The sequence below is a fragment of the Lygodium microphyllum genome, chromosome 10 (genome assembly GCF_053477565.2).
Source record: "Lygodium microphyllum isolate KBCC chromosome 10, Lygodium_microphyllum_v1.1.10, whole genome shotgun sequence".
In the NCBI taxonomy this organism is placed as follows: domain Eukaryota; kingdom Viridiplantae; phylum Streptophyta; class Polypodiopsida; order Schizaeales; family Lygodiaceae; genus Lygodium; species Lygodium microphyllum.
The window spans coordinates 79,644,415-79,716,503 of record NC_141144.1 but is presented as its reverse complement, the minus strand read 5'-3'; the positions used below and the strand labels follow the sequence as shown (position 1 = coordinate 79,716,503).

The window sequence follows — 72,089 nt, the reverse complement described above, 5'->3', positions numbered from 1 at the left end:
ACCTTGCTCCAACTTCATCATACAATCTTGCACCTTCCACTGCAGCTTGCAGATTGACTGGTCTTCTCAATTCCATGAACTTGCGAACTTCTAGTTGTAGGCCTCTAAGGAACACTCCTTTCTGAATGCCTTCGTCCAAATGATGGTTAGTCCATCTCTTCAGGATGGATTCCATTCACGGGACATAAGCTTCTACTCTTTCTCCAGAGGACTGACTTAGGTTCATGAACTCCTCTCGCATCCGCTCTTGAAAACCTTCATGCCTAAATTTAGTGAGGAAGGCCAACTTCAGGTCGTCCCATGTGCCAAAAGTTCATGCTGCTTGTCTCTCATACCACTAAAACGTTGCGCCCTTGAAAGTGGCGTGGAATATTGCTAACCAATGCTTAGGGGTTTTGGCATTGTTAGCCATACATGCTACCATAAATTTTGCCACATGAAGATCAGGGTCTTCATTGTACTCTCCCTTAAAAATTGGCAATGGGACTACATTTGCTGGCTTGTCATCAATATTTCAAGGACGAATCTGACTAGGAAGGGGACCTTGAGTCACCATGGGGACTTCTGTAAAGAGTGCTTTTAGGGCATCAAAGGAAGCTTATGTTGTGAGCTCGTTCTCAGCTTTGATTTTTGCCTTTCTCACGTACCTTTGGACTCATTCTAACACTTGCCTCTTGATTGCGTCATTCATCAGGGGCTTGGCTCCAACCAGTTGTTCAGTACTCAACAGAATAGAATCAGAGAGGGCTTCAGTCTCTGGGGGATTCTCTGGCCAACATCTCCTCTACTTCCTTCTTTTCAACATCTCTGAATTCGGCTTTCAAACAACTACAGAGGGGGAGATATTCCGTTCTGAAAGTATCAAAACTCATTCTTCTTAGGATCGTTGTTGTGCCATCATTATAATAATGCCAGCTTCTAAGGGTTTCAACAGTGTATGTTGTGAAAAACACTCTATCTACCAACTTCCAGTGGGTTGCTAATTGGACAAACAGAAGATTGTCAAAACACCAAGCATCCCACGAATCTTGATGTTGAGCATCCACGAACAAATCCCAACTCTTTTCCTTCTTGTTTTTGTGAACCTCCACAGACCACGACTCCTAAAGCTTCTTCATGATCTCCCACTCGATGATGTCTCAATGAATATCAAATCTTCCATGGATAGTCATTCTCTCTACTTCTGCTCTTCAGTTTGTTCCCAAACAATTTGCCACTAAGATGCAAGTTTCTGCTGCCTCAAGAGGAAGAGGAAATAGTCCACCACATAGAGCATGCATCATGATAGTAATATGTTTCTGCCATTGTGGGATGAGCTTCTTTTGGAAAGTGGCTTTGGCAATAAGAATCTCCAACTCTTCAATGGAAGAAGGAACTTTGCAAGCATCCATTGAATTCTTCTTTTCTTAGCAATGCTATTTCCTTCATTTTCAGCCTCTTCTGATGCTTTGTTGATGGCAAGTTTTTCCTGGCTGCGCACCAAAAACATTGAGCCCCAAGAGGAACACCAAGGAAAAAGGGATTCTACTACAAGAAAATCTATCTTGTAACATCAACAAGCTTTTATTTCATTCTTTTGATGACCAAAACAAGGAAAGCAACAAATCTTCATGTAGCATCATAGTAGATATCTCCCACAGATTTGATAGAATCAACCATAATCTTCCACATCTTCATAAAATCCATCAATAGAACATTGAATATAAAAGAATACACCATTTTTGAATGGAAATCAATCACATAGTATTCTTCTTCAATGTCTTCATAGTTTCCTCTCTTGATCTCTCATATACAATTACACTGTTTTGATAAAATTGACACCCTCTCTCTCTCTCTCTCAATAGTACATCATCTCCTCACTACAATACTTCATAATGACTCTCAATAATCCTTCTTAGGTTGTGGATGCACCTCCCAAGAGGTATGTCTGATGCGAAGAGGCACCAGAGCCACTACAATGTCTCTTCATAGCTCACTACTGTCACTATCACTTCAGTCTTCTCTTCAGTCTTCATCAGCTGCTTCTTCCATTTGTTTTAGCTCTTTCGAACTTAGATTTATCCTTTCCAAAAGTTAGAAAACTTTCCCAAAGTCGCAAATACATTCCACAGAACACTTATAGAAGATCTACAGAATAGAATAGAATAGGAACAGAGCAGATACAGAACAGAGACAGAGCAGAGACAGAGGCTCTACATAAGGTTTATAGAGGGTTACAGAAGGTCATCAGAGAACAGTAAATCCTCATAACTCATACTAAAACCATTCCAAACTATCAAAAACTATTCAATAAGCTTTCAAAATATTTCAACCTTCATCAATCATCAATCCATGCTTCATATAGAAGAAAATCAGAACAAAACAGAAGCTATACAGAAGGTATCAGAACCAATCAAAACCTCAACAAAACCTATTAGAACATCAAAGAGCTTCATATTTCCATGAAAAATCATCATGAGCTTCCAAAACATAATCAATAGCATCCAAAACACTCTCAACAAACACTTCCATTAACAACCATACATCACTCTAAATCCATCAAAAATCAATCATTTAGACCTCGAAAACAACAAAAATCAGTCAAAAGTTCAGTCTTTTTCCACTCTCAACAAATAAACATGTAAAGACTCGCAAATCTAACCTACATTGTAGGTGTTAATGGAAACACTCAGTTGCTATCCCTGTCATCCTCAAAAAATAAGTTTACATTGTTCATGTCCATGAGGCTACAAAGTTCAGAAGATGAGTAAGGGATGTCCTTTGAGATTGAAGTATTCAAAGGAGTAAATAGTTGAAGAAGGGTGCTAGAGGCCTAGAAGAGTAGGTATTTATAGGCCAGTAGCAATAGGGAATAGGGTTTCCAAGAGAACCTGAGTTAGGGTTATATGTTGGTTGAGGTCAAGTGAATATGACCAACCATATAACAAAAATTACTATTACCCCTAACTAGAACTAGAATTATGGGGTACAAGACATTCTCGTCATGAGGCAATGCATCAAGGAAACCTTAATATAATTTTGGGAGGGCATTTAGTAGGATATCATGAGAGAATAATGATTATCCTATGAAATAACAATATGTGATTGATTCTTATTTATTAGAGGAAAATGTAAGAGTGGAGGGGAGGGGGGAAGATGATGTTTAACTTGATAGGAAATTACCTTAAGAAAGGATTAATGAATATAGTAAATGAGGCAAAGGTAGGTAATTATATTTCCTTAAGTATATATATTGGATCGATCTAGGGTTATGGTTCTGGGTAGGGCCATGTACATGGCTTTACCATCAATAACCATCATTGCCTAAGAGGGAAGCTCTAATGATAGAATTATTTCATAACGTACTTAAATAAGACTCATGGGGTTAGAACATAGCCAAGTAGGCAATGTATATTTCTCCTTCATTTTTTCACAAGAGAGAGTTTGGACTATGTTAAGATTAAAAGCCTAATCATATGACTTGATGATGAATTAAACATCTTATAATTCAAATACTATAACTAGCAAAACTAATTACTAAACCCCAACATGATGTGGCAAAGGAGAATGTGATATAGTTATGAAATTTTTATAAGTCATTATAGATAGCAATAAGGAAATTTAGATTATAAAAACATACTGCCAAGATTGTATTAGACATGTAATTTTTACCAAAACATTATGGACAACAATAATGAAAATTTGATAAAGACACATAACATAGATTTTTTTAAAGATATGCAATACTTAGCTAGACTTACTTAGTGGGTTATAGATACCATACAATCACCTAATGTAAGTCATAAGATTATAGATCCCATGATAGAAATATTTCATAATGTACTTAAATAAGACTCATGGGGTTAGAACATAGCCAAGTAGGCAATGTATATTTCTTCTTCATTGTCACAAGGGAGAGTTTGGACTATGTTAAGATTAAAAGTCTAATCATATGACTTGATGATGAATTAAACATCTTATAATTCAAATACTATAACTAGCAAAACTAATTACTAAACCCCCAACATGATGTGGCAAAGAAGAATCCGATACAGTTATGCAATTTTTATAAGTCATTATAGATAGCAATAAGGAAATTTAGATGATAAAAACATACTACCAAGATTGTACTAGACATGTAATTTTTTACCAAAACATTATGGACAACAGTAATGAAAATTTGATAAAGACACATAACACAGATTTTTTAAAGACATGCAATACTTAGCTAGACTTATTTAGTGGGTTATAGATACCATACAATCACCTAATGTAAGTCATAAGATTATAGATCCCATGATAGAATTATTTCATAACGTACTTAAATAAGACTCACGGGGTTAAACATAGCCAAGTAGGCAATGTATATTTCTCCTTCATTGTCACAAGAGGGAGTTTGGACTATGTTAAGATTAAAAGACTAATCATATGATTTGATGATGAATTAAACATCTTATAATTCAAATACTATAACTAGCAAAACTAATTACTAAACCCCAACATGATGTGGCAAAGAAGAATCCGATACAGTTATGCAATTATTATAAGTCATTATAGATAGCAATAAGGAAATGTAGATTATAAAAACATACTACCAAGATTGTATTAGACATGTAATTTTTACCAAAACATTATGGACAACAATAATGAAAATTTGATAAAGATACATAACACAGATTTTTTAAAGACATGCAATACTTAGCTAGACTTACTCCATGGATTATATATCCCATACAATCACCTAATGTCAGTCATAAGATTGTACCTAGTGTGGGCATCATAGCATGGTTACAAATATGCATGGACCTAAGAGAGGGGAGTTTCAACCTATGTACTAATAACACTATTACATTAGTCCACCATTTAAGAGTAATTCAGGATGCCAGTGGTGGGGGTGCTAAAAAAGGGCCATTCAAGATGGTGGCTTATCTGACATACATCTTTATGCTAGAGAAGTCGTGGAGTGGAGTACTAGTAGGGGCCATCTACTAGCGACTTGCATACCTACAAGTATTGCATAGAGACAAGTGGGTGTAGAGAAAAAATGCCAAGGTAGGAGAGAGATAAAAAAGATCATTACTATTCTGTCATCCATAGATCATAGTAGGAGTAGGTGCCATTGTAGGCAAGCAGTAGCATAGAGAACAATTGGGCATGGGGAGGTTACAACCTCCATCATGATGGGTTGTAGAAGAAAACTAGCCCCAAAAGAGGTTTCTAAGAGAAAAAGGGGGTTTAGCATATAAGGAAAGACCAAGCTAGGGTTAGGATTTGGAATATTAGGGGTTAGAGGGTAAGGGTCAAAGGTTCCTAAGGGTTAAGTCCATTTACTTGGGTTTAAGCCTATAAGAATCATGTAGAAAGGAATATGAATAGGTTACTGTTTTTTTCCCCCTTTAGTAAGCTCATGTGTGCGTGTGATGGCTTTGGACTATTTGTGTCTAAGGTTCCATATGAAAAAAAAAATTAACTAAGCATTTGTATGCATATGAAAGTTAATGTGTGATCCAATATAAGTAACCAATAATAGGAGAATTAAAGGCAAATGATACGTAAGGTAAGACTAGTCATTAGGGGGAATTTTTGAGGGCAGGGGATGATTAGGAGGACAACCAAAAGATGCGACTGTTGTAGGGAGAATATATTGCTACTTGTAGAGGCGAGCGCAAGCTCAACCGCCAAGACCCAGGGACCACTTATTGTTCAAGCATTTCAAGTGAGCACTAATGGTTATCTCTCACATAGCTGATGCGCCATCCCTCTCTACGAGTGTAGTGAGCTTATCTTGATGCCCGATTGAGTTGCTTCCTCTCTCAAGCACTCCGATAGCTCCACGATTCTTGATACAAGCTCAAGCATCCTCAAACCTCCACCTCCAAGCTCCATCCTCCATAGCCATGCATGAGATGAGAGAAGAGAAGAGAAGAAGAAGAGAGGAGATGGAGGAGGGCTTCACCTCCAAGATCCCTCACCCTCACCCTCACACACTCACTCTCTCACTCGCTCACACTCCCTCCCTCAAGCACTCACAAGAAAGCAAGAGAAGAGAAGAAGAGTCCACTTTGCCACACACCAAAAGAATGAGCTCTCATTCATCTTTTGAACTTTATATACAAAATCCTAAATCCGCTTTGGGCGGTCATCCCCTTTTTACACAGCCATAGCCTAGGCCTTTTTTCCATTGTTCTCCTATCGTGTTAGCTTCCTTCCTACCACCCATCTACCTTTACAATTTGTACGGGTCAAAGCAACACTCTTTAAATAAATCAAGGTGTGCCTTGCGCTCTTTTATGAAAGTATTGACTTGTGCTTTTTCTTGTGCGCCTCTCCTTAATTTAGGACTTTTTCACACTGCTTGTGTTTCTTGATTTTTCTTGGCATGCCTTCATCCTCCATTCCGCTTTTGCCTTGGCCTTGTCTTCTGCTTTAGATTTTCTAGATTTTTCACCTTGTTCGTTTGAGGGTTAACATTACCCCCTCCTAGTTGAGTGCCAGTCCCATGGCACTTACCGAGTGGTGAGTCGAACAGTGTTGATAGGGTAGCCAGGTGGCTTTTTGAGTTTGTATACAAGCCATGTTGGGGGGTGTGTTGGATGGATTTATGGAACCGAAAGGCCCTTGTGTTGGATATGATCCCTGGTGTTGGAGGGATTTATGGACCTATTGGAGGGATTTATGGAACTGAAAGGCTCTGGAGTTTGGAATGAGCCCTGGTCTTGGAGGGATTCATGGACTTGAAAGGCCCTTGCATTGGGTATGATCCTTGGTGCTAGAGGGACTTATGGACCTATTGGAGGGATTTATGGCACTAAAAGGCCCTGGAGTTTGGAATGAGCCCTGGTCTTGAAGGGATTTGTGGACTTGAAAGGCCCTTGCATTGGGTATGCTCCATGGTACTGGAGGGACTTATGGACCTGTTGGAGGGATTTATGACACTAAAAGGCCCTAGAGTTTGGAATGAGCCCTGGTCTTGGAGGGATTTGTGGACTTGAAAGGTCCTTGTGTTGGGTATGATCCATGGTACTGGAGGGATTTATGGATCTATTGAAGGGATTTATAGAACTAAAAGGCCTTGGAGTTTGGAATGAGCCTTGGTCTTGGAGGGATTTGTGGACTTGAAAGGCCCTTGCATTGGATATGATCCCTAGTGCTAGAGGGAGGCTGGTGGACGAATCCGGCTTTAAAATTGAAGATAAAGTTGGACATATTTGTTATTTTCCCTCCATGGCTATCGTCTCCAGCATGGTTTTAAATGAGATGCTTCATTCACTTTTTAATTGGGGCTGTTGCATCCGCACCTGGCTTTGTTGTACCTGCATGGTGACATGTCACATAAGATGGGGAGGACATTCCATCGATGATGGGGTCTCTAGAGTTGGTGGTGGGAGTCTTTGTTTGTACCTGAGGAGAGAAAAGAAGATGCACTACCTGGGGATGTGTCTACCTTACCGTGCAGTGCATGGTGCCGGTGCTTGTGGAACTGGGAGATGGGTCTACCTTGGGCAAGCCCTTGGTTGTGTCCCACACTTTAGGACCTAGTTGGTGCATAAGGGAGGTGTGGTGCAAGGGGCTTAGGGTGACAAGTCAAAGAACCGTAGGTGATGTTACCTCTCTAGGTATGTCCTGCCCTTGATGTGCCCTAAGTGTGAAGGGAAAAGTTAAAATGAGGCTAGGGGGTTAGGGACAGGAGTCGGCCAACCATGGCCATGGGACACACTTAACTTGAGAACCCTTAGGTGCAATGACTATGGTCGATTTGCAACTTGCAATGGCTACGTGTGATATCTTTTCCCCTCTTCTTTCTTTTTTTCTCTCTTTTTTAAAAATATAAACTATAAAGTTACATGGTCATGAAAAAAGTTTAATCTTCGCCATTGGAGTGAGGTGGAGAAGGGGGTTGAATAGATTTGTTAAGGAATCGGCGGCTTTGGAGATACCCCTTGAGGTTTAGGTGGACTTGAAGGGTGGTGGTGGAGAAGAATGGATGATTGTAGTAGGTGAAGCAATTATCATTCATGTCCTCAAGTAGAGCTAAGCAAAATGAAGGCAATAGAGCAGCTCGCATCATTAGTCGAGCCATCGCGCAACTATCTACAGTGTTAGGATCAAAATGGAGTACTAGAGGCCGTGCTCCTGGAGGGTGGGATCTTGCCTAAGGAGTATCCTAAGAAATCTAAGGCAATTACATGTAGTAATAAAGGCAGGATCATGTCATGAAGAGAATTCGTTGGTGAATTGGATTAGGGTATCATACAAGTTTTCTTATGTGAAGATGAGGGCATCTTCATATGTAGTGCAATGAGGGTTATAGTATGTAGGGAAGTCGTAGTGGCCGTGGACATTCGAGTCAAAATCCACTCCTACCCTTCAAGGGTAGGGCATAAAGGTTGGGTCTTTCTACTCGAAGGGTTGAGTGTTGCAAAAGGCCATCCAAGTGTCCAGGTTGGTGTCGTAGACCCTTCTTCTCCATGTAGGTTGGCATTTGTAGCTGGGCACATACCTTGGTACTTCAAAAACTTTATTTTGCCAAAATTTGGCATCTTCAGTGGCCCACAATGTGGGATTCTGCACTCTCTCCTCCAGCCATTTATGTCCAATCCTGCTTCCAATGTTAACTACCTCCTCCACCACCTTGATGGTGGTGGGAAACTGAAAATTGAAATCGAAGGGGATTTTGGACATTTCTTGCCTTTCCCAGATTACAAGGTCGACGTGGAAGCTTGCTGGGGGATTGTCCTCACATGGTGGGATAGGTGCTTGGGGTGCCCTCACTCCCTTGGCATTCCATTTTCTCCTTGTGTCCTCCACCATTTGTTTTCCTTTTTCCCTCAGTGCCACCTTTCTTTCTACGGAAGTGTTTGTTGCTGCTCTTCAGGCCACGGAGAAGGAGATGGTGGGACAAGCTCCTCTTCGCATGGTCCCATTTCCAATTTCACATCCACCTCTCTTTCCTAGATTGGCTCTTGCTGCTTTCCTTTGATTGAACTTGAGTGCATCTACTTCTTGTGAGGTTAGGCCTGCCAATAGGAGATAATGGCATTGTTCTTCCAAGATTGGGCCGACCTCGCTAGGTTGTGGCGGCATCTATAGTCCTGCTTTCAGTACTCTACGAGCCATTCCTAGTTTCCTTTTCATTGCCTCTATGGACTCTCCCTCTTCTGTTTGGGTGATGTCCAACAGGGTGTCCAAGAAGGCACGTTGCTGGGTCTAGAAGCTCACTTGGACAGCCTCTACTCTACTTTCAGCAAGTATGTTTTCTTTTTCTACTTGAGCGAGATAGTGTGCCAAAGCTTTAACTCTCTTTTCATTCTGATTAGCCCATTCTTTTTCCCTCCTGTTCGTATCTTTGAGACTTTCCCCCTATCTCCAAGCTAGCACTGTCAGTCTGTGCTCTTGGTCTTCCATCTCTGTCCTTAGCTTTTGCTGCTCATCTTGTGTTGCAGTAGCCTCTTGGGTTAGTTTTTCCACCTCTATTTCATACGTGCGAGCTCTTTTATCCCTCAACTACTTCAGCTCTTTTGTGGCTTTAGTGATTTTCTTCATTCCAGCTTGTAGATGTTTGTAGCGTGCCACCATCTCTTCATTGTGCTGCCATAGGCATCGTGTGGCCTCGGTTTCTTCCTTCGCTTATAGCTGCTCATTCAACTCATTGACTTCCCTTTGGGCCATGGTCATTTGACGTGTTCTCTCCAAGTGAGATGTAGCCATGGCCTCCTTTTCAGCTTTGAGCTCTGCTCTACTGCGGTTCTCTTCTCCTCCTTGGCTCTCTTTAATTGAGGAGCTCCTTGACGTGCTCATTGTATTCTTCCAGCAGCCTCTCTGTTGCGGGGATGGAGGTTGTAGAGCATGCCACCTTTTGGCTCTTAGGGTCTTGCCTCGACTGGGCATCTGTCGTAGATGGCCTTTTGGTTCCTACAAGGGGGGTTCCTTCTCCTACTCCTTGGCCCATTTCTTTATTCACAAAGTATTGGACCCAAGCCAGTAGGTTACTGGCATCCACCTAGATCATAGAACTGGGAGTGGAGATGGCAGTGGTGATGGCAGGCGTCAGGAGAGTAGGAATGGGGGTGATTGGGGCTTTTCCCTTGCCTTCTTGCACCACACGTGGCACGAATTATGGCACCTGGGCACTTGAGCTCGACCCTTTGTTTCTGATTGGGCTCGCAGGTTCTGGCTCGTCATGCCTAGGCTACTACTCAATGGACTTGCACGTAGTGAGGGCTATGTCTTCTTCCTCCTTTTTTCTCAACTCCTCCTTCTCCTCTTCTTGCTTTCTCTTTCTTTCCTCCTCAGCCTTTTTGGACTCTCTACGGGTCTTTTGCAAGTTAACCCCAAGTTAAGAAGGCTGAAGAATGAATGAAAAAGTGGAAAAAGAATGGAAAAAGAGCAAAGGCATAGAGGCGGCCTCTAAAACTAAACTAAGGCAAAAAGAGCAATTTTAAGGAAAGGCACCTCAAAAACTCTAAAAACTCTTGTAAAAGAGTGCCAGGCTCCCTCCTGTGCCCCTTGTAAAAGAATAGACGGATATAGGCTTAGGGCATGAAGCAAGAAGAGGGAATTAGAAAAAGGGACCTTGCCACAATGGCCGGTCATGTAAAAAGGGATGGGCGCCCATGGGGTTTTTAGGGTTTGTATATATAAAGTTCAAAAAGTGAATGGAAGCTCATTCTTTGGTGTGTGGCTAACAAGAGCTCTTCTCTTCTTCTCTTCTTCTCCTCTCCTTGCTTGTGTGTGCTCTTGAGAGAGGGAGTGTGAGAGTGTGAGAGAGTGAGTGTGTGAGAGTGAGGGATCAAGAGGGTGAAGCTCTTCACCATCTCCTCTTCTTTTCTTCTCTTCTCTTCTCTTCTCTTCTCCTCTTGCGTGCGTGGCTATGGTGGATGGAGCTTGGAGATGGAGCAGGCTTGAGGATGCTTGAGCTAGCATCTAGGATCATGGAGCTACCGGTGTGTGCCAGAGAGAGAGCAACTCATATTGGCATCAAGGTAAGCTCACTACACTCATAGGATCTAGGATCATGGAGCTACCGGTGTGTGCCAGAGAGAGGGCAACTCATATCGGCATCAAGGTAAGCTCACTACACTCATAGGTGAGAGATAGCCATTAGAGCTCGCTTAGAATGCTTGAAACAATAAGTTGTCTGTGGGTCTTGGAAATTGAGCGAAAGCTCCCACATTTTGGTTCCGTTTGCTGGGACCAACGGATTCAAGCTTGAGCGCTTGCGCACCTTATATCGAGCATCAAAGTAAGGGATTCATCCCCAAAACAGAGCTTGAGATAGGTAGGAAGTTTGGATGTTTTGATCTTCGAAACAAGTAATTATTTTGGGTTAGTTAGTTTGTTTGATGATTGGAAAATAGGGAAAAATCATTTTAGTTTGTTGCTTTCGATTCTTGTTGCATTTAATGTAGGATAGGATTAGGAAATCAAATCGAAAAAGGGTAGGGCTTATTGTTGCAAAACAGGGCATAAATCATGCAAAAAATGGCAAAAAGCTCGCTTGGGATGCTTAATGTCAGCAACTGAGTGATTGGGAGCATCAAAACCTTACCCAAGTGGGGGTTTAAGAGCCAAGAGGCCAAGGGAGAGCTCATTTGCAACCATTGCAGTGAGAGAGAGAGAGAGAGAGAGAGAGAGAGAGAGAGAGAGAGAGAGAGAGAGAGAGAGAGAGAGAGAGAGAGAGAGAGAGAGAGAGAGAGAGAGAGAGAGAGAGAGAGAGAGAGAGAGAGAGAGAGCCCACAAATATTCAATTCGATCTCGTAATTGGAGAGCCTACCGCTCACCTTAGGTATACCAATCACTTCTCTTGGTGCCTTAGTTGGGATCTGGAAGTTTGTGCTTGGAGTGATTGCCTAAATCGTGAGATTTGATCAAAATCGTCGTCGTGTGGCATTCGTCACATCGCATTCGGCCCGTCCGAGCCATCGTTGTTAGGCTGAGTCCCAGACTCGGCCCTTGGACCCTGCCATTCGGCCAATTCGACCCGAAAAACATAATCGGCCCTCGGTCCATAGTCCATTCAGCCCATCCGAGTGATGGCATTCGGCCCCTTTGACCAACTCGACACTCGGCCCATAGGCCACTCGGCCCAAGACCCGACTCGGCCCTTGGCCCATTACATGACTTGATCCATCCAAGTCACCCACTCGAACCAGGCCCGTGAAAATTTTTGTCCTCAGACAAGTGTGATTCAGCCCGTCCGAGTCACCCACTCGGCCCCTGCAATTCGGACCAATTGGGCCTAGTATGTATTTGCCTCAACTTTTCAGAAATTTGACCTAACCCAACTGGAGCTCGGCAGCGCAAACTGTCGCAAGACCTCCTGACGCTCAAAACTTGATTCTGGCATGCGGAATAGACAAAATTGTAAGGGGCATCCGCTTAGCAGTTTGAGTGGGTTGTTGTAAGAATTGGAAACCTAGAAACCTAGAGGCAACCCGGTGAGCCATAAAACCCTGATTGGACCCAAAAATGGGCAAGGCAACGTAACTGAAAAGCCCTAAATCCCATCAAGATGACCAGAGAATTGATCGACAAAGCCTATCAGGCCCAAAATGAAGCGAGGGTGCGTAAGACACTTAGAGACTGTTTGCCACACTCACCTGGAATTTCCGCACTTGAAGTGCACTTAAGGAAAACCAAAAGCTTGATTGAGCACAAGTGCACTGGAAAGAACACACACACTGAGTGGAGATGAATTGAGAAATGTATTTAAATAAGTCAAGGAACTCACTCAGATAAACCACTCAAGGAACCCACAAATAGGAGAGAACCCATAAATGGAGACAAACCATCAACATGCGAAGTAGGACCAAGCAAGCTATGCAAACGAAGTGGATTTGACAAACCTACTCAACCTGATCGATAGCTTGGTGGAGCACGAGAACTCAACTATGGCAGAAGAAAATTTAGACCGCAGGTCTAACGAGGAACTCGACTTAGGCATCTTCCCAGAGGCTACCCAGAGCTGGTTAGTAGCTATGATGCGCACGCCCGGTATGAGCACCGTGGCCGGACAGCAGATGCTATCATCGTAGACTTAGAAGAAGAGAGAAAGCTAGCCCACAAAGCATAGCCGCATACAATAGAGACTAGCAGGCCAGGAGTCAAAGGCAAAGCACGGAGTTGCGTGAGGTGCAGCGAGTGCTGAACTTAGACGGTAGAAACTAAACGGATCATGAGAGAGCCCTTGAAGAAGACTTAACGCTGATCGAGCTTCTTATGAAGTGATTGCTAGATAACACCGCAGCAAAGCAAAGTGCTGCATCATTGGCGACCTCACTATTGGCAGGATTAGGAGCAACCCAAGGCTCTAAGAGCCAGTCTAAAATCCCAATAGCTGCAAAGCAGCTCAACAAGTACCAACCCCACGACGATCCATATAGCTTTGTAGAGCAGTTCGAGCAAGTCTGCGAAGCCAACGGCCTCAGCGACTTGACTCTGTGCTGGGCTCTACTTAGGTGACAAGGGTAGGACTTGGTATACAAGCTTAGATGCTGCAAAGCGAGCAAATTTCAATAGCCTCAAGAATCTCTTCATCAAGAGATTTGCCAAACCTGGATACTTCGACAATCTACTAGTACGACTGATGAATGTCAAGCAGAAAGAGAAGGAGGACATTCGCGATTACGTAACCCACGTGAGAAGTCTCTTCAAGAGAATTCCTACGGGCAAACAACTGATTGAAAGATCAGTTTCAACCGTGTTCATCAGTGGAATTTGGAACGAGGAACTGTATAAGGCTTTGGCAGCCAACTCGAGCTTGTAGCGAGACGTGCTAGCTAGGGTTTTTGAGGAAGCCATCAGAGTTGATGATCAACTGAAAGAGCGGAGCTCCAACTCAGAAGAAACCAACTCGCGAAGTTCAAAGAGAGCGTCGGCCTCTAGTGAACGACCAGCCCCATCATTCCAAGATAAGGGGAAAGCCACCAAGACGAACCAAGACTTAGCTGATGTCAAGATGGAGATAGCCAAGCTGCAAGACATGTGGAGATGACCAACGCACCCACACATCAAATGTGTGTACTATGGCGGAAACCATTTGCTGGCTGAGTGTCAAGACCCTCAGTCGAGACCTTGCGCTAACTGCAGCAGGTTTGGTCACGACATCGTGCATTGCAGATTGCCCAGAAGACTTCCGTACTCCCAACCATACAGCCAGCTGTACCTAGCAAATAGGCCATAACCACTCTTCGAAAGGGAAGCCCCATTGGCCCTTCCTGCGCCTAATGACATTAAACCGTCTGTCCCTAGGGTGGACATAAACCCTACAGCCATACCTAGACTGCATGGTCCCTATGTGACCCATCCACCGAGCAACGCTGTCGTCGCGTTAAGGGTTGAAGGTCTACCATCGGGGCTTTAGTGCAAAAGAGGAGTTTAGGATTCAAGGTTCAGGAAAGGGAAGTAGATTGGGGTTTAATAAGATCCGAGATTTAGAAATGATTTAGGTACGGAAGAAGAGTTCAAGCTTTTTCACTATGTACTTAGCATACATGAACGGAAGAAATAAGTCTATCTTGATTACATCAAATGCCTCTGGATACATACATCATATCATAAAGGATATTTTCAGATTCTCAATTCAATTATGAATATCAAATGCAAGATCTAATGGCATTTATTTCAAGTACATAGATGGATTTCAACCCTTTGGAACAAGTATTTTGTTGATAGATTCAAATGCATTCAAGATTTGGGCCAAAGATACATGAAATGAATTGAAGAAGCATAATTTTAGCTTCAGCCCTGTTTTAAAACAGAAAATTCCAGCCCATAATCAAGCTCAAAATGAGTGCAAAAACTCAAGAAGAAGTACTTCCAATCATTAATGATCAAAATCTTGATGAAAAGAGGACATTTCCTTCCATTACAACCACATAAATCTCATGTTTGCTCATAAAAATGGACCATAACAATGGGCTGCCCTATTTATGACTGGTTATTTCAGCCCATAACAGTCCATATACCTTCAAAATCCTCACCCTTTGCTTGCCCCAAAGTCACTCAAGTGCTTGGGTACAAGTTGGGCTTCATTGGACCAAGAATAAGGTAGACAAAATGAGAGAAGTCGTGCATAAGAGTAGGCTGAATACTTTTCTCTCAGATTTCCCTCTTTTATAGACTATTTCAGCATGCATTTCCATTAGACCAAATGGGCAGAGAAGTGGAGCTCTCACCATGTTTACATCTTCAGTATTTGGGCATGTTGATCTTCAGTTTGCATGCTCCAAATTATGCACCATAGCTTCAGCTCTCTCCAGTTTGCTTCAGGCTGTGCAGCACGCATTTTGCACCGAAAAATGCGGGATGCTCCCTGCTCAGCCCCTGGTCACTTTTTGACCTACCCAGGTTACTTGCTGGTCACTTAAGTCTATTACTTCAGGTCCCATGTGGACCTAGTGGACTTTTGGCAACTTTTGGCATTTTTCTTGGGTTCTGAGCATATTTTTGCACCTAAATCAATGTGATTTATCCTGAGACTGTCAATTACTTCCAGTTGACCAAGTTGTAGGTTCCCATAGACTTATTTTTCATAAATATACATGGTATAACTGAAAATTATATACTAAATACAAAAGAATTTGTGTAACTAAGTTGGTTATTGGATAACAATGTCTGAATTTTGTATGCAAATTCCTCATATAACTTCCAGTGAAGCTCTTCTGTGTTCATAAGAATCCCATGATTTATATTATGAATAGTAAACTCTTTGACATTCACCCCCTCCTAACCTGCACATCCTCCGACATGTGCCATTTGATAAGATTACAGGTCAAGGAGGGTCTTCTTCTTCATCTTCATTCTCTAAGTCTTTTTCTTCCTGCATGTCTTCAAATAGAGGGCTCATATCTAAGTCATCAAGTTCATAAGTTGAAGATTCTCTTCGTTTGAAGAGTTTGATTCGTTTCCTAGCTATTGGAAGCTTAATCATGGTCCCATCCATTTCAGCCAAAGAGTAAGTAGCATTATTATGTACTACTTTTACAACATATGGCCCAAACCATCGCTTGGCTAACTTCCTATGAGCACTATATTGATTGTCTAGGCTGCTATCATAGACAAGAACCCAATCATTCTCTTGAATAGCTCTTGGACGGAGTCGGTGATGCTTGTCAAACCTCTTCTTATTCTTTAATCTTGCTGTTTTTAGCCTTTCAATGGTTGTTTTGATATCTTCTCGTCTTCTTTCAAGTTGCCTTATGCGTAAAGACAACAATTCTTCTCTATTCATGCCTTCATCCCAAGGCAAGATACTCCATGTGACAATGGATTCCTCAATAGGCATAACAGGTGGCTGTCCATATATAAGTTCAGCTGGCATATATCATGTCACTGCACTATGGGTAGTTCTATCAGTCCATAATGCGAATGGTAGCATTTTAGGCCATTCCCTCAACTTTCCTTTGCATGATTTTGCTAAAGCTTTAAGAATTGGTTGATGACCTCTTTCACTCTTACCATTGCCTTCAGGGTTATAGGCTGAAGTAAGAGATAGCTTAGTTCCCAATTGAGCAAAGAAATGGCAAGCCTCATCGGCATCCAATTCCCCTCTATCAGTAGTTACTTTAGCTACACATCCATACCTGCAAAATACTTCTTCAAGTAAAAATCTACAAATAGCATGGGTGGACTTTGTTGTCAAGGCCTTTCCTTCCACTTGATTTGTGAGATCTTCTCTAGCAAGTACTAGATATCTCATGTTCCAAATTCCTGTAGGCATGGTTACTAAATCAATAACCCATCTATAGTGAATGGATAAAGGATAGGTAGGTTGAAGCCCATCTCTATGCTTTACCATAGAATACATTTGACAAACATGACAAGATTCAACAAAATGCTCAATATCTTTATACATGTTTTGCCACCAAAATTTCTCTTTTATTTTGGCAAAAGTGCCCCATATGCCTCTATGACCAGCCAATAGGCTTTCATGGAATTCTTGCATGACCTGTCTTTGTGTCTTTTTATCTCCTAAGACACGAACATGCGCCCTTCCTTTCTTTTTTGCATGCCTCCAAAGGTAACCATCTTTAAGAAAAAAACCATAAGCTTTTCTCTTAATTCTCTTGAACTCTTCATTAGTCCAATCTTCCTTCTTTGTCATAGTACTTAAAAATTGGCCAATTTTTAGCCAATCATCTGCATAATATTCTTCTTTAAAGTGTGAACAAACCATAACAAAACATTGAATATGTTGTTTACTAGCTTTCCATTGTCCTTCTTTGGTTGTTTCATCCTTCCTTGCCGATGTAACATTTGTTTTAGCAGCTGAACCTGTTGTACTTGCTGTAATTTTTGTTGTACCTACATTTTTGACTACTGAATCAATATTAGATTCAGCTATACTTGCTGTTTTTAGATTTGTACCTGCATTAACAGCATCATTTATAAACTCTGATTCTTCTTCATCCATCATTTATTCTTTATCCATATATCTGGCACGTGAAAGCATGTCAGCAAAACTAGATTATCTCTACCCGCAATATGTTTCAAATTAGGATTTAAAGATTTAATATAGGCTATCCATCTTAGCATTGTTATATCGGGAGTGGAACGGTTGGTGATCATGCCCAAGAGTGGAAGGCAATCTGTCTCAACTATAACATGTGCGCCCATGAAATACTCCCTGTCACATTTTAATGCAGTTACTACTCCCCAAAGTTCTCTTTTAATTTGAGCATACCTTCTTTGTCGTTCATTAAGAACCTTTGTTCTAAAGCGGATTACATATCTGTTGCCTTCAAGGTCGTCTTGACCAACTGCCCATCCTATTCCAATAGGACTTGTGTCCACTGTGAGTATAATGGGCTATCCATTAGAGTAGTTAGCCCTCTTTAAAGTGGGGGCTGAAATCAGCATTTTCTTGGGTTTTCGAATAGCCTGAGTGTGTTCTTTTTCCCATAGAAACCTTTGGCCCTTTCTTAGAAGCTGATAAAGACTTTTAGCAACATGGGCAAAATGTGGTATCCAAATAAGATAGAAGACACATGCACCAAGAAATCTTCTCACCTCTGAAACATTTGTACATTCTTCCTGCATTTTTCCGATAGCATCTATTTTGGATGGAGAAGGCTTTCGGCCATATGGACCACACATATGTCCGACCACAAGGACTTCTTCGACTCCAAAAATAGATTTAGCTCCTGAAAGAGTAAGGTGGACTTCTTCTAATTTAGACAAGATTTGAGCACAATCATTAATATGATCAGAGACAAACTTTCGACATCCAAGTTCATTGAGTTCTTCATTTTTCTCATGAACTTCACATCCTTTGATTGGAACATCATCAAGAAAAAGAAGAGTCAATTGAGGAATATAATCCCTCAATACTTTATGCATAGCATTCATCATGTGAGCTACTGAATTCGTAGCCCCTTGAGGTAGAGTATACATGCAGACTAGGCCAAGAGGTGTCTTCATTGTGGTAATGTCACGGCTTTCCAAAGCAAGCTGAAATTGGTCATAGCGTGAATATAAGTCTCCCATGGAATAGATTTCCCTACCTGCAAAAGCTTTAGCAAACTCATCCACAATTGGTCCTGATCCAACATTTCTAATAGTGACTTTATTGATGGGTTGTAAATCTTGAATGAATCGTAAAGATCCATTCTTCTTAGGTACGGTAAACCACCGGTTGGAATATGGAGCTGAAGATGGCTCCAATATTCGCATTTTTATCTTTTTATTTAAAAGTTCCAATAACTTAGGCAAATGAGCCCTTGGAACCGGAATTGGTTTACGATTCCAAGGAACATGTGGGACCGTAAAAATTACCATTGGTGCCACAATGCTTAGATCCACACAGCCAATTTCATGTGGCTGAAATGAAAAGGCTTTACCATGGTTCTTTAAGATCTGCATGAAGATTTGCTTTTCAGCCAGCAAGCGGAAAGAGTCTTCACCAATTTTCAGCTTTTGTAGACTTTCTGCTGTAAATTGGTGACCAATATCTTTAGGATCACGAAGGCTTGATTGTTTCGATACCCTTTCTGCCAGTCCTTCGCTTTTAGGTGGTAGAGGAGTAGCTACCGGCTTGACCTTCTTATCAACTGTTTTATACTTTGTTTCTACTCTTACTTCATCCTTGTTTGACTGTCCAAAAGCTTCATAATCTGCAAATTCTTGAATTATGTCATACATATCCAATGTATGTACCTGTATGGACTGATTTTCAGCTTTATTTTCTACATGAACGACTGTATAAATTTCAGCCATTGTATCATTATAATTCAACCCATAAAATAGTCCTGAAATTTCTTCATCTTTAGGTAAAACATCAATTTGCTTCAACTCTTGCTCCATATAACTCAAATACTTTCTTTCAGCCCTGTTCATGGCTGAAAACTGTTTATAACAGCCCACACCATTGGCTGAAAAAGCCTACAAATTAGCTTTTGGCCTTGCCTCCTTCATATGTGGAGGCAATTTTTTGTGACATGATGCACTGCCATAGCCTCCACTTATAGCAGCGCTACCCGAAAACCCTTAAATTCTCGGGCATTAGGAGGAACAGGATGATCTCTCAATCAATCCTATTCCGGTGGTGATTAACACAGACAGTTAGGAATTGAATAGCTTTATCATTATCCTTGCTTCTTATCCGAGCATATGATGAACCATCATCAAGAGCCTTTGTTTCTAAACGAGACTTGCAAATAAATGGTTGTCCAAGAATGATAGGATAATTGCAAGAATCTTGAACAAAGAAATGAAATTCATCTTTTACATTACCAATAGTAACTTGTACATATAGACATGCTGCATAAAGATCGCCAGAAGAGTTATTGGTTGCCTTCATGTGCCATCCTAGGTCCACATCAATGGGCCATCCACCATTCTCATAGAGACTTCTTGACATAACATTAATTTCCGAACCATGGTCTATAAGGGCAATACATGGAGTTTCTTTTTCACCGATTTTAACAATAGTTTCAGTAGTCGCCCTTGCCCAATGGGTACGGGAATAGTGACTACTAGGAATAAAGTGAGCTTCACTTTCTTTTTGCATGTTGTGAAGAAGAGTCTCTTTCTTACACATGGGATGCACTTTAGATTGAGAAGTCCCCACCATTATAGCTTCTTCAGCTTCTGCTTCATAAATATCTTCATCTTTGGCTTCTATGGCTGCAATCAATTCTTTGATTGCCTCCAATCGAATCCCTTGAGTTTTCAGCTTCTCTTCATCCTGCAAATACACATGAAGTACTTGCAAAAAAGCATGTACAGATTCTTTAGTTTCCTCACCAACATATTGTCTTTTTCGTTTAATTACATCAATTATTACATCATGAAATCCTTGTTTTGCAATACCGAGAATTTCACCTAATGTAAATTCAATTCTACTTCTAAGAATCCTTTCTTCTAGGATCCGTTTAAGATCCGTTGCGGTCTCTATGTCAGACTGCAACTTGTAACTGGGATGTTTGCTTTTTCTTTTTCCTTCTGTCTTCTTTGCTTGAGGGGCATCTCCCATGTCAAATTCTGGTGGCGGCGGATTTTCAGTAGCCTTCTGTTGGTCTGGTTTACTTCTTGTTATGCGTTTAGTCGGTCCTGAAGAAGAAGGACCAGCAACATCTTCTTCTCTTCTTCTCTTTTCTTCTATCATGGCTTCTTGATTATTAATTTCAGCTAATCGAGCAAAAGCTGAAAATGAATCTACAGGCTCGAACCAACCGGTTCTTCCTCGAATACATTGGCTAGCAGTGGTTAAATAATCTTTACTTGCCTTGCCTTGCTCCATGCGTTCCAAGGCCTGCGTCCACACTTTAGATTTTGCATTAGTTTTACATGCTTTAACAATTTCATTAGTTGGCTCAATTTGCAGCCCATAAGCCGGCCTTCGGCCCAAGTGCCATTTGGCCCGTCCAAGTCACCTTGTCCGAATTCACCACTCGGCCCGCCCGAATCAAAATCGTCCGAGTCTAACCCTGAAATTCGGCCCTCGGCCCTATGCCTTGGCCCGTTCGAGTGACCTACTCGAACCTTGCAATTCGGACCAGTTGGTCTGAGTGCAAATTTTGATTAAATTTTTTTGAAATTTGACCTGACTCGGCAAATACGTAGCAGCACAAACTGTCGAAACCCTTCGGGGGCTCAGAACTCGATTCTAGCACGCGTAATAGGAGAAATTGTAGTGCGCAGTTGCTTGTCAGCTAGAACTGGGCAGTTGCGAGGCCCGAGAACTTAAATACAAACCGCTAAGCTGTAAAACCTGATTGACAAAAAATGAACAAGGCGATATAGGAGAAAACCCTAAACCCTGACAAAACGGCCAAAAAATTGATCTACAAGCCTATCAGGTCTGAAACAAGCGAGAGTGCGTAAGACGCTGATGAATTGCTTGCTGCACTCACATTGAATTTCCACACTTGAAGTACACTAAAGAAAGCGAAAGCCTGATTGGGCACAAGTGCACGAGAAACGACACACGCACCGAGTGACCATAAATTGAGGTTTGTATTCAATAGCCAAAGGAACTCACTTAGATAAACCACTCAAGGAACCCACCAATAGGAGAGGATCCAAGACATAGACAAACCATCAAAGTGCAGAGTAGGACCAAGCAAGGGGTTCCAATGACGTGGATTTAACAAGTCTACTGAACCTGATCGACAGCTTAGGGGAGCAAGACAACTCGACAATGGCAGAGGAAAGCTCATACCGCGGGTCTAATGAGGAACTCGATTTGAACGTCTTCCCAGATGCTATTCAACAGTTGGTGAGCAGTTACGACACGCACGCCCGGTACGAGCACCGCGGCAGGACAGCAGACACAATCATCGCCGATCTAGAAGAGGAGAGAAGGCTAGCCCGCATAGCATTGCAGAGCATAGCCGAGTACAATAGGGAGCACCAGGCTAGGAGCCAAAGGCAAAGCATGGAGCTGCATGAGGTGCAGCGAGTGCTGAACTTAGCTGGCCGAAACCGAACGAACCATGAGAGAGCACTGGAGGGAGACTTGACATTGCACAAGCTTCTCATGAAGCGGCTGCTAGATAATACAGTAGTAGAGCAGAGTGCCACCGCAGTAGCGACGTCGCTGCTCGCAGGACTAGGGGTGAACCAAGGCTCAAAGAGCTAGTCCAAAATACCGATCGTTGCCAAGCAGCTCGACAAGTACCAACCCCATGACGACCCATACAGCTTTGTTGAGCAGTTTGAGCAAGTTTGCGAAGCCAACGGCCTCAACGACCTAACTCAATGCTCGCAAGCGTTCGGGTTGTGCCTAGGTGGCAAGGGTAGGACATGGTACACGAGCCTAGATATTGTAGAGCAAGCCAACTTCAATGACCTCAAGGATCTCTTCGTCAAGAGATTCCCCGAGCCTGGATACTCCGATAACTTGCTAGTACGCTTGATGAATGTCAAGTAGAAAGAGAAGGAGGACATCTGCGACTATGTGACCCATGTGAGGAGTCTCTTCAAGAGAATCCCTCTGGGCGAGCGACCGACTGAAAGAGAAGTTTCGACTGTATTCATCAGCGGGATTCGAGATGAGGAGTTATATAACGCTTTGGCAAGTAATTCAAGCTTGCAGCGAGACGTGGTAGCTAGAGTGTTTGAGGAAGCCATCAGAGTTGATGATCAACTGAAAGAGCGGAGCTCCAGGAGCTCGAATCTAGAGGAGACCAACTCGTGAAGCTCAGAGAGAACGTCAGCCTCTAGTGAGCGATCAATCCCATCACCCCAAGATAAGGGGAAGGCCACCAAGACAGACCAAGGCTTGGCTGATGTTAAGATGGAGTTAGCCAAGTTGCAAGACATGTTGAGACGACCAATGCACCTGCATGTCCAATGCGTGTAATGTGGCCAAAACCACTTACCGGCCAAGTGTCAAGACCCTAGGTCAAGACCTTATGCTAATTGTGGTAGGTTTGGCCATGACGTCGCGCAATGCAGATTACCCAGAAGACTTCCGTATTCGCAACCCTACGGCCAGCCTTACCTAGCGAACGGGCCGCAGCCATTCTTCGGAAGGGGAGCCCCATTGGCTCTTCCCGTGCCTAATGATATGAAACCAACCGTCCCTAGAATGGACATAAACCCTACCGGCATTCCTAGACCGCCTGGTCCTTACGTGACCCACCCACCAAGCGACGCTCCAGTCCACTACATGGAGGAGCCGAATGATGAAGAGACCTACATATACCCTTATGTCTCGCACGACGACAAGGGCAACGCGGTCCTCATGGATTATCAACCCGTGCCGGTGATGGCGTTAGGACGAGGACGAGGTAGAGGCCTAGGAGGGCAGCCACAGGATCCAGTAACTTTTTGGACTTGTGGTCACCCCCAGTCATGTCTCATCACGCTGCCCTGAAAGAGAGCAGCAAAACAGAGACAAGGCTGACCAAAGGTGCGCAGAGTGCGAGATCACCCATCTTTTCGTAGATTGCCCAAAGCAAAAGCCATCCTCTGTCAAGATTGTGGGAGAGAAGGAAGGAGTCTCACTTGAAGCTTTCTTGCTTGCACAATGGGGGAAGACACACAAGGGTGGAGGCTGAAAACAGTTTTCCTCTTCTTAGTTGTGTAAGCCAAAAGAACTCTAGTACAAAGAAATAGAAGAACCCTATATATGGGTCTCAAACCAAACTCAACTAACTAAGGTGGCATACTAACTGAGCCACGAACTAGAGTAGATAAGGATAGCTATCATGTAGCTATTATTCATGGGCGGTGTACCAACCGCATCTGCAACTGACAAGTCGGTGACATAAATACACAACGGTCACCCTGGCGTATCACGAGTGGAGCTCGATATCTCAACACTCCCCCTCGAGCTCAATCCCAATTCCTGCACACCAAGCAGGTCTCTGAACTTGCGCAGCTTCTCTGCGCCCAATGCCTTCGTGAATATGTCAGCTACCTGATCCTCTGTGCTGACATAAACTAGATCAATAAGACCTAGTAAAACCCTCTCTCGCACATAGTGATAATGCACCTCAATGTGCTTTGTTCTAGCATGATAGACTGGGTTATTTGCCAAGTGTATACTACTCATGTTGTCACAATAAATGACAACTGGCCCATCTGTAGACTGATGCATATCATAAAGTAGCTTATGCAACCAAGCTACCTCACATGCAGCCATTGCTGCACCCCTGTACTCAGCCTCTGTGCTCGACAAGGCAACTGTAGGCTGTTTCTTGCTGCTCCATGTGACTGCAGCACTCCCAAAAGAGAACACATATCCACTGGTAGATCGTCTATCAGAAATACTACCAGCCCAATCAGCATCAGTGTATCCATACAACTGTATCTGAACCCCAGTCTCATAAAATAGTCCATACTGCAATGTGGACTTCACATACCTGAGTATGCGTCTAGCCGCATCCAAATGTGGTTTCCTTGGAGCCTGCATAAACTGACTTACCAATCCAACAGCATAGCTCAAATCTGGCCTGGTAATAGTCATATAAATCAAACTTCCTACTATGCGTCTGTACATAGTAGGGTCTTCCAGAAGCTCACCTGCATCTGTGCTCAGCTTCACATTCTGCTCCAAAGGAACTGAAATAGGCTTACAGCCTGTCATCCCATATTTGGACAGCATGTCCAATCCATACTGCCTCTGCAAGAGCTGTATCCCACTTGGTGATCTAATCACCTCAATGCCCAAGAAATAACGCAGCTCTCCCAAATCCTTCATCTCAAACTTCTGCTTCAATAGCATTTTCACATGAAGGATATCTTCATCACTGTCACCTGTCATAATCAAATCATCAACATAAATGACAAGTAGCATAATACCTTTCTCTGTTTTTCTCACATAAAGTGAGAAATCTGCCTTGGAAATCTGAAAGCCAATAGTGACAAGATACTGTCCTATCTTGTCAGACCATGCTCTAGGTGCTTGCTTCAAGCCATACAAGGCTTTCTTCAACCTGCAAACAAACTCAGGATGAACAGCATGCACATAACCTGGTGGCTGCTCCATATAGACCTCTTCTTGCAAATCACCATGCAAGAAGGCATTCTTTACATCCATCTGATGTAAAGACCATCCCTTTGATGCAGCCATAGCAATGACTGCTCTTACGGTTGCCATCCTTGCAACCGGACTGAATGTTTCTTCATAGTCAATGCCATATGTTTGTGCATAACCCTTGACTACTAATCTTGCCTTGTATCTGTTCACAGAACCATCTGCATTGTGCTTCACCTTATAAACCCATTTACAGCCAATTGCATTTTTACCTTTAGGCAAAGGTACTAACTCCCATGTAGCATTTGCTTCCAAGGCATCCATTTCTTCATCCATGGCTTTCTCCCATTTTTCTTTTCCCATGGCTTCCTCAAAAGAAGTGGGTTCTGATTCCTGTATCACTTTAACCATATATGCATAATGAATGGCTGTAAATCCATCATATTTCAGCCTATCCACAGGATACCTAGCTCTGGTAGACCTGCGCAAAGTAGGTTCACTCCCAGGTGCTCTCAAAACATCCCTGGTCTTCCTTACTCCAGGTGTAACAATAGAAGGAATACCCAACTCATCATCAATGCTCTGTTCTGAGCCACTGGATTCACCATCCACATAAGAGTGACCTGCATTCACATCAAACATGGGCTGATCAACCTTCTCTTTTCCTTTTCGTGATACCTGCATACCACTATCTGCATTGCTTTGAGAAGATTCTCCTGATCTCAATCTGCCTGTCCATGGCGAAGAATGTGAACCACTGCTAGAGGATGCTCCAGGTCCACTAATATTTTGTGACTGCTGCTGTGAATTCTGTGCAGCATTACCATTTTGTGCATCTATATCATCAATCACATTTACTGGTTTATACCAGCTACTCATCTCATCAAAAACAACATCTCTGCTCACTGTAAACTTACGAGTAGAAGGGTTATAGCATCTATACCCTTTTTGCTGCAGAGAGTAACCAATAAAGATGCACTTCTCAGCTTTTGGATCCAACTTGGATCTCAGCTCATCTGGCACATGTACATAGGCAATGCAACCAAAAATTTTCAAATGAGAAATATCTGGTTTCCTACCAGTATACCTCTCCTCTGGAGTCATTCCATGTATTGCTGCAGTGGGAGTCCTGTTCATTATGTAGACTGCTGTAGCAACTGCTTCAGCCCAATAAAAATCTGGCAAGTCTTTTTCATTGAGCATGGCACGAGATACCTCTCCAATATGCCTGTTTTTCCTTTCTGCAATTCCATTTTGTTGTGGGGTATGACTGCATGAATATTGCTGCTTTATGCCATGCTCCTGCAGGAACCTTGCAAACTCATTTGAGAGGTACTCTCCCCCTCCATCTGACCTTAGGCATTTTATCTGCAAGCCTGTTTCTTTTTCAACCATAGCTTTAAGAGTTTTGAAATGCCCAAAAACTTCACTTTTCTTTTTCATAAAATACACCCAAACTTTTCTGCTATAGTCATCAATAAAACTGACAAAATAATGACAGCCTCCAAGAGATGCAGCTTTAGTTGTCCACACATCAGAGTGAATTAATTCCAATGGCTTCTCACTCTCTTGAACATGTCTAGGAAATGGTTTCCTTGCCTGTTTTCCAAACTGACAGGCTTCACATACCTTATGCATTTCTGCAACCTTGAATTTGGGCAATCCTGCAACAATATTTTGGGCCTGCATTGATTTAAGTCGCTGTACATTAACATGACCAATGCGTTTATGCCAGATATCAATATCTGCAACTACACCGGTCCCATGTGCAAACATTGCTGCACTCAATTCAGACATGTCTGCATCCAATGTAAACATTCTGCCCTTCTTCTTTCCTTTTGCTATCAAGCGACCTTTATTTTTCATATCCTCAACAAAGCATCCATGAGGATTAAATCTGACTTGCAAGCCCTGTTCAACCATTTGACCAACTGAAACCAGATTCTTGGTAATATTCGGGACATGAAATACATCGGACAGGTATTTCTTTTTCCCATCCTGCATAGACAAGGGAATTTTTCCAATCTGCACAATAGGATGTGCAGTATCATCACCAGTCTCCACAAATCCTGGTTTTTCCATTTTCCTTGCATCCTCCATCCATTCTGCATGACCTGTCATGTGGTTTGATGCACCTGAGTCAACATACCATACATCATTGCTTTCTTCTGCACTTGTCATAGAATTGTTCATGTGCTGCACCATGAACAAATGCTCATTTCTGTCATCACCCTGTCTACTAGAAGATGCATAATTCCCTTGTTGCAGTTTTCCATTCATGATGTCATTCTGCTTTTTATAGCAGTCTTTAGCCATATGACCCATTTTACCACAGTAGTAGCATTCAACATTACTGTTTGCATTTTGGCCTCTTTGCCATCCACCACGACCTCTTTGGCTCCCCCTGCCTCTAGAGTTACCACGTCCTCCTCCATAGGACTGGTTTTCTTGAGTTTGCTGCATATTCTGATTTCTGCCACGGCCTCCAAATCGGCCTCCTCTACCTCTGCCTCTACCTCTTCCAGCATTTGAGTAGAAGACAGCTTCTTTTGAAGTTCCTCCTGAAGAAGATGCACCACCATTTCTCTGTTCCTCAGAAATTAGAAGAGCAATCAACTCCTCAAAATCAGGAAATCTTTCACGAACTGAAATGGATGTCCGAAACTGTGCATAATCCTTTCCTAGACCATTCAAGGTCACGGAAACTAAATCATCATCTTCCACTGGCGACCCAATGGAAGCAAGTGCATCTGCAATCTTCTTCACCTTCATGTGGTAGTCGTTGATGCTCATACTTTCTCTTTGCACATTATGCAACTCTTGCTTGAGCTGCATTTTCCTGGCTTGCGTATTTGTGCTATACATTTTTGACAAAGTATCCCATGCCTCCTTTGGCGTACTTGCATCCTGAATATGCACAATCATAGAGTCTGAAATACTGATAGACAGCCAATACATAACTTTCCTGGCTCTCTCATGCCATGTTTTAAATGCCTGCATTTGTTGTTGATTGGGAACATCAGGAAGAACTGGTTCTTCTTCATTTCCTGCAACAAATTCCCAATATCCTTTTCCCATAAGGAAATTCGTCATTCTAAACTTCCATGCCTGGAAGTTGTTCTTGTCAAGCTTTTCAGTGACAATCTGTGAAAGAGAATCAGACGCCATTACAGAATACTGCAAGAAATTCTGTCACTACAAAAAACACAGCTTCACCCTCACAAGGGCAAATCTGCAAAACTGGCGAAAGTGGTATTTGACCACACAGTCACTTCCTAGTGACGATTTTGCATCAACAGGCAACAGGGATGATTCTGTAACTCCCAATGTCTCTGCGCACAAGCATACAATGCAATTTTTACTGTAACTATTCACCGACCTGTAGAACAGTGGCTGCACAGCATAAAACCGAGCCTTTTCCTGAGTGCGTGCAGAAAACTTCCGTCTGCAAAACAGGCCCCGAAATGGCCTCAAATCAAAAAAACAAGGTCGCCAAGGGCTAAAGCCCTTTCCCGCAGCATATACTGCCCTCTTGCTTCACCGCGAAGGGCGTCTCAACCTGAGACAATGCACTCCTGCAATTTCCGGCTGTGCTACCTGCAGAGATCTGCTCCCAAAACAGGAAATGAAAGCAACACTGCTCCTCTTACCAGACCACCGCGAGCTTGGCTTGCTTTCTTGAGCTCCTTACCACGAACAAGGCTCTGATACCATGTCAAGATTGTGGGAGAGAAGGAAGGAGTCTCACTTGAAGCTTTCTTGCTTGCACAATGGGGGAATACACACAAGGGTGGAGGCTGAAAACAGTTTTCCTCTTCTTAGTTGTGTAAGCCAAAAGAACTCTAGTACAAAGAAATAGAAGAACCCTATATATGGGTCTCAAACCAAACTCAACTAACTAAGGTGGCATACTAACTGAGCCACGAACTAGAGTAGATAAGGATAGCTATCATGTAGCTATTATTCATGGGCGGTGTACCAACCGCATCTGCAACTGACAAGTCGGTGACATAAATACACAACGGTCACCCTGGCGTATCACGAGTGGAGCTCGATATCTCAACATCCTCTAGCTCAGCCAACTTGCCATCTGTCCCATTGAGGCTGTTTGGTGTCAAAAACCTCAATGGGGAGGCCACACCTATCCCATTGCAGGTCATGACCCGAGCCCAAACGAAGCAGGCCGGCATCTCCCTGGCCAGGACCTAGCAATCTTGATGCAACCTCGATAGGGAAGAAAAACCGCAGGCGGAAAAAGAAGAGATCGAAAGCTAAGGTTGCAGTAAAGACCGAGAGTGCTACGACTCTGCCTGCTAGAAAGAAGGTTTCAGACATAGAAACAGAGACTTCAGCCCCTAAGACGGCTGAAAAGGGAAGCGCTAAGGTAGGGGAATACCCACATCCAAAGCGACAATTAGAGGCCATAGAAAAGGTGAAGGAATGGGTGAAGGAGGCTCAAGAGCACCTCAAAGACGCTGAGCCCATCGTAGAGGACGAGATCGATTACCTCTCCAGCGTAAGCGCGCCAATATCACCGCCTCAACCTAAGTCGATAGAAGCAACCGCGCCACAAGTAGTGCCGCTAAGACCAAGCCTTGACGTGACAGAGCCGTAGATCAGCCGCGGCCATTGGCCCGGACAATCTAGGTCAGGGGAAGGACGAGTATCCAACGATCTCCTGACCACGCTAGTGACTACCCCTGTAATACTTAGCCTGGGAGATTTGCTTAGGCAGCATCCTACCCTCTGGCAAGATCTTAAGCAGTGGGTCGAAGGATCATGAGAGCAGGTCACATCAGACCCTCAAGACCATGATGCAGAAACACGAATACCGAGTTTGACACTGCACTCTGTGCCTAAGTCCTTGCACGTCAATGCCTTCTGGGAAGGTTCTGAGATGCATGCGGTCTTGTCGGTTTTAGCCCTAGGTGACACAATAAGAAAGAGAATCGTAGACACGGGAGTTGGGGTTAGTGTGCTTAGCCACGCAGTGCTCCAGACTTGGGGAAACCCACCTGTCAAAACTGCTAGGTTTAATGTCACGTTAGCAAACGATATGAGAGTGAAGCCATTCGGGGTACTTAAGAATTGGCCAGTGAAGATCGCAGGTGTCCAATTCTCTATTGACTTTATAGTCATGAAGGGAGTGGACTACGATATCCTATTAGGCTGACCCTGGACTTTATATTCTATTGCCAAGGAAGATCAAGATCGAAGATTAGTGTAACGGCTTGATCTTCCTTGGCAATAGAATGGATGCCGTAAGAATAGAGATGGACACTTGGAAGACCTCACCAGTCGACCTAGACGCCATCTCTGCTATGCTCAAGGGGAACACTTAGGTCAAGAAGCCCTATGGGCCCTTGACCAAGTATATCCCATGCCCAGAGGATGAGTGGGATTGGATGCACGTTCTCGCTACAATCGACCTGCCATTCTCAGATCATGAGGCGTATGAGCAAGCCATCAAAATGATCGGCAAGTCTAACGAAGCACTCTCTACACCAGTCTGCATGATGGCAGGAAGCCTCCGTGGAAAGCCTAAGCCTGTCACCTTCCACGTACCATCCAACAAAAGGGAACTCCAGGGGATACTGGAATACCTAACAGACAAGCTAGCTGGCAATCCAGCTGCAAACTTCAAACCACTACAGGATCTCTTAGAGGAATCCAAGTGGCAATGGACCAGGGTGCACAATTTAAACCTCATGTATAACTGGGCCCTAGTTCCTGACCAACGACACGAGACATACCAAACCCTAGGAGACAACGAGAAGTCGGATGACAAAGATTCTAGTGACGAATACGAATATTGCCAATCCTCAGTGATGAGAGCAAGGGTGAAGTAGATACCGTAGAATACGACATTGAAGGACAAGAAATTGAGCAGAAAATGCAGACCTTTAGAGTAGAGCGAGGAGTCAGGCTCATGGAATGTGATCGCACTTGGTTGGAACGTGTAGGAGCCATAGACCTTGAGCAAGCAGGCCTAGCCTAGCCAAGAACGACATCAATACTTAGGACTGAATCACCATCTGAACTGCGGCCACCAGGGGAGACCACCTCTTCTAGTGAAGACGGAGGGTTTGACTCTGAATCGGAAGTTAGTTCGGATAGTGATCCAGAGATCCCTAGGCCGCCCACGACCAAACATACCAAGGGGACCCTACCTGTCCACCTGAGGCGCAAACGATTAAGGCAGGAAAAGGCAAAGCAACTAGGGATACATGAACAGAAGTACAACAAAAGCCACAGGACCTCCCTAAACGCTTCACGAAATTCAAAAAAGGGGATAGGGTAGTAGTTCTGTTAAGTGCCAAACATCAAGGGCAAACGAGCGAACCAATCGAGGGACCAGCTAAAGTCAAGGAGGTAGACTTAGCCTAGGAAGGGGAAACACCCCGACCAGTATTCATTGCTGACGACTTGACTAGTGAAGAAGAAACGAGTCTTGTCGCTCTCTTGCGAGAGTATATAGACGTGTTTGCCTGGTCCTTAGAGGAGCTTCAGGGGGTAGATCCGAGTCTCATGACTCACAACATACCCATGACGCCGGACGCAATGCCGGTCAAGCAGCGACCATACCCTATGAATCCAAAACACGCTCATGCTGTCAAAGAGGAAATTGACAAGTTAATGAGAGCTGGATTCATTTACGAAATTGAGCACACGGACTGGGTATCACCCATAGTCATTGTGATGAAGAAGAATGGAAAAATCCGAGTATGCGTCAATTACAAGAAGGTGAATGCTGCTACGAAAAGAGACAACTATCCATTGCCGTACACTGAGCACATGCTTGAGAGGGTAGCAAGCAAGGAAGCCTACAATTTTCTGGACGGCTTCTCAGGGTACAACTAGGTGCAAGTGCATCCTACGGACACAGGTACAAGACCGCCTTTGTCATTGAGTGGGGCGTCTTTGCATACATAGTCATGCCCTTCGGGTTGACCAATGCCCCTGCCACTTTCCAACATCTCATGTGCACCATCTTTAAGGACATGCTTCACAAGGAGTTAGAGGTCTTTGTCGACAACTTGTGTGTCCATTCGACTTGGATCGAACACTTAGACAAACTCCACGCAGTCTTTGAACGGTGTCATTTATATCGTCTCTCCTTGAACCCCTTGAAGTGCCAGTTTTGGGTAAAGCACGGATGCATCTTAGGACATGTGGTGTCGAAGAACGGCATTGCCACTGACTTCTCGAAGGTCAGGGTTATTGTTGACCTTCCACCCCCAATTAATTACAAGGGAGTTCAATGCTTCTTAGGCCATACAGCATACTATCGGCGGTTTGTACTGAACTATGCATTGATCGCCAGACCATTGTACAAGCTATTGATTGTCTTCGAGTGGACCGAGGCATGCCAACGAGCGTACGAAGAGTTGAAAAAGGCTCTAACAACAGCACCAATTCTACGAGCCCCAGATTGGACCATTACCTCCCACGTGCACATCGATGCTTCTAAGTTTGTCATGGGGGCAGTGTTGTGCCAACCTGGTGAGCACAACTTAGATTACCCAGTGAGCTTTGGTAGCAGACAACTCACGGAGACGGAAATGAACTACTCGACAACAGAAAGAGAGGGATTAGCCATGGTGTTCACTATGAAGAAATTCTGGCATTATCTATTGGCCACACCCTTCATCTTTTTCGTGGACCATCAAGTCCTACACTATTTAGTAAACAAACCTTGTGCTACAGGATGCATAGCTCGATGGCTCCTCCTGCTTCTAGAGTTCGATTTCTCCGTGGTAGTATGAAAGGAAAAACAGCATTACATGGTTGATCACATGTCACGCATCCCCATGGGAGAAGCCGCTAGACAAGGCATCGTTGATGAGTTACCCGACGCCCACCTATTCCACCTGTCCAGCGACGAGAGAGATTTATTTAAGGCTGATCTAATGCCATATTGGGCGGACGACATAGTCCAAGTGCTTGAGCATGGACTACTTGAGTGACCAATGGAAAAAGCCCAACTTAGGCGCTTGATCCTGAAGATCCAACCCTACCAGCTGATTGCAGGCCAACTCTATAGGCTAGAGCAAGACGGATTGCTGCGTAGATGCGTGTGTGAGCATGAGATGCACGATGTGCTCTCGGAGGCACACAACGGCATTGTGGGAGGACACTTTAGTGGAGACACGACAGCACGGAAGGTGCTACAGTCTCAACTATGGTGGCCCACGCTTTTTCGCAACGCCAAGCGATTCGTCAAGCATTGTGACGAGTGCCAACGAACAAAAGTACCGATTTGCAAGGATCAAATGGAGTTGACCCCAATTATTGCTCACCAACCCTTTGAAAAATGTGGAATCGACTTCATAGGACCCATCAATCCTGTGGCGCAGTACTCACAAGCCAAGTACATCATTGTGGCCACAAATTACCTCACGAAATGGGCAGAGGCAAGAGCCACACGAAAAAACGACGCTAGGACGACTACCAAGTTCTTATGAGAGCAAGTGATCTCGCGAGTCGGCTGTCCCATCGAACTGGTCAGTGACCACGGCACGCACTTCATCAATGAAGTGATAGCGTATCTCCTGTCTACCTTTCTCATTATCCATCGCAAATCATCTCCATACTACCCTCAAGCGAACTGTCAGGTAGAATCCACGAATAAGATTCTCGTCAATGTCCTGACCAAAGTCGTCTCAGCCTCACGAAGTGACTGGGACAACAAACTTATGGCGGCTTTGTGGGCTTACCGTACAGCTTATAAAATGGCTGTCGGCCAAACCCTGTTCAGGCTGACCTATGGAACAGAAGCAATCTTACCCTTAGAGTTCTTTGTTCCTAGCCTGAGAATAGCCCTTCAAGAATGATGGGAAGGGAAGGAGGCATGGACGCAATGCCTGGTCGAGCTCGAACGCCTCTCAGAGACCCGTCTTCTAGCCACCCATGCACTTATATGTGAGAAGGCCCGTCGCGCAAGAGTTGCTTTGACAAGCATGTCAAGCAGCGCGAATTCGAACAGGGTGACTTGGTGCTCCTTATCAGTCAAGAGGCATAAGCAAAAAATAAAATTCAGAGGTCTTAGACCCTTCAAGGTTCATGCAATCAGCCGAACTGGCAATTTGAAGAACACCTCAAAGGACACCCCTACCTCGATCGCTTGTTGATCGAGAAAGAGCTACACATTGCTAGCCGTGTCGACTCTGGTGACCTCCTCACAGATGTTCTCACATACAACACGCACGTGGGAATTCGACCCTTTGATTTGGACCGCACAGCTCAACTGGAATACAATCCAAATTTCTATACTTGGCTCCTTCACAAGTAACTCCTACCCCAACATGTCGAAGGCCCTTAACCTTTTGACCCTCAATCCTAGGAAGGATTCTTCTCAAAATGGAAGGGGAGGGGGTAAGGTGAAATGAATCAGATGAGAAATGAATCAAAGGGGATAAATCAAAGTAAAATTAGTGAAAAGCATAAACATGTAGTATGAAAAAATGGACGGGGTGTGAAAATGGGCAGGAAAACTTTGAAGTAAAGGGCAAAAAGTCCAAGTCTAAAAAGGAAAATCTACATGGCTTCCTAATGAATTCATTCAAAAAGCATAGAGTTTTTCTTTTCCAGCAACCAGCGAATTGACATGTGGAAAGTACTAATGAAAGTTACAATTTATGGCAGGAGCATAAAATGTCACAGCAAGACCGCGCCCATCGACTCCCGTTCATAGACGAGGAAAGGGAGCAATACCACATCCATCTAGAGAACCGCACCTTCAGCCAGCTCAAATTTCAAACCATCCACAACATAGAAGTCGTGGTGGCCAAGGAGGAAGCAGCCAGGAGGGTGGTTGTGTAAAATATTACACGGCGCAGCGAACAGAATCTGAGAAAGAGATAGAGAGTACACAACAGATAAGAGGAGAATCGGTAAAATTCTTTAACTCCAAACAACTGATACAAAGATGGCTCTGTCCACCCGTGCGCTTCCACTAAATGAAGCTTAGATGGCGATCTAGACAAAAGATAGGTGAAGAGCTTAAGGCTAGCTGGAACAACAACTCTGACTGGGTGAAAGATGAGTGAATGATGGCTGCGAAGGGGTTTAGCTTTTATAGCCCGCGAAGGTCGTTAGGTCGGCCTGCTGACCGACCTACCATATGAGCCTCCACTAGTTGCCCAGGGAATATTCCCTTTACCATCGGGCTGGGGGCGCTGCCCCCGGACCCCCGCCAGGGGGGCCGCTGGTCCCCCTGGGACCCCCCAGCCAGGGGCCGCTTTCGCAGCCCCCGGACCCCACAATAGGGGCCCCTTTTAACTCCCTTACCACGCAACTCAATGCAATGTGCCTCGAGTTGCTACCAGCTTAACCACTCCATCTAACCCAAAGATTAGACCCACAACAGTCACCTTTTTGCCATCCGGTCACATAGACCTCATCTGATATACAAGTCAGGACTCAACCAATGTCCAGGCTCACATTTGGCTTCTCCTCATAATGGGGGCCTTACAACTTTGAGCACCATGGATCATTGGTAGCACCTAATGAGGGTGGGGCATTGATCATATCTAACAGGTTGAACAATGCAACCTCGCGAAGTATCTTGAAAAGTTATTGCAGGAGCCGGACCACCTGAAGTGTGTGGAGTTCCTCAGAACATACAACCCAGATCAAGAATGTGGTATGGTAACAGTGGGCAAAGGAGAAGATGCAAAGCAGGTACAGGTCCGTTTAGACCCAGCCTTGGTGGAGAAGGCTTTGGGATTGGTACCAAAGGTGGAGAGGAAACAAAAAAGGGATGTTTATGCCATGCTTAAAATGAAGAAGGAAGATGTGCTCACAAATGACGGCATAAGCATCCAGGATATCCCTGATGCAAAAGCCAGGATGCAGGCCAAGCTAATACATGTGCTCTTCTCCAGCCAGCGTTACAATTCATTGATGCATCGAATTAGCGTACCGGTGTTGGAGAATGTAGCAGCCCATACCCTAGACGAAGTAGATTGGAACAAGTATGTGCGAAAAACGATCGATCAGGCAGCCAAGGCGTTGGCCCTAGGAAATGTACCAGCAGGAGGAGAATCTCTGGCCTCTAAAGTTACAGAAAGAAAGAAAGCCTCCTCCAAGGCCTCCTTCATCGGGTATGGAGGCGTCTTGACTGCGCTCATCCAAGAGGCAGTGAAGGAAGCACAGGATGCGGAAGAAGGAGAAGGAGAAATGCCAGAAAGGTTGCCTCCTCACCAAGACAAGGATAGGTCCACCGATCGAACTGAGACGGAAGAAGAAGGGGAGGGACAAACAAGTAAAAAGACAACCAAAAAACCCAAGAAGAAGACAACGTAGAGAAAGAAGAAGGATGACGAAGGCAGAAAGAAGGAGAGAGAAGACTTGGAAAGGGCAAAGAAAGAGTCCCTAAAAGAGGCCAAGGAGAGAGAGAGGACGAAGAGAAAGGAGGAGGAGAAGGAAAAAGAAGAATTACAAAAAGCAAAGAAGGCATCGAAACAAGAAGCAAAGGAGAAGAAAATAAAGGAAAAATAAGAAAAAGGGAAAAAGAAGGAAGAGCAGAGAAAAGCGGAGGAGGAAAGGAAAAGAAAGGCGGATGAGGAAGAGGAAGAGCTATGAAGGAAGAAGGAAGAGGACCTGGCAGAAGCCACACGCCGCTCCATCGAGCACTAGAGCCGAGCAAATTAATTGGGGAACCTGAGCCCGCATAAAGAAGAAGGGCCAGGGTCTAGCACACAGGTGCTGGAGTTTGTGCCACCTCCAGTCCTTGAGGGCAAGGGCAAGGCCCCGATTCATCCAATTCCTACCCTCCTGGTGCCTTCCGCTGAACCCACCACCATCACCCCTAGCATCCCGACCAGTGCTGATGTGTCAAACTTCGTGGCATGGATGCAATACTTCATCAACAAATAGATGGTCCAGGGATAGAGCACAGAAACCACGGCCACAGGACAAAAGAGGCCAGCTACTGACGTGGAATCCAGGCAAGAGCCTAAAAGGCAGAAGGTAGAAGCCTCAACCTCACCCATCCATGCAACGATGACGCCATCGCCTAATTACGACGAGTGCAAGGTCGTGACCTAGGGTCCTGACACTCAACTGGCAAGTGGTTCTCATCACAATGCATGCATTGGACATTTGGGCACATTGGTCGTCTCATCATCTCTTGTAGTTTGGTTATGTCCATCCTAATCTCTGCAAGCTCCTGTCCTAGTCAATGCCCTTCCCTTTGTCCTACGTGCTTGGGCTTGCTCTCTCACTCGGTGTTGAGGCCCTCTCGAAACTCTTGGTACTCGACTCTTCTCAATTTGAGCCTTTGGAGCTTCTTTCCTTGAGTTGGTCATCCACTCTAATAGCTTCCTCGAAAACCCTTGCCAATGCATCTCGCTGCAAGATCGACTTACCAACCAAGGCTTTGTAGAGCTCTTCACTTTGTATTCCGTTGATGAATACCATGGATACCGCTCTTTCGGTTAGTCTCTCGCCCATTGGGATTCTCTTGAAGAGGCTCCTCACTTGGGTTACGTAATCTTGAATATCCTCTTTCTCTCTCTGCTTGATGTGCATGAGTCGCACTAGCAAGTTGTCAAAGTACCCAGGTTCGAAAAATCTCTTGATGAAGAGATTTTTCAAGTTATTGAAATCGACACGCTCCACGACATCTAGACTTGTGTACCAGATCCGACCCTTATCGTCTAAGCACAATCCAAAGTCTTGGCAGTGTTGAATAGCATCAGTGAGGCCGTTGGCCTTGCAAACGTGCTCAAATTGCTCCACAAAGTTGTATGGGTCATATTTGTCTAGCTGCTTTGCTACCACTGGGATTTTTTATAAGCTCTTAGAGCCTTGGTTAACTCCCAACCCTGTTAGCAACGATGTTGCCAATGTTGTAGCACTTTGTTCCACGGCCGTGTTATCTAGCAGCAGCTTCGTTAGGAGCTCGCTCAGTGTGAGGTCTCCTTCTAGCACTCTCTCGCTCTCTAACTGATTTCTGTGTGCTAGGGCCAGCTGGATCTCTTGCATTTCTAAGCTTTGGTGTAAGTTTCTAGTTTGCTTATCCTAGTTGTATGCGGCTAGGCCTTGTAGAGCCCTACGTGCCAGCTTCCGCTCCTCCTTGAGATCTGCTATGATGTCCTCTACAGGTCTACCGCGATACTCTAGCCGGGTTTGAGCATCATATTTGTTTACTAACTGCTGGACAGTCTCCGGGAAATCGCCTGGATTCATCTCTTCGTTGCTCCTATGGCCCAAGCTACCCTCTTCCATGTCCAAAGCTTCCTACTCTACCAAGTTGTTGATCAAGTTGATAGGGCCGAGTAGATCCACTTCCACAATAGTACCTATCCTTATTGCACCCATCTTTTGGATATGTTCTTCACTTGGGCCTACCTTTGGGGATTCGACCACCCCTCTATGTCTTTGGGTCTTCTCTTACTAGTGGGTTCCTTCAAAGTTTCATGTTTGAGAGTGAGTTTCTTGTTAATTTAAACACTAGTCCTTAACTTACCCTCACTCTGTGTGTGTGTGTGTGTGTGTGTGTGTGTGTGTGTGTGTGTGTGTGTGTGTGTGTGTGTGTGTGTGTGTGTGTGTGTGTGTGTGTGTTTGTGTGTGTGTGTGTGTGTGTGTGTGTGTGTGTGTGTGTGTTCCTTTCCATGCACTATGCAAAATTAGGCTTTTAGCTCTTTTCAAATGTGCTTCAAGTGATGGGAACCAGGGTGAGTGAGAAAACAAAGCATGTGCAGCTCTGGCTCTCTAGTCTTTGGGTTGGCTTGATACGGTCGTGTGCTTGGTTCCGAGTTGTTCTCACCGACTTCTCACGTTTATTTTCTGTGCTATCTCGTTCGGCTCACTTAGGGTTGAGTTCGACCATGATTTCTAGGTTTATAACTACCTGTGAGGCATTCGATGGGTTCCTTCGGTGCGGGTCATGCTCCTTGTTAGCCCGGGGCTTGTCAAATTCTTAGATTTTCTTTCTCAGGCTATGTCCGATTTACTAGTGTTCGATTTTGAAAATCGGGCGTCCGATTTACCAATGTCCGATTCTAGAAATTGGATAGGGTCGGGTTCGATTGTCACAATCGAATAGGTGTGTCCGATCGGATAGCTCGAGTCCGACTGGGATATGACCGATTCTAGGAATCAGACAAGGGTGCTTGGTCTGATTTGAAGGTATGTCCAATCGGACAGGTCTATTGGTTCGATTCTATGGTCCAATCATTGCGATCGAACGGGTCAAGTCAGGTGAAGTGATGTCCAATTTCTTCTCATCTAATTCTCAGAATTAGATAGAAGTGGTGAATCTGATTTGGAGTTGGTCTGATTTTCAAAAGCAGACATGTGTGTCCGATCGGAGTCCGAGTCCAATTCTAGGAATTGGACGGGTCTGTTGGTCCGATTCTGGAAATCAGACGGTTTGCTTGGTCCAATTCTAAGAATCGGACACTATGGGGAGCGTCCGATTCCGCCAGCCAAAGTGCGCATCGATCACATTTTTGCCAAAAATCCTCACTTAAATGTTGTTAGCACCTATGAGGACTTCTAGGAATCAAGGAGTGTAGGTCAAGGACATCCTATACCTGGATCTCACTGGGAGCCCCGATATGCTCCAATCAATCTAACGTAGGCCTAGACCTGCAAGCTCTCTCTCTCTCTCTCTCTCTCTCTCTCTCTCTCTCTCTCTCTCTCTCTCTCTCTCTCTCTCTCTCTCTCTAAACCAAGAGTGTAAATGAGGTCTTCCTTGGTCACCCAGGACCTTAAACCCTAGATGGTCGGCACCTCACCCCTCCTGATCACTCCACTTGTGACTCCAAGAAATCTGAGCCCTCTCTCTTTGCCATTTGCCATGTGCAGGACTGTTTTACAGCAGTAAATTATAAGCTTCCCACTATGATTTCTTTTTTCTATCCTACTCTAAATGCGACAAAAATCAAAAGCAAGGTACTGAATTGAGTTCTCCTACTCAACCAATCATCAAAAACCAAAAATACATACTTGTAGCACGGATTAAAACCCAAAACCTCCTATCTACATCAAGCTCCGGTTTGGGGATGAAAGCATTACTTCAATGCTCGATTTGAAGTGCGCAGCACTCAAGCTTGAATCCATTGGTCCCGCCAATAGAACCAAAATGTAGAGGCAAGCATAAGCTCAACCGCCAAGACCCACGAACCGATTATTATTCAAGCATTTCAAGTGAGCACTAATGGCTACCTCTCATATAGCCGACACGCCATCCCTCTCTACGAGTGTAGTGAGCTTATCCTGTACCCGATTGAGTTACTTCCTCTCTCAAGCACTCTGATAGCTTCACGATTCTTGATGCAAGCTCAAGCATCCTCAAACCTCCACCTCCAAGCTCCATCCTCCATAGCTATATGTGAGACAAGAGAAGAGAAGAGAAGAAGAAGAGAGAAGATGGAGGAGGGATTCACCTCCAAGATCCCTCACACTCACACACTCACTCCCTCACTCACTCACACTCCCTCCCTCAAGCACTCACAAGCAAGCAAGAGAAGAGAAGAATAAGAGTCCACTTTGCCACACACCAAAAGAATGAGCTCTCATTCATCTTTTGAACTTTATATACAAAGCCCTAAATCCTCTTTGGGTGTTCATCCCCTTTTTACATGGCCGGTCATAGCTTAAGCCCTTTTTTCCATTGTTCTCCTATCTTCTTAGCTTCCTTCCTACCACCCATCTACCTTTACAATTTGCACGGGTCAGAGCCCGGTGCTCTTAAAATAAATCAAGGTGTGCCTTGCACTCTTTTACGAAAGTATTGACTTGCGCTTTTTCTTGTGCGCCTCTCCTTGATTTAGGACTTTTTCACATTGCTTGTGTTTCTAGATTTTTCTTGCCATGCCTTTGTCCTCCATTCCGCTTTTGCCTTGGCCTTGTCTTTTGCTTCAGATTTTATAGATTTTTCACCTTATTCGTCTGAGGGTTAATACTACTCTTGGGAAGGAAGTTATTCCATGCATATGGCAAGATGTTGGGTGATAAATATCACTGAGCTAAACCAATAGAGTAGTGTCAACTGTTATTTGTGACCGACCATTTTCCCATACCATTTGGGGCTATGAATGAGTAGTGATACACCAAGGGAACACCACCCTTATTTGGGCTATGGCTAGGCAATGATGCACCAAGGGAACACCACCCTTTATAGTGTCAACTATTATTTGTGACCGGCATTTGGGCTATGAACAAGTAGTGATGCACCAAGGGAACACCACCCTTTATAGGGTTGGTCCCAAGGTACACACTATGTTTTTCCCTACATCAATGCTCGTAATTGTGATAGCTCCAATTTTAGTAACGGAAGATTAATGTTTAGAAATTCAGAGACCATGCACCAAAGTTGTGCCTTTTCAAAATCATTATAGGCAAATCTTTGTATAAGTGTTCTGATTTACATAAGAGCTTTGCAGGTAGAATTATTGGAGTAGATAATGGGGCCAACTTTTGAGATAATTACCTTGTGTGACCAGTCAAATGGTCAACTATTGCTTCTATGGACATATCCTATAAATTTGAAGGGAAGCTTGTTCTTCTTTGTCATATGCTTCAATGGAAAGAGCACTAGGTGAGCAACTAATTTTCATGTTCAAAAAGTGGGCAGAAAATAAGATAAAGTGTCCATTTTTGAAGACATGGAATGATTTTTCTGAAATATTGAATTGTAGTGAAACACGAAAATTTTTTTAAAAAAAGATGGAATTTTATTGTTGGTTAAGAAAGATGGTGGGATTTGGGATGTTAATCAAAAGTGTGTCATCATAAAATCTAAAGGCATATCAAAAGTGCCTCAACATATCAAATCTGCTTCTTGTGGTGAGCTTTTTGCAAATTTGTATTTGAGAAAGCAAAGATAGAGATTGCACCACATTGGGGAGCAAGGGAAGCCTATGGGTATTCTGTAACATTGTCTCTTGATAAACCCTAAAAGTTGGATATAGGTATTAACAATAATCCAAGTATTTAGGTTGAGAGCTTCCTTTAAGGTAAAGATAAGATGGTTGTTTTTGCTTTGTTGGTTCAAAAACCATTTTTCCTAGTTGGCTCAATAACCAAAAAGTTGGCTTTACTATATTTAAAACATAAATAAATCATTTATATTCCCCTTGATGTGGGATATTCTCATAGCATTTCATAATATCTACTACATAACAATTGAATATTGGGTGCAAAAGATTGAGAAAGGTCTCTTGTGCTGAGTTAACAAGCCAAAATGATTGTATCTGGTATCCAAAAATTAGATATAGTTGTTTATTAAGCCATTCCAAAAGTTCCATCTAATATATTTGCAAGTTTCCAAAATAATTGTCAAATTAGAAGTGCAATTTAAATAGATGGAGCTACCTACATTGATAAGCCATCAAAATTCATTCTTATGGGCTTTAAATGTGGCCATAAGGAAGGGGAGGTCAATTAAGGTACTTTTGACAGCTCCAATCTTAGCAATCAATTCCATTTCATGTAGAAAGGTGCTCATATCCATTTCTGCATGAGTGAAGTCTACGCCATTGAACCTTTTGTCAATAAGTAACACAAGTTTCTTGCAAAAAAATGGTGGGTAATTTGTTGTTTTGTCTATGCTAGCAATATAAAAATATTAGAGAAGTTTGTTTAAGTCATGCAAGTGATTGTAAATGTCATAGATACACTGCTCCATTATAGGTAAGTTATCAAGCTTCTTTTTAGTGAAGCTATCAAATTTAGCCAAATAAACGTGTTCATCCAAACCAAGGATCTTGAGAAATTCAAGTAAACTAAGAATTAGCAAGTTTTTTGCCTCAATATGGTTAAACAGTTTAGAGGGGATATGCTTTAGGCCTTTAGCAAGTTGTTTCCTTAAATATTCATTGGAAACAATATCAAGAAAAGTATTTGCTTGTTAGTGGGAAGCCATGAGAACAAGGTCAAAAGTGCCACGGGTTTTTGCACTTAATCTAAAAGATTAGTACCAACATGCTCATAATCCATAAAATAAAAGGAATGTAGATAGAGATGACACTTACAAGAATCATGTGGAGCGATGAAGGTAGTATGTAGCTTATAGAAAATAGATTTAAGCGAAGGGAGAAATTTCCATCCAAAATGGATTTCCTAAATTATATGTAAAGGCAATTTTTCTCTAATAAGGAAAAAATTCATCTCTGTATTTTTTTGGATAAATCTTGTCAAGCAAGCCATTATAAAAGGGGAAGTCGACAATGGGAGAAGTTTGCTTTTCCCTAATCAACTTGACTCTACCATGTAGTTGTTGGACAAAAACCTACATACATCAATAAAACAAGTAGTTATTCAACTATAGAGCTACATTTATCAAGTTGAATATCTTTCCTTTTGAGACTCTTAAGAGGTGATTTTATTAGAGGCTTGGGTAGAGAAGTCCATTGCCCTGTGACCAAAGTTCTTTGGCCAGTAATGTGCTTGAGGATGCATGCTACCCTAAAAGGCAGAACTAGAACTCTTGGCAATAGGAGTGGGGGAGCTGTCTCCTTAGAAGCTTCCTAATGCTGTAGTGATGGGGCCGCCTTAGCCACAGTGCTAGACCCAATTTTTGTAGGAGAGCTTGTCTTGAGGGGATCAACCTTTCCCAATCGCTTGGGGCACGCACTTGCAAAGTGGCCACATTCTTTACACACATAGCATGAGTTAGGGAAACATGAAAACTTGACTTCTATACATATCTCAATGCCATTCACATTGTAGAGCTCAAGGAAATCAAGAATATCTTTGTTGCAGTCCCACAAGATGCACACTCTCTTCTATGCTCAGATTTCACTTGGGAGAACTTGTGGAACCTAAAGCATTCTACCATCCCCCTAATTTCACAATCCAACCAGTTCGGCATGTTGGGAAAATGGATCCATATTGGATACTTAGTTTTGAGCATATCTTTGGGGTCGAAAGAAGGTGCCTAGGGCAGGACATACACCAAGTTGGCGGCAAAAATTCGATAGAACTTCCCACCACTAGATCCCTGTCAGTACTAGAAGACAAAAGAGCAACCCCTCCCATATAACTGAAATTGCACCAACGAAGCCCAAGCCTGGTATGTACTCGAGCACCCCCTAGTCTTGCTATACTCTATCAAGGGACATAAGCGGAAGATGAAATTAAGGGGATTGGGACCTTTCAAGGTTCGCAATATTAGTAGAACAAGCAATGTAGAACTCGAAAGCTTAGAGGGGGAGGGCATAGGCTTTTTCAACGAAAGTCACAGAAAAAAGCATCACCCTCCATCACATCCACTCTATGAACCTCCAATAATAGAACCGTCGATGAATGTGAGAGTTGCAACCATCATTGAAATAGAGGATGAGGATGAGAAAGCAATAGCACCGGCCTACCTGCATATAATAGTAACTGCTCTCAAAAGGCATAAACCTTTGATGCACTAATTGATGAGGAAGTTGACTATAATATCCTAACGTATAATCATTGGACCACTATGGGTCAATGAAGCGGGAGCACGCAAGCCCTTGCGTCCCTCTCTTGTGCTCTTCTTCTTCCACTCTTCTCATTGTACTCACTGGCATGTAGGTCCTTCTCCACCTCTATCATCTTCATCTTCTGTTTTTTTTTTTAAACAATGCCAATGAAATCCAATTCCATCCCATCTCCATTGACCCTGGCACTCTTCTCAACAACTCCCTCACCATTCTCTTTCTCTGTGCTCCAATTGTTGGCTTGCATGCATGGAATGGTATTGGCCGCCACGTGTGAGGCGGTAGGGCCTTAGATTTATTGGTATTTACGAGCCTTTATGACTCTTGACTAGAATACAAAAGGCATTAGTACGATTAAGCATAGATGAAATCAATGACAATGATTAGAATACAAAAGGCATCAGTACAATTAAGCATAGATGCAATCAATGACAATGATTATGGGTATGGGCCACATCGTGGTGGATAGAGATGCTTTAGCACTAGTTTGAACATTAAATATACCAAATCATAGGGCACCTTTTTTATCAGTGTACTCAATGGCCAGACTCTTAAAGTTTAATAATAGGTGAAGGGAATATCTAGTTGATGTTTTGCCATCATATTCTACACTAAAAACCTTAAATATATCTCACTTATATAAAGAAAGAGTTCAGTAAGGAATATTTTTTGGACCATGCCCACACAACTTATTCCAAGTGAGGCAATATGAGATTAAAATAAGCAAGAATGGACAACATAAGCGAATGAATTGTCTATATAAGACATACATTAAAATAATGGACACACTAAAGAACATCAAGTTTGCAAAGCAACATGGTATTTGTCAAATGTAGGAGGGGGTTGGACTTTAACACAAGAAGTCTTATAAATAATAGATGTACATTTATAGTGTCATACACAAGTCATTGAATTGGCCTTAAGCATCACTTTATTTTCTTTGTATGTAGATATAAAAGGATCTGAAAGCAAATAATATTCATGACACCTTTAGGGATTACCACTACATTAGTAGAACAACCGAGCATATGGACAATATTAGAGCAACATTACACCCAAGCATATGGACTTGGTAGTGTGGTGTGAGTACTTTAGGTCTACATGCATGTAAGTAAGTCCAAATCAAAGAAATACTACAAAAAGGAAGAGAGAAGGACTTATAGACCAATCTCCAATTGACAACTCTTGTGTGAAGTCTTGCAAGTTCATAAAGTACCTTGGTACTCCATTGACTCTCTAAGTGCTTCCACACAAGTTGTAGTAGTTAACCGACCACCCATATTGTAACTTCTACTTCATGGACTTATGCAAGTAGAAAGTTACTTGGGCATAGCCTACTACTAAAGTTGTGAACAAAAACACAAAGCAAGTTTATGTAGGCAACTTTGATGGTGTAAACATGCTTTCAAGGATGCCATGTTCTCTTTTCTTAGTAGTACAATTGGTAGAAAGTGAATGTAAAAAGCTCTATTGTAACACAGTTATGCTTTTATATAATGTGATTAAAACATTGCATTCAACATATTCAAATACCCATCACATTTAAAATAATTGACCTTGTGCTCGAATCGCTATACTGAGCATTTACAAAACTCATCCAACCAAAAGTTTAATTTAAAAATGAATATCTTGCAAATAGTGTCTTAAAGCAATCTTAATATGGCCAATTTGATCTAGAAAAAGGAACCACTTAAGCAAAATGTGTGGAGAACACATATAGTGACACATAATTAGCATCATAGTTTCAAGGCATCATAAGAGAGAAATTTTTGAATACATTGAATGGATGATCCAACCTCTAATGCAACAGCCTTGCATGCAGTGTCGCATAATTCTAAAGCTCTCTTTCTTAGGGACTTTCCTCCCTCTTCCAGGAGGACTAATCTCACCAATCGGGCCACCTCATTTGCGGCTGCATTATCATCTTCCATCACACAACTCATCGCTAGCAAGGATGAAGACGACCTTGGCCCATGTGGTAAGGTGCCACTTTGTGGCTCCACACCAACCTTCCATTGATCCACAATGAGCCTACAATTGGTGAGTTGGTCAAGGAATTGGGGCATACAAACCATGGGAACCCCATACCTAATGCTCTCAATAGTGGAGTTCCACCCGCAGTGCGTGATGAAGGCGCCCACTGCATGGTGGGCCAGCACGTGCAGCTGCGGGGCCCACCTCACGACCAGCCCCCGCTCCTCTGTCTCTTGCACAAAGGCCTGCGGCGGGGCCCACGTCGTGGCCCACAAGAAGGGCTGGCTACTCTTCCTCAGGCCTTCTGCCACAACGTGGTAGAGGTTCTCGTCCCATACGTTGGCAAAGCTCCCAAATGCCACGTAGACAACCGACGCAGGCGCTTGCGCGTCTAACCACTGCAGGCAGTGTGACTCGCTATCCTGCAGCTGCGAATGGCTGCTTGGCATAGAAGGCAGGCATGGCCCCACCGGAAGGACGGGCACGCCAGCCCCGAGGTGTGCCTGGACACCATCGATGGCGTCCTTCTCGAGCTCGTAGAAGGTGTTGAGCAGCACACCGCCAGCCTCGCCGATGTGGTCGTACATGGCCACCCGGAGATGGAAGAAGAGCCCGACGAGCTCTGGGTTGGGGAAGGGCAGGGACTCGGAGGTCAGGGGAGGAACACCAGGAATGAAATCCACAACTTTGCTCTGTCCTTCTTGCATCCCTGCAACGCACGAGCCCAACCTTATATATTACCACAAGAGGCAAAGAAGAGCGAGCACTCAGCGGAACGAAGAGCAGAGCAGAGCGGAAGACCCTTCCGTTCCGAAACAGGAAGCAAACGGTGCCCTTCCGGGACAGGATAAGGAGCTAATGAGCAAACCCTAGGGCGTGGGCGTACCTTTCCCGATGTAGCCCTCTGCGACCAGGCGCCTGGCGTGGAGGGTGATGGCGAAAGAGGCAGCTGCGTCTGTGACGAAGAGGAAGAGGGGGATGCCAAGCTGCCGGGCCGTGTGCGGCAACCAGCAGAAGTTCGGATCGGACACGATGCACGACGGCGCCTGCTTCCTCGCCAGCGCCTCGAAGGCAGGCCCCATCTGTTGCACAGACAGCAGGAAGCTCTCGTAGTCGGTGGCGCGGTCGAAATCGAGAGGCAGGCCATCGGAAATCGGCACCAGGTGCACGTTCGCTGCTGCTGCGCCCACCTGTGCATGATGCTGCTGGGCCTCCAGGGCCTTTAGGTTGGCCTCAGTGTGAACGAGAGTGATCTTGAGTGATCCTGCCAGGGAGACGAGGGTGTTGCAGAAATTGGAGAGGGGTGCAGTGTGGCCTGGTATGGGGTATGGAAGGGCCAGAATATGCGGCCTGTGTTCCTCGTCCATGGCGATAGCTCCTCTGGGAGACCCAGAGTGAGTCAGAAATAGTTTAGACAATAAATAGAATGGACGTATTGAAGAAGAGGTGGGATAATCTCTGCTTCCACATCATAGATAAAAAGTGGGTCCCTTGGCATTATCTATGCCAGCTGGGACCTCAACCTTCGCCCCCAATGGATCTAAGTGGTGGACCATGTTGGAACTCCTTTGACTTGGATTCATTGACCTACAGAATGGATCTTGCAGCCCTATATCTCAATGGGAAAGATGTAGATCCTGCCAATTTTGCATGTATAGTTGAGAAAGGAAAAAGGAAATGGGTGTGTGTGTGTGTGGGAGAGAGAGAGAGCCTAGGCACATGCGAAAATCCATTTGGTCATTAGGCTGAAATTTGCTTGTCGAGCAGTGTCAAAATCAAATGTATATATTTGCTTAAGGTGCGTATTGGATCTTACTATAGCCTAATCTACCTATAGAAAGAGATGGGACTCGTCAAGTAGCCAAAAGGGTCTTGTGATAGGAATCCAGCTAAAATCTTTGAAAGGGAGAGAATGATCGAAGCTTGGACTCGAGAGCTATGACGGGAGAGCCAGAGCAAGAAAGAGAGAGACAATAAATGGGAACTCCAACAGTCATAATGTGTGATCGGGCCTTCCTTTATTCAAACTGTCATTAAAAAAAAAAGAATAAAGTGGCGGTGACGAGCACCTGCCACCTGCAGTGTGCAGTGGCGATGATTGTCAGTGTAGTGATACACGGGCGGCTAGGCAGAGGCGCCTTTATCCCCAACAATCTCTTACTTAAAAGCGAATCTGTCCCAGTGAGGAGTGAAAAAAAAAAAGACAATACAACATGTACACATGTACAACAAGATGAGGAAAGACGTCATCTCATCCCATGCCCATTAACCTCATGAGAAAGGTAAAGTACTCTGTAGAGAGGCTTTTCGTGAGCAAATCTGTAGGACTTTGGTCAATCGAGATATTGACAATATCAACTGACTTGTCCTCAACGACCCCACGTATGAAGTGATACCTCACCTCAATGTGTTTCGTCTTCACATGGAAGACCGGATTCTTGGCTGACTGAATAGCACTCATAGAATCCGAATGCAGTGTAGGGATAGCATCAATACCAAGGTCAGTAACTAAACGACCCAACCAAATGGCCTCCTTGCAAGCCTCAGTGGTGGCTGTAATGCTCATCATGAGCTTTTTCCTACTATCAACATATCATCCACATAGAGTATCAAAATCAATAAAGAACCATTACGAGCTTTCTTCATGTAAAGATACGGATCCATAGCACTCCGACTGTAGCCCTGTGACTGCATAAATGCATCAAACTTATGATACCACTCCCTAGATGCATGTTTCAAGCCATAAAGACTTTTCTTCAATTTACACACTAAGTGCTCCCTGCCAGGTTTTGCAAAGCCCTTAGGCTGCTCCATATAAATCTCATCATGCAAGTCTCCATGTAAGAAAGCCAACTTGACATCCATTTGGTATAAATCCAAGTCAAGCTGAGTTACCAAAGCCAAGACTAAGCACAGGGTGGTAATCTTAACCACAAGAGAAAAAACCTCATCAAAGTCCATACCATGCTCCTACTTAAAACCCTTTGCTACCAATCTAGCCTTGTATGCCGGCTTGGAATGTCCAGGGGTACTTTTTAGCTTGTACACCCACTTGCATGGCAAAGCCTTCTTGCCCGTAGGCAAGGAAACCAAATCCCAAGTGTCATTCTTATGCAGGGAATCTATCTCAAACTGCATAGCCCTCTCCCAGGAGTAAGTGTCACCCCTGCGCATAGCCTCATCATAAGTGAAAGGCTCTCATGCATCTGTAACCAAGACATAATGCATCGAGGGCTGAAATCTATCTGGTGGACATCTGTCTCTAGTAGACCGAGTCTCACGGCAGGCTCTGCTGCCTGCCTAGCTGCCTGTCCAACGCCCTAACCATGAGCATCTACTACAGCTGTAGACTGTCCAACTGGCTGTGCGGGAACTCTCGGCTCCTCCTGAAATATGACCCTACGGATCTCAACAACTCTCTCAAGCTGCCTATGCATTTTGTCTTCATGGAAAACTACATCATGACTACAGATGACTTTCCGCGCCTACGAATCCCAGAGACAGTAACCCATCTCGCCTGCATTCCCATAACCAAGGAAAATGCATTTGACACTCTTGGAATCCATCTTACTTCTCTTGTCCATGGGCACATGGCAAAATGCCTCACATCCAAAGACATACAGATGCGCATAAGAGGGAGGTTTTCTAGTCCATACCTCCTCTGCAACCTGAAAATTCAAACCACTAGAGGGTGATCTGTTTATGACATGCACAGCTGTACTAACTGCCTCAGCCCAAAAGCTTTGTGGTAGGCCTGCATGACTAAGCATACTGCGTACATGCTCCTGGATGATTCTATTCATCCGCTCAGCCAAACCATTCTGGGGGGGGGGGGGGGGGGGGGTGTAGGGGGCGGTCAACTAACACTTAATACCCCTCTCATCACATAACTGCTCAAAAGCACGTGAGATATACTCACCCCCATTATCTGTCCTTAGGCATTTTAGCCTATACCCAGACTAGTTCTCAACCAATGCAAGCCGTCTCTGAAACACAGCCAAGACATTGGATTTCAGCTTAATGGGATAAGCCTAAACTTTCCGTGAAAAATCATCTATGAACGTAACAAAATACTTTGCACCACCCATAGACTGACAAGGCATGAGCCCACAGACATCCGAATGTACCAATGTCAAGGGCTCACTTATGCGTGGCTTACAAGACTTCTTATGCGTAGACCTAGTCTGCCTGCCATAAAGACAATGCTCACATGAATCAAAACATGCATAATCAAGGGGCGGTAAGTATTGCAAACCAGAAAGCATTTTCATTCTCTTCAAAGACATATGGCCCAAACAGGCATGCCAAAGAGATACATGTGGGATAGAACCCACATACAAAACATGATCAAGGGAATAAGCTGATACAATCAAGGGGTAGAGACTGCCAGCCTTGGCACCTCTCGCAATCACAAGTCTGCCACGAGTGATCTTTCATGCAGAGTCTCCAAAACATACATGATATCATGCATCATCAAGCTGTCCAGCTGACATGAGACTATGTGTCAAAGCAGGTACATGACGTACATCCTGCATAACAAAACTGCTACCAGAAGGAAACTGTAGCCTAACATCACCAATGCCCACAGTATCAAGAGAGTTGTCATTACCCAAGCGCACAGTACCTGAAACAGTACGGTATGAATGAAACCACTCTTGGCAAGGTATCACATGAAAGAATGCACCTGAGTCCAAGAGCCAACACTGTGCATACATAGAGTGTATCTCTATCATCTGCGAAGCACTAGAAGAAGCTGCAAGGATATAATCATCATCATCAACATCCTCAGGTTGCATAACATTGATCTCTTCAATTTTAACACTGGACTTTGCAGGCACTATGCTGCAATTAGAAGACTTATCCTGCACTTTGTCTTTCCCCTTATCTTTGCGCCTTTCATTGCGCAATTCATGGTATTGTGGCCTAATATGGCCCTTTTGCCCACAATGGTGACAAGTAACGTTTGCATTCCTGCCAAGGGATTTGCTACGTGACTTCCCATGAGACTTGGACCGAGATTTTTGAGAATCCCATCCACGGCCACTGCCACTGCCATGCTTTCCATATCCATCATTCCTGCCTCTAACTATCATAGCATGCGACACACGAGAGGCATCCAAATTCTTACTGTTAACCTCTTCCTGCAGAAGAGCACTCTTAACATCAGATAATTTCAAGGTAGTAGTAGAGACACATAATGCAGTGCGGAATACATCCCATGACTCATTAAGAGTACCAAGCAAGAAAAGAGGAGTGACATCCTCTGCAAAAGTGATGTTCTGTGAAGTCAAGTTATTGAGTATAGCATGGAACTGGCTCAAGTGAGCAGACATAGTCACATTCTCCTTTATATGCAGATCCATAAGCTACTTCAGCTAATACATCTGACTCGCTGGACTTTTCTTGTCATAGAGATTTTTTATCTTTTCCCACAACTGCCATGCACTCTGTTCTTCCTCAAAGATATTATAGTGAACCTGTTCTGTGAGAGACAATACAATAGTGGACTTGCATAACTCATCAAGCTCAAGCCATTTCTCATCTGGCATAGTTGCAGATAGATGCTCGCTTAACCTCAAAGGTTTGATCTGCGATTTCTGCACCAACACCTGCCAAATCTGGCTCTTCCAATAAGAGTAATTCGTACCATCAAGCTTAGTGATGTTGAAAATAGCATGATCAGTGGACAAACTCGCCATAATGTAGGCTGGAAGACTATAGACAATTCAAAACTGCTTTCTGTTTACTGCAGAAAATGACCAAAAAATCACCAAAATCGAGGAAAAATGGCGAAGAAAGTGGAACCAAAGCTCTTGTCCACCAAGTACTAGTGAAAGTACATCATTTCAGAGTGTTTCAGCATGAAAAATCCATGTCAGTCCATACATATATGCTTGCTATAATAAATTTCAGATTTCAGTAAAAGAGAGCTAACAGTGCCAAAATCAGATCCCAAGGCAATCAGATACTGCCAAGACCAAATCCGGCATCATGCGAGCATAGCATAAGCATATGACGGTCGATAAGCATGAATCCAATACCCAAGTATGTCATACAAACATCTGCGAGTGAGTAGGCACATCCCCAATGGGGCAAAGTGTTCCTGCCACTACCAAAACTTGACACAAGTAGGTGTCAGTTCACAAAGATACGGATCTAAAACTGAGACTTAGCTCATAAGCATACAGTAAACCAAGATATATGATGTATCATCCCAAAAGGTAAGAAGTCCCAAAGTCTCAAGTGTCTGTAACTGCTCAATAGCATGTAACGGCTCAATGCATAAAGGTACCACCTGCTCAATGTTTGATAAGCATTCAAGAATGCTCCCACAGGCACAAAAGTCATATGTACGAGCTCAAGAGCTCAAGCCAAGGAAAGACACAGTGCCAATGACATAAGTCCAAGACAATACCTCAATAGTACATCCCGAATATGTAGGCAGTAGAGTATTCATATGTAGCATCCGTAAGCATGTAAGACATCAAATACATCCCAATCCAAACTCTGACAAGCCAAGTAACATCTAAGACTACTCCAGATAATCCAAAATGCATCCAAGGTGGAGCTTCAATGAGCACTCAAGCTCAACGTATGCATAGGGTAATCAACCGTGACATGAGCATCAAGTCGTAGACAACGGGTATGCATAAACCCAAGAAGCATCGCTGTCAAAGCATATACCAATGTCAATAAGTGCGGGCTGAAATAAGCTCAAGCTTCCAAAAGCATCTGGATTCAATGACAAGCTCAAAGTCGTCCCTCGATGATCAATACATCATAGCATAACCCAAGACATACATCCGAAACCAATAGCATATGTCAAAGCATGAAAGATAGCTTCAGCCCAAGAGTATTCAGCATGCATTTACTATTATAAACTGTGTATTTCTAGTCCCAAAATCATAGCAGTACATGTATCTTCAATCCCCCAATCAATCGGGATGCAATAGGCATCAAACCAGTTATGTAGTCATGCCCAAGCAAGCATAGGCATACAAATACATGTTGTCTCAGACCTGAAATCTACTGCAGAAGATTCTTTCATCAAAATTTGGCAAATCCGACATCACCATCACGTCCAAAGCGCGTCAAAACCCCAAGTTAGACTTTAGCTTGCCTGAATCGGGTTCCGAATGCCCGAGATATGACAAAAAGAGTGATTTTTAGGCTTGATTTTGAAACATGCACAAAAAAAACATGAGCTAGCTGGGGGGTCTGCTATCCCACGTGTCAACAATGGGGGCCAAAGGGGGCACAAATGAGGGCCAAAGAAGGCCTACACCAAACCAACCTCAAGAGTCGGGAAGCTGAGCTCTGATACCAGTTGAAAGGGAGAGAAGGATCGAAGCTTGGACTCGAGAGCTATGGCGGGAGAGCAAGAGCAAGAAAGAGAGAGACAAGAAATGGGAACTCCAACAGTCACAATGTGTGACCGGGCCTTCCTTTAATCAAATTGTCACTAAAAGAATAAAGAATAAAGTGAGAGTGATGGGCGCCCGCCACTTGTAGTGTGCAGTGGCGGTGACTGTCAGTGTAGTAATATACGGACGGCTAGGTAGAGGCGCCTTTACCCCCAACAATCTTTGTGGGTCCCACTACCACGTTTGCAAAATCCTATCGGAAGATTAGCCTAGGATTTTCATGTGCTGAGAGAGAGAGAGGCATTGAGTGGGGAAGGGGTCCTAATGACCATTTAAAATATCTATATCGACTTGTTTGGTGAAAGGAGTATGGCTTAGAGCTAATCCTAAAGAGAGGTAAGCCCTGAAGTGGAAGCATGAGCGGGAGCAAGAGTTATGGTGAAAGGAGCAGGAGCAAGAGAGAAAGAGAGAGACTTCAAATGTGGAAACTCCAACAGTCACAATGTATGACCGGTCTTCCCTTTATTCAAATGTCACTAAAAAAATAAAGAAGAATGAAGTGACAGTGATGGGCGCCCGCCACCTGCAGTGTACAAGCGCAGGTACTGTCAGTGTAGTATTACATAGGTGACTAAGCTAAGGCGCCTTTACCCCCAAGAACCTTCCATTTAAAGGAGAATCTGCCTCAGTGAGGAGGGAAAAAAGAAAAAAGGTATGAGTGTACATAGGTACAACAGGATGAGGAAAGACCTCATCTCATCCTATGCCTATCATCTTCCTAAGGAAGGCAAAACACTCCACTGAGAGACTTTTCGTAAGCAAGTCTGCAGTATTCTGGTCAATTGAGATCTTGACAAGATCAATAGTCCTATCCTTAATGACCTCACAAATGAAGTGATACCTCATCTCAATGTGTTTCGTCTTCGTATGGAAGACCAGATTCTTGGCTAACTGGATGGCGCTCAGAGAATCCGAATGGAGTGTAGAGATAGCATATGTCATACCAAGGTTAGCAACTAAACGGCCTAACCAAATGGCCCCCTTCCAAGTCTCAGTGGTTGCAACATACTTGGCCTCTCTATAGATGAGAGGGTAGTGCATTTCTGCACCCTGAACATCCATTTAGAAAGGACAACTAATTGTGCTTAAGATATATCAAATGGACCCAAGCCTCATTCCATCACCAATTGATCTTGGGTAAATGTATATACTTGTTTGGACCAATGTACATTCCATTCACGATCCACTGACTTCTCAATGGAACAATCGAAAGAATACAAGTGAATGCACAATAGAAGTAGCAATGGCATAAGATATGGAGGCTCAAGAGTTCTTTATCTTCGTTCTTCCATTGTCAATAGAGTACACACAAAGTATCCCTAAAAGTGATAGATATCTTTTGACCTTTAAATCACTTCACACACAACTTCTACTTTATTTATGCATACATGGGATATAAAATTACCATATATATATTTTTTAATACTCCCCCTCAAGCTTAGAATGAGCTTGCACATACAATACTCTTAGTGCACTTCTAAAGTTCTCGAACTTATCTTCACCTAATGCTTTGGTAAAGATATTGCGATTTAATTGTTATTGGTGTTGACATGTACCAACTCTATCACTCCATCCATAAGCTTCTCTTTGAACATGTACCAACTCTATCTCTCCATTTATAAGCTTCTATTTGATGAAATTGTAGTGCACTTCAATATACTTTGTCCTTGCATGGTAAATTAGTTTCTTTGCTAATATACTAATGTTGATGATATCACTATACATGACAACTCCACCATCTATCTCAATCTCTGTAGCACATGATAGAAATCTCAACTATGTCTACTCACAAGTTGCCAATGCTATACTTTATACTCTACTTCTATACTAGATAAAGCAACTGTAGGTTGTGCATGGTAGATTGGGTTCTTTGCCAATATACCGATGCTAATGATATCACTATACATGACAAATCCACCATCTATCTCAATCCCTATATCACATGATAGAAATCTCAACTATGTCTACTCACAAGCTACCATGCTTTGTCCTTGCATGGTAGATTGTGTTCTTTGCTAAGATATTGATGAAAATGATATCACTATACATGACAAATCCACCATCTATCTCAATCCCTATAGCACATTATAGAAATCTTAGCCATCTTTACTCACAAGCCACCAATGTTATACATCGATACTCTGTTTCTGTACTAAATAAAGCAACTGTCAACTGTACATGGTAGATTGGGCTCTTTGCCAATATACCGATGCTAATGATGTCACTATACATGATAACTCCACCATCTATCTCAATCCCTGTATCACATGATAGAAATCTCTATCATATTTTCTCACGAGCAACCAATGCTATACCTCTATACTCTACTTCTACACTAGATAAAGTAATTGTCAATCGCTTTTTACTACTCCAATTCCATGGCTAAACCAAATGAAAAAGCATAACCACTGGTGGATCTCCTATCCATGATACTTCTTTCCCAATTAGCATATGTGTATCCAAACAATGTAGGCTTGATCCCTTTCTCACAGAACAAGCCAAAGCCAACTATCTTCTTCACATATCTCAAGACTCTCCTCACTACATCCAAATGTGACTTGCATGGTTTCTACATGAATTAGCTAATCACTCCCACTAAATAACTCAAGTATGATCTTGTTACGATTCGGTAGATTAGGCTACCAACCATCTTTTTGAACATAGTAACATCCTCTACATACTGTCCATCATCCACCATATTTAGGTTTTGATCAAATGGTGTATCCCACTGGCTTATGTGCTGTCATTCCATATTTCTCTAACATTTCCAATGAGTATTGCCTCTACACTAATCAAACTCCATGTGGAGTGTTAATTACCTCAATGCCAAGAAAATACCTCAATAAACCAAGGCCCTTAATGTCAAACTTCTTAAGCAACCTGTGCTTTACTTTAGCAATCTCTCTTTGTAGAGTACCTGTAATGATGACATCATTAATATAAATTAGTACAATAATATTTCATCCTTTATATGTTTGATATAAAGTGAATAATCAACCATGCTTTGTTGAAATCCCATACTATTATAAGAACCTGCTAATCCTCTCACACCAAGCTCTAGGTTCTTGCTTCAATCATACACTACTTTTCTTAACTTGCACACATAATGTAAATATTTTGGATATTCACACCCTTTTGGCTAATGGATGTGTACTTCCTCTTCCAATGAACCATTCAAGAAAACATTCTTCACATCCATTTGGTATAATTTTTAGACATAAATAGAAGCTAGTGCAATCACCGATCTCACTATAGTCATCTTAGCTATTGAACTAGGGTGATGAGCCACCTCTAAAATCATAGCCACCACTACTAGATCCACCTGTATAGTGCCCAAATTGGGTCCTTCCTTGATCCCGAAACATAGCATTCTACTTATCAAAGCACTCTATCTTAAAGTGACCAAACTTCCCACAATAATGACTTGCACCATCTCTCTATGGACTAGAATGTCCTCTGCCTCTAGAGTAGGATCTCCCCCTATCTTTAGGTGTAAAATCACCATTTCCAAAGGTACTACAACCATGTGCAAAGCTATCTCCATGGCCATGTGATGATCCTTTAGCTCTAGATGAGTTACCTTGACCTCTTTGATGATAAAACACACTATCTTGATTTGCATTATTTCCACTGCTAGATGTATTGAGGCCCAATTTAATCAAGTTTTGTAAGCAACAAAGCAATCAGCCCCTCAAAATTAGATATTTCCATACCATACACTATGCAATCTTTGCCTTTAGTTATATTTTCCTAGCCTCTATGAAAGTACCATAAATCTTCTCAATCATATTTGCATGTACTAGCCTTTTCAATGTGCAAAGTAAGTAAAGCTATTGTGTTTGATGAGATTGTTACAAATCATATAAATGAAAAGATGATTGCAAAAAATGTGGATCCACAGCCACATATATTGAGTGGGCTAAAAGCATCCTATTCTAGCAGGTCTAATGAGAGACCATGGAGTGGTAGGTTGCATGCAAATAGCACTTGTACAAGTGTAGAAAGTGTATCCTAAAATAGAAAAGAAAAAGTGCTTCAGCCACTTGGTATGCAAGATATTTTTGCAAGCTATTCATATGTAGAAGGTAAGTTTGATGGTTTCAATTTGGGTATGATTAAGAAGTTTGGTATTCTAGTTATTCGTACACCTAATATAGGAAAAACCATGGTTGATGCAAAGGGATTGCAAAGTGCTCCGCAAGGACACATGTCAACAAGAACAAGCTATCTCATAGGCAAAGTTGACATATGATAGTTATGTTGCTCACAATCTCTGAGATACATTTAGATATGCAATGCAAGACTTTCATGTTTTTACCTGTCCAATCCTTGTACGCTTTCTTTTGTTCTTTAATAGGCTCATTAGGAATTCCTAGGCATGCATCTTCACCTATAATGAGGTCCCATAGACCTCTTTCCATTAAAAAATTCTCCATTTAGTAGGACCATACACTATAGTTGTCCTTAGTCAATTTGTCATCCACAATTTGCATAATCTGTGTAATTTTCAACATTATGATGGTTGCAAATTTAGTAAAACCAGCACTATGTAATGTACCAAATCAATATCCAAGCATGTGAACAAGCTAAGCATCAACCGCTCAAAAGGAAGACCAAAAAGCATTCAAAATGCCTTAAAAATGCACATGAATTAAGTTCCACTACTATAGCTATCATGCATGTGTTCAACTACTATTAGATGCACCCATATATTATGCATATATGTCAAATATTGGCTATCTAGCAAGAAACTGTGAACATAAGGCTCAAACAATGCCTATACAATCCAAAAAGCATCAAAATATAGGTCTAAAAATGACCATTAAATTTTTATGTTATTTTTTAATAGTTTTTCATGCCAAGAATGAAGTCCCAAACAAGCTCAACACATAATACTTTTCATGATACCTTTTCCCCTTCAAATCAACACCCGAAAATGGCATAAAACTAACATTTAAATCACAAAACAACTAGTTTCAATCCCTACAATGTGAACAATCAACCTATGAACCACTTTAATAAATAACCAGCTCAAGCTTATCTTCAATGTGAATAGAGTTGTGAAAATATCCAATCACCAATTGCAAGTGTTACACCATGAAGTCTGAACTAGTTCAATGACATGATAATGGGAAAAGGGCTTTTTGCATTAAGGCTATATTTAAGCTTTAGAGAATCTTAAACAAATCAAATGATTATAGGGCAGCAATTTTTTAAACATGCTAATTTCACCAAGGCCACAATATATTCTTACTAAGGACGTTTTGATCATATACACCCTCCTTTATCAAAAAATCAAGATGGGGACGCAAGACTCCAACCAAGGAAATCATATTTCAACTCCCTCTTCTCTATTGCAAACATAAACCCCCTCCTTATTCATGAAGCAGGCCCTATTCCTTGCTCAAGTAGGTCTATAGTTTATGCAACCCCCTAGATTTTGGAAATCTATATGCAGGTTGATCCCAACTTGAAGATAATCGAAACTTTAGAGTCATACATCATTTCCAGCTTTCTTTGGCTTCTCAAAATGCATTCAAAGTGAGCTCACTAGCTTTCCAATTTGAGCCACAATAGCTCTTGAATCTGTGTACCTATTTTAGTGATTCTGATAAAAACATTAAAAATTAATATGATTAGATGAGAGTTTGTGCCTAATTTAATGGCAAACAGCAAGCTTTCAATTCAATGTACACTTCAATTTTTTGCGCTCCTCAATTCAATCTTTCGATCCCATACTCGTGCTTTGATACCGATTGAAAAGAATAGAAGTGGACGCATGAAAGGAGCAATGGCATAAGATATGGAGGCTCAAGAGTTCTTTGTCTTCATTCATCCATTGTCAACTAAGTACACACAAAGTATCCCCAAAATTGATAGATATATTTTGGCCTTTAAGTCACTTCACACACAGCTTCTGCTTTATTTGTATGCATAGGATATAGACTTAGCCTATGTCTATTTCTAAATAATAATTAGCTATTTACCCTTCCTATCCATAGCACGTGAGATTAAGAAAACTCATTGAGTGCACTATTAAGAATAGATGAACTTGGGAAACATAGCAATCTTATAGGTGCCTTCATCCCACTTTCATTCCTAGAAGGACAGAGGGTTCTGCAACTTTAGCATATTTCCCACTAGAATGGAGATTTGCACCATAACGATAGGGTCTTTTGACTTGTGTAATGGATAGATGGGACTTGCTCCTTTTCTAAGATGGTTTTATTTTTAAGGTCTCTACTATTCTCACTTCCTCATTGAAAAAGGTATCGAAAGTCTTCATGCACACATAACTCAAGAGGAATACTCCAAAAGTTCTCTTAAGAAACTTGGACATCATACTCATACCACATTACTTGTTCTTTGACTTCATGTAGAATTTTTGGATTATACAATGTAACACATACTAGCATTAAGGTCTAGGCCATTGATAAATAGTTCTCATAAGTCATCATCAAGAAAAGGGCTAAACTTCCTTGGCCAAAGTCTTAGATATTCATCAAAGGCAACTATATAAGACTTCCTATCACCAAAAGCACGCCCCTTAAGAGCCAAGAGCTCCCCAAGCACTTGGTCAACCACTAAAGTTTTTGGAATTCATCCAAAAATAGGATATAAAGCACTTGTATTGAAGCTATGATTCTTTTAAGCAAGTTTTTTTACCATTTTAAAGCATCTCCCTTAATGTTACTAAGAATTGTCAAGACTTTATTTTAAATGCACTACATACAAGTTTGCTTAATCTTTCCTCTTCTTCACTTGCTCTCTTGTTAATGGTTGCTTGTCTAATCTTGAGACATTATCCCTTTTTTCTCATGATTTGGATCTTACTCATTCTCCATAATTTGAAAGTGTGGATGACTTTGATATATTTACATTACTCTATAATCAAAATGACACAAGGACTAATGGCAAGAAAATTTACCACCATGTTATACATGGTGTGCTTAATGACTTCTATCCACCAAATTTTGAGAGATATGAAATGTGTATAACTTCCCCTCATTTGCAAGTCAAACTTACTTCCACACATAGTAGAGTCCAAAAAATGGTTTTACAATAGATTATTTAAAATGGTGTTACTTGAAACGGTCTTAGGAACCAATAAAAGTAATCTGGTCCATGAAAATGGTCTAAGATACTTGTATTTCCTAGCACTACAAAAGGAAGCATGAGCCAAATCAGATGTGCAATTTAATATGCACATATCCTCCTATTTTCACATGTAAGTAGACGTGCACGTAAATGTGAAAAAATTTGAACCTACCATCACTTGTTTCAATACAAACCTTATTTTGAGATATATACAATGAAAGAAGGGCTAAGCGGAAGCATGAGTGATATATAAGACACAGAGTTGTTATAGTTAAGAGCTATCATAACATTTATATTCCTCGCCCAATATTCTTCTCCACACACATCAAAGGTGAGTTCATTTTTCTCTTCTTTCCCTCTTCTCCATCTCTCATCATCATCTTAGTCTCATTATTATTAATTTTATTTTTCTTGCTCTTGTTTTCTCAAAATGAAAAAAAGTGAGAAACTCCATATTTGTTAAAGGAGGCAAGGTTATATAGACAAATCTTCTCTTATCCTTCTTCTTTAGTTTCATAATGTTTACATTTGTTTTTCTCTATGTTAATACTATGTTTTTAAAAATCTATTCTAGGTTAAGATAACTATGAAACCTTGCCATGCCTTCTATTTGCTTTTAGGGTTTCAAATTAATATATCTTGTACAAACTATTCTCCAAGCAAAGTCCAAACTAGCTTCAAATACTTTATACTTTTATCAGTATATATTTCAAGAAATACTTTTATATCACTAAGTTCATTTTGAGTTTTGTTGCTACACATGGTTTCATATCAATCATAATGTTTGGAGGAAAAAAACTAGGGAGCTACTAGTTACACAATTGTAGCTCGATTTGGACCTGCAATATACAACCAATAGTAGTCTTCTTCTTTTTTGTTCCACTATCCAACACGTTTATAGGCATATGTAAAATTGTAACTAAAATGCACTACAAGGGATTGGTTATATAAGGATGCTTTTTTTGGCATAAATGTATCCATTGCTATATGTGTTGCTATTAGTATCACTAGGTGGATTGGTATATTGTGATGTTAATACACTAATAGCATGTCTTAATGCGGGAAAAAAGCCAAGAGTTGAGAGTGAGAGAGAGAGAGAGAGAGAGAGAGAGAGAGAGAGAGAGAGAGAGAGAGAGAGAGAGAGAGAGAGAGAGAGAGAGAGAGAGAGAGAGAGAGGGAGAGGGAGAGGGAGAGGGAGAGGGAGAGGGAGAGGGAGAGGCCATGAAGGAGAAGAGGAAGAGGGAAAAAGCAAAGGAGAAGGAGAACATCGTGAAGGAGAAGAAGAAAACCAACATGAAAGAGAGCTTCAAGGAAGTGCCTATCCGTGTGTGTGTGTGTGTGTGTGTGTGTGTGTGTGTGTGTGTGTGTGTGTGTGTGTGTGTGTGTGTGTGTGTGTGTGTGTGTGTGTGTGTGTGTGAAAGAGGGAGATGGAAAGAGAGAGAGCAAAGGGGAGAAGATGGAAGGGGAGAGGGAGAGAGAAAATTAATAATTTTTTGTTAATAAAAAGAGGGAGAGGGGAGAGAGAGATTGAGAGAGATAGTAATTTATACATTTGGAAAACTGAGGAAGGGGGAGATATAGAGAGGGAAGAGAAAGAGAGAGGGAAGGGGAGAGATATAAACAAAGAAGGGTTGGTAATTAATTGAATTGAAATATTTTTTTACTTAAGAATATGCATGAAGTCTTAATTTTAATATAAGAGATAAAATATTTAAAGATCTATTTTCAATATAGGAAAGGGGGAAGAGAGAGAGAGAGAGAGAGAGAGAGAGAGAGAGAGAGAAGGGAAGAAAAATAGAAAAAGTTAAAGAGAGAGAAAGAGTAAAGAAAAGGGGAGGAGAAAAATAGAAAAGTAAAAGGGAGAGAGAGGGAGAGAGAGAGAGAGAGAGAGAGAGAGAGAGAGAGAGAGAGAGATGGAGAAAGTTAAAAGGGGAAAGAGAGAAATAAAAATAGAGAGAGAAGGAAAGTGAGAGATTTTATGGAAAGACAAAGAAAGAGAAGGGGAGAGAGTGAGAAAGAGAAGTGAACAGGGGAGGGAGAGAGAAATATAAATTTGGAGAATGAGAATGAGAGCATAGCATTGTGGATGATATCTTACCCATAATGTAGCAAAAAAGACCAATGATAATGACAACAATGCTGAAGATCAAGAGGCATATCTCAATTGTCTCATGTCCCTGCACACGAGATAACTCTATGTGGATATCCCAATAATATATCTAGTTAACACATGTTTTGATTCACACTATGGCATAGTATCTTGCCCTAGTCCCAATTGAATAAAATATTATGTATGGTCAAATGTGTAATGTGTTATACCTATTGCCTATACATCCATTACTCACATAGAATCTAGAAACCATTCCTTTCCGATCCTTGTATTGCCCTTACACAACAATGAGCTAGTTAAAACCAAACCTTTCCATTCTTTGTAAGTTTCAAAACACCATGGTCATGATCATTTGCATCGTGCAAGTCCTATTCAGCAAACCTTACAAATGGTTATAAATATAAAAAACAAACCTTATGTTTATGGTTGGCCAACCAGATGTAATGATGCCTTTGTAATGAAACATTTGGAGAGTATTCATGAGAACTGTATATATCATTCAAAATATGTAAAACAAATTTTATAAGCATGTTCTCCAATGTGAAAATTAATATTGAATTTTATAAGCATGTCAAGATTGAAGAGATTAATGTTGTGCTAACTAATTTTGATTATGACTACATACTTGTAGCTTCTTCTCTTGATGTTTCACAATTGTTTGATGCCTCATCTACCTATGCTCAATGTTGGTTGCTTGATTGAGGGGCTTCATTTCATGTCACCCCTCATCTAGAGTGGCTCCACTCCTATCACAAAATGACAGGATTCATTAGATTGGGTAATGACTTGGCATTGGATATTGTTGGTATTAGATATGTCTAGCTACAGTTTCCTTCAAGCAGTATGTTTATTTTGTATCATGTACGCCATGCTCCAGCTTTAACTAAAAGTCTACTTTTGGTTGGATAGTTGGATGATGTAGGTTATGTTATATATTTTGGTGATTCCTCATGGAAGCTTGCCCATGGGAATCTTGTCCTAGCATGAGGTGTTAATGTTGGCACTCTTTACTCTTTACTTGTATCTAGCCCTATCGACCATGTTTGGTAGTGGTTGCAATACCACATGTATCATTATGGCATCGTTGCCTTGGGCATATGTCATTAAAGAAAATGGACAACATTACATGCCCCTTGACTATAAGTGTTTTGACTCTTGTGATTGTTGTCTTTATGGCAAGTAGAGTCATAATTCACATAAGTCTAGCATTACATGCATGGCTGAGCCTCTAGCTCTTGTTCATTGTGATGTGTGGTGGACCCATGGCTTGCAAGTCATTATGTGATGCAAAGTATTTTTTTCACTTTCATTGATGATTACTTGCATAAGGTCTAGGCATATCCCATAAAGTAAAAATTGGACATCATGGCTACATTTCAGCATTGGCTTGCTTTTGCTGAAAACTAGTCTGGGTATAAGTTTAAATGCCCACAATTTGACAATGGGGGTGATTATGTATCTAAAGCCTTTGAGTAGTTTTGTGATGAGATGGGTATTAAGTATTAGTTGACTGCTCCATACACCCCACCCCAGAATGGTATGGTTGAGCACATAAATAGGATGATTTAATGTAGGCTTATCGGCAACATACAACTATTCACATGTAAAGACTAGTGATTTTAAATAAAGCCCAAAAATGGATAAAGTCTATCCATGTGACTTGTTGATTGTCATAGTGAATGCCAATCAAATGGAAAACTGCCTCTATTTCATAGTAAATGGCAATTGTGAAGCACTGGGAATATAAAGTAATCCTAGGCATAACAACTCATTCACCTACATTTGCCCCTGTTATTATCTCAATATCTATCACGTTTCTATTGAAAGCATTACATATCAATCCTACACCATTACATAGACCTTTTCCTAGGTTTAGATTTCTAAGGAGTATAAACCCATTGTCCATCACATTACCAACTGTTAATACTCACATATTCCCAGATAGCCTTAATACCCTCACATACTGCCACAAATAAGAGTACCACAATAATGTAGAATTAACAATATCCTCAGATATACCCTTTACCACAACTAGTAACACCTACTTGAAATCCCCTCCAAAAAAAAAAACATTCTCACCAAATGTCTTATCACAACTCATAACATCTCAAAATTCTATCAATTGCTTCAAAGGCATGTCAATGGGTCACATGAGCCTCATCCCACAAAATAAAGCTCAACTACCTTAATAATTGAGCAAAGTCACTTTGAATAGGAATATTATAGGTGGATCGATTGTTTAATTCTACTGGGATTTTAAACTGTGAGTGAACTATACAACCACCTAGTAGGTTGCCAATGCTATATGACCACCACGCCATAAAGGCTATTTCTCAACTTGCACACCAAATGTTTTTTTACTTTTTTTCTCAAAGTCATGAGGTTGATGCATATAAATCTCATCATGCAAGTCCCCATGTAAGAAAGACATCTTGATATCCATCTAATAGAGGTCTAGATCTAGATGCACAACCAAAGCTAATACCAAGCTTAGGGTTTCATATCGATTACAAGAGAGAAGACTTTATCAAAGTCAACACTATACTTTTGTTTAAAATCTTTATCAATCAATCTAGTCTTATAAGTCGGCCTGGGGCGTCCAATGGTACTTTTCAACTTGTATACCCACTTGCATGGCAAAGCACACTTCTCACAGCCACCAAAGGAACCAAATCCCATGTATGATTTTTAACTATGGGTCATACTTTGATTGCATGGCCCTCTTCCAAGAGTGATTATCATCTTGGCACATGGCCTCATCATAAGTAAGAGGTTCACCAACATTTGACATCGTAACATAGTCCATAGAAGGTGCAAACTGATTAGGCTGATGTTTATATTTAGTAGACCACTACAAAATAGGATGTGAGACTTGTACCTCCAATCTGACATCATGGTCACGGGCCACTAGAGCACCAACTGCTGTTGAAGGTTGTCTAGCTAGCTATATAGTAATAGGAGGCTCCTCTTGAAATATCACCATGTGTACCTCAATGACCTACTCAGGCTTATGCATTTTCTCCTCATGGAAAACAATATCATGGCTTTGGATGACCTTTCCAAGCTTGTGGATCCCATAGTCAATAGCTCATCTCACATGCATCTCCATAACTAAGAAAGATGCATTTCATAGACTTAGGATTCAACTTATTGCACTTGTCCTTTGGGAACATGGCAATAAGCCTCACAACCAAAGATATGCAAATGAGCATATCATGAAATATTGCCATACATATCTCCTTTGGAACTTGATAGTTAAGAGCAATGCATGGGGATCGATTAATCAAATGTATGGCAGTAGTAATGGCCTTAGCCTAAAAGTGCAGTCTGAGACCAACTTGCATTCAAACTAAGCAAAGTTGAGCCATAAAGGAGTTGGAGGGAGGAGCCCACCTCATACTTGCATTGCTTAAAAGCCAATCAAACCTTTGGTTCTAGAAGCTTGTGCATGGGTGGAATTATTGTTGAGAACTTTGAATGTATTTGTAATGAAATAACTCATTCTCAAGATTTTTTGAATGGGTCTCCATCATCTACTAAGCAAGAAGTGGAACTATATGTAGGATCTATAAGCATGATGTGTAGACTAGGGCAGTTAATGGGTGAAAGCTTCAATGCAATCCAAAACTTGCATAGCAAAAGGTGGTGAAGAGGGAGAGGAAGGCTGCTCACATGAAGTTTGATGTCCATAGTCTATAGTGGGGAGAATGGAGTAAGGAAGCATTGCTTATGACAAAGAAAATCCTATGATATGAGACTGGTGAGCAGTTCTTTGTTAGCACTGCTAAAAAGACTAATTGCAATTACTTATAAAAGGAAATCTTCAAAGCATAGATCATACACAAGAAGGAGAAGGGAGGCATCTTGATATGCATGGTTGTTTATGATGACAAAGATGTTATTTTTAGTGCTTCTTGATAACTACAATATTGATTCACTAGCTCCTCTTCCATGTTTTGGAGCATTTCAGTTCAAGTCTACCAAATGCATTGCCAAATCCCATTCAGTTTTAAATTCCATGAGTTCTTTGTCTTGATCTCCTTGCTCTCAAAACAAATGATTTTGAATTCCTTGGGGACTTAGACTTGTACTCCTTGTTCTTTGCACATAGCATGAGAAGTTTTAGAAAGTTTCAAAGTATGAGACTTGTACTCCTTGTTCTTTGCACATAGCATGAGAAGTTTTAGAAAGTTCCAAAGTATCTAAAGCTATCACATTTCTTACTCAAACCTTCTTGACACTCAAACCTTTACATCATAATGGTACTTCATTCTTGAAAACCTTTCCCAAAGAAAGAACCTGTCTATCTAGTTTGTGAGTTGTACTATGTATGAATGTATCAATCTATGTGTGATTAAGGGGTAAAGTTCCCTCTTTGGAATCTCAAACATAGAAAAAAGTCATTTCTTCTTCCATCTTATTCCATTATCGTACACGAATTTGTGGCTTGACTCAATCGTCCTTTCATAGTGAAAAGGCTTGAAATGAACAATCCCTAACTTGGATTAAAATAACCAAGAAAATCAAGAAACCACATGCAAAACAACTAGCCATAGCCATGCCATAGCTAAACTTTGCATTAAACTATAGCACAAGGTAGCCATAGCTGAATTGAAACAAGATACAATGAAAATCAAGATGAAAAGCTCCTACAAGAAATCCACCTCTTGCAATGGTGGGCATTGACTATTCATCCTCCATGTTGGTAGGGAGGTATGAAACCCTTAAGCTCCAAGAATGGAGAAGCTTACAAATGAATGTGCGAAAATGTGTTACATGGGCACAAAATGCTAATTAACCAAATTAAAAGGGTATGAAATTTGTTTTATTATAATATATCCCTACCCAAAAGTTTTGTCCTCAAAACTTTGAAGACTCAAATCACAAATGGATGGTGGAAATGAAGAAGTGAGAGTCCAATGCTAAAATAGGCTTGTAGAAGCATCATCAAAGGTTCAAACTGTGAAAATCTAGAATGTTGTCTTGAATAGGATAGCTATAGAAAATGGCTCATAACTTTGGATAAGAAATGTCAAATTGGCCCATATGAGGTACACAAATGAAGTATGCTGCATAAGGTATCCATCCGTACCATTATAACTAAAATTTGATGTTGATAGGCCAATTATTTTTAGCACAAAAATGTATAACATCAAGATGTCCACAACTTAGTGAATTAAGTTTTTTTTTTAAAAGAAGCCATGGAAATTGATACAAATATGAAGCATGTTGCCAAGAAGACTCTTCCATGGGCAAACCTTTCCACTTAACAAGATATTCCATGATAACATAGTTTTGTAGAGCCTTTTCTCTCTTACACCAATAATCCTTACAGGCTCATAAGTAATCAACCCATCCTCATCAAGGGGAGGTAGTTCTTCAAGAACTTGAACATTAGGGCTGATATACTTCTTGAGTTGGGAGACATGAAAGACATTGTGAATGTGTGTGGATGAAGGTAAATCAACTTGATAAGCAAGATATCTAGCTTTCTTTGTGATTTGGTATGGACCATAATAGCGATGAGTAAGCTTATTATATCCTTCCTTGAGAGATGAATAACAAGACTTATGTACCTTCAAGAATACCCATTCTCCTCTTCGAAATCCACAAGCCTTTATTTATCATCCGCATAAGATTTCATAATCTCTTGTACCTTTCTGATATTTTCCTTGCATTGCTTCATTAAGGCATCCATCTTTTTTAACTCTTCTCAACCAATAGAATTTTCTTCATCATGAAACAATAATGAAGGTACTTGGACCTTGTAACCATACAATGCCTTCAATGGTGACATGCCTATACTCATGTGATAAGTATTATTGTTACAAAACTCTACAAGATAAATCCAATGATCCCATACATCTTGTGTATCATGACAAAAGTATCTCAAACAAATCTCTAGCCATTTATTGACCCTATCAATTTGTCCATCTATTTGTGGATGATATATTGTGCTTGGATTTAACTTGGTTCCCATCAAAGTAAAGAGGCTTTTCCAAAATTTTGCCATGAATTTTGTATCCTTGTGAGAAACAATCTTCATAGGTAATCCATAAAGTCTGAAATTTCTACTACTTATTTGGCCGAATACTATACTTTACTAAGTAAGAAGTGGGCTAATTCAGTAATATGATCAACCACCACAACAAAAATACCATTTCAATCCTGCTTATTAGTAGGAAGTCTTATAATAAAATCCATGCTTATGTCACTCCATTCACCATGTGCAATGGGTAATTACTAAAGTAGACCACTAGATAACGAATTAGAATCTTTATTATGTTGGCATGATAAGCATTGCATCACATAATCCTAGATATATTTCCAAAGGCCTTTCAAATTAAAAAATTTATGGAGCTTATCAAAGGTCTTAAACAATCCAATATGGCCTACCAAAGGAGAAGAATGTATTTTCTTGCCCATTGTGCACAAAACCATGAGACTAAAAAACATACACCTCCTTGTGTAAATCACCATTGAAAAATATAGTTATGGCAAACAAAGATAATGTAGTGGAAAATGCATTACCTAGGATGTGGGCATGTTCTGTTTCTATTATTTCTACCTTATACGAATATTGAATTTAAGATATTCATGAAGAATATTTGTTGGATGAGAACATTGCAAATCTAATGAAAATTTTACAACAAGGCAATGAATCTAAATTTTCCAATTTCAAGTGGCAAAATGGACTCCTTTAATTCAAAGGGAGAGTGCACTTGACTCCTCAAACATCATTTAAGTAATGCAGATCATAGGATGTCTAAGATCATACCAATTTCTTTCTAGTCTCTCTTTTTCCATTGGAGATACAAATACTTGAGTCATGGCTGAGTTAAAATCTTCCCAAGTTTGAAAATTCTACCCAATTTTCCTCGTATATATCCACCATTTGTGTGCATAACCTTCTAGGTGTAAGGTTGCATAACATATCTTTGCTTCATCATTACAGAGATAGAGGGTAAAGTACATTTCTAGCTTGTTGATTCATTCTTCTAATTCCGTTGTTGAGGGGTTATCTCCTTTGAACTAAGGTATGTTAATCTTTTCCTTATATTATTTGTCATAGTAATAATGTTGTCCATTATTGTTGGGAAAACCAAATGAATTATGTCTATGAGAGTAATTGCCAATTGTTTACTGTCCATGATTATCCCATAACATTTTACTATTGGTTTGTTTTCCTCATGGTTGAATTAAGCTCTATATGGTAGTCAATCAATTCCTCATTCATGTTCCAAGCACTTTCTCTTTTCTCTTGTTTCATGCCATGAAGATAGGTTCATTAGTAAATAACAGTCTATTAGCAAATGGTTGATAACTTGAGTTGCACTTCTCTAATTGCTTTGATTTTTTACTCCAAACTAAGCTTATAATATGGGGCTAAGGTAAATTTACTGAAATACCAAGTTGGAAAAAATTATGAGATAAATCTATGTTTAAATAGTGAACCTTGTCTTACTATCAAGAAGCTATCTATTGTGACTATGTGTTAATAAACGAACATAACTTTATACCCACATATTCGTTTGCCAAACGTTTTAGCTAGGATCAAACATAACTTCTTCCTCTTTGAATGGAGCGTAAGAAACCTCTGTTAGGATCAATATATCTATATTCGTAATTAATTTTTTGTAGCTATCCAAGATGAAATAACAACTTGCATATACTTGTAATACCATTGTTTAAGCCTTGTTTTACCAAATATGACCATAAATTATCATGGTACACCTATAGTTATTGAATATTAACTTATATGTCCTGCAAGTACCATCCAACCACTTTTGTATAACCTATAAAGTTGTATCAATGATCCTTGAGTCTTTTCCACTCTTTCTCAAGTGGTCTTTTGTGGTCCACCACATATGGTGAGGGATAAAACAACAAATGGGGCACATAAATAGGCTCTGAAACTCTTGAAGGTGTTCCAAGTTCCCTCCAAGCTAGGTTATGTAACCCTACGCAGTCCTAAGTAGCAAGGGAGTATCACCTCTCGTTTGTCATACTATCTCATCCAACTTCGACCTTTTTTCTTAATCGGTATTTATACATGGCAATACTAGTGTTTTAAAAATCAAGAATTATATGCATGGCTAAATTAAAACCTTTGGGCATTCAATAATATGCAAGAATTTGAAAGTTCAATGAAGATCAATGAGGGTTGAGAAAGGTTTACCTTTAGTAATCAATGACTCACTAAATTATTAAACTCACCTTTTACCATTTTTTAGGTTTATCAATATATAAGATCAGTAAAAGATCAAAAAATTAGAGATTAGTCAACAAATAGACAAGAAATTACTTAAAATTTTAGATGCCAATGTTTTTGAATTTATGCCATGGCCGTGCCATATTTGAACTTTACATTGAACTATAGCATAAGATAGCCATAATTGAATTAATAAATATACAATGAGAATAAAGATGAAAGGCTACTACAAGAAATCCACATCTTGCATTGGTGGGCATTAAGAATCCACCCTCAATACTGGTGGGGAGGTATGAAACCCTCAAGTTCCAAGAATGGAGAAGTTTGCAAATGAATGTACAAAGATGTGTTACATTGGCATCCTCTTGCCTTTTATACCCCAACCAATATACATGCATACTTAGATACTACTTAGTCAAAAGGATACTCCATTGGTTCTTTATTGTCATATAGTTGATAAAGCAAAGGATCTCAGTCACATTGTTGGTTGGAAGAGTTGTTGATGTTGAGGAAAGTGCTACTTAGAGGAAATCATAGGAAGATGCCATTAGACTATTAGATAAGGCATTGTACTACAATCAAATGATTTGAAGGACATGATCTGTAGAGGTCGCAACTACTTATGGCAGTTGGAAAGTTTGGTATTTTCTCAAGTGCAATTCTACATTTCTTCTATTATCAAAGCAAACGATCAATAGAGAGAAAGTGCGAGTGACTCAGGGTGACAAGCGCTGAACCATAGTGAATCAAGTTCCTTAGGTATGCCCTACCCTTGATGCGCCCTGAGCAAATGTGGTGGGAATTGGAGGGAGATCTAAGGGGTTAAGGACAAAGCCACCCAACCAAGGCTACTAGATGCAGCCAACTTGAGGACCCTTAGGTATAGTGCTATGATCATGAGTGTGTATTTATTTCTTTTTACTTTTCTCTTCTTTTTTATTTT

At 41.8% G+C, this 72,089-nt stretch overlaps 1 protein-coding gene across 1 annotated transcript; it reads right to left on the bottom strand.

Annotated features, from left to right (window-relative positions):
• Positions 1–45,995: 45,995 nt before the first annotated feature.
• LOC148030206 (UDP-glycosyltransferase 74E1-like) lies at positions 45,996–47,728 on the bottom strand. Its single transcript, XM_087686473.1, has 2 exons — positions 47,189–47,728; positions 45,996–47,011 (listed from the first exon to the last, which is right to left on the bottom strand). Exons 1-2 carry the CDS (start codon positions 47,667–47,669, stop codon positions 46,065–46,067), a joined length of 1,428 nt encoding a protein of 475 aa, XP_087542599.1. The 5' UTR covers positions 47,670–47,728; the 3' UTR covers positions 45,996–46,064.
• Positions 47,729–72,089: the final 24,361 nt, after the last annotated feature.

What these genes read in the sequence shown, in the direction of transcription:
- LOC148030206 (XM_087686473.1), bottom strand. Translation starts at nt 47,669, where the DNA reads ATGGACGAGGAACACAGGCCGCATATTCTGGCCCTTCCATACCCCATA. An exon ending in AGAGGGCTACATCGGGAAAG is followed by an intron (nt 47,012 to 47,188) that starts GTACGCCCACGC and finishes CGTGCGTTGCAG; the next exon opens with GGATGCAAGAAGGACAGAGC.